This window comes from Camellia sinensis, chromosome 10 (assembly GCF_055761805.1).
Source record: "Camellia sinensis isolate YWXY chromosome 10, ASM5576180v1, whole genome shotgun sequence".
NCBI lineage: Eukaryota > Viridiplantae > Streptophyta > Magnoliopsida > Ericales > Theaceae > Camellia > Camellia sinensis.
Window position 1 is genome coordinate 143,452,100 of NC_138970.1, and position 72,089 is coordinate 143,524,188.

Below are 72,089 nucleotides of genomic sequence, written 5' to 3' on the forward strand. Positions count from 1 at the left end.
AAATTGAAGACAGATCTCAAACATATTTAATTACCTGCGCCACTCGGTTGACTTTGAGGAGATGGTGGATTCGTTTCAAACGGAGACGTTTCACAACTCTCAGATGCAGCTGGTGCATTACTTTCAGACGGAGATGGTGCAACAGTCTCAGATCCTGACAATGCAGCTTGTTCAGACGGAGATGGTACAATAGTCTGAGATCCATCTGGTGCAACACCTTCAGGAGTAGGTGTAGGTGTATCGGTCTGCGATGAGTATGGTTCAATTAATGCCCTCTTTGGTGGTGGGAAATGGCGCATCTTTTTCCCAGGAGCCATTCTATTACAATTTAACATAATCAAAGGCCAAAGAGCACAATGAGCACAAATTTTTAATGCATATAGACATATACATCAAGACTGATAATTAACAAACATTTAAGTTAGAAATGAACATAGATGAAGCATCTTAATTTCATATATATATATATATATATATATATTAATCAATGTATGTAAATTTGCAAGTGATATTGAGAACATAGAATCAAATGAATCTTCACCACGTGGCTTGTATGTATTTTGTCGTTCATATTAGTCAAAGAGAGATAAACTACCCTAAACATGCTAAACGTTTATTTTGTAGGTGAAAAAAAATTGGATCATTTGGTGGTTTTATAGCCTGGTAATATGGCCCTAGAAAAGGCCAAGAAAGTGACACATGTTGAAGACATAATAACCAATTAAACTGCTGTAATATACACACCACCAGAGCTTATGATACAGCAACAAATACACAAAGACAGAAGCAACAGATAGCAACAAAAATACCAAGACAAAGACAACAAAGTTTTAGTAGGTATATCTAATAGTTTTGAAGGTGGTCCTGCCCTTATTCTGGTTGCTGGTATACCTCATTATCATGAATGGACCAGATGAGAGGATACATATTTGGTTTGATTTATATATAGTTTCTATAACCTGTTCATTTGATGAGTGATTATGCTATGGACTGTTGAGTTTGTTAGTACAAATATCAGTGAGGTTTGCCTCAGGTTATTGATCCTATTCTCAATTTTTTTTTTACTTTGTTTCTCTGTTCTTCTACCCACTGTTTGGTTTTTCAGGTTGTATTGATGTCTCCACTGGAATTGAGGACGGTATCAGGTGGCTTTGGTTGGAGCTGTGCTCAAATTGACCTGCTTTCAGGGCAGCATCATTTGCATCCAATTTGCTGTTTGCCAGGAGGAAGAGGCAGCAACATCCATGTGTTTTGACTTTGGATAGCCTGAAATTCCTCAGTTACGGCTGCAGCCCAAACTGGAGTATTAATGGCTTCTGAGAAACTATGAGGCTCAATCAGAACGGGATCAGGAGCAGTAGAAACCAACAGTCACTGATGAGAGACTAATGCTTTAGGTCTAGTGACATGAGTAGTACCAGCAGAATCAACATGCCAATTTGTAAGAGGAGAAACAGACTGAGAAGCCATATAGGCAGTGTAGGATGGAGAGGATGATTTTGTAGAAGAATTGTAAGAAGCATCCATATAAAACTAACAATCAATAGCTATATGGTTAGGCTTGCTACAGATATAACAAAATAGAAACAAACCAGAGGAAGAAGATGAAGATTGAGATTGTCGGCCTGAGTTAGAGAATCGGATTTCCTCAAAATCGACCTCCTATGGAGGTATTATCTCCTCTACGAAACTGATTATGATTCCCTTGAGAGTTAGCAGATGATTGATTTTGAAACCGAGTGAGTGTGATATATTGTAATGGAGTAAGCAACACTAAGATCATAATTAGAAGACTTAGTATCTGAAGCAACATACAAAGCCCCATAATAGAGTAAAATTATGCAGGAGCTGTGGTCTTAAGTGACAGAAATTCTGCAGGAAGTCCATTCAAGGTTATGACAACCAGATATGCTTCATCAATTGGATATCCAGATACAAATAAATGATTAGGTTTTTTTTTTTTTTTTTTTAATCTGGAGCAAATATGCATCCATTGGTGATAGTAGGATTAGCCAAAGTTTTTCTAGAAGAATCAAAGTTAATTACATTCAGCAGATTGTCTCCAAAGTTTACATTCAGCAGAATCAAAGTTTTTCACAAAGTTTCCAAAGTTTACATTCAGCAGATTGTCTCTTCCTACCTCAATTTAGATTTCTTCTTGAACCTTGGTCCAACTACATAATAATTACTGTGAAGCTCAGCTATCACACATTTGTGCTGATCATAGTATCCTAAATTAAATCAATTAATTAGGTCACAGATATCACAACATAATAAAGTTGCAGTTACTGATCTTTCGCACGTATAGAATATTAGATCACAGATAAAAATATATTGGTAACTTTGACAGTCTGCCACAATTTAGAATATTTTATCATTCAATCGAGTACTCTTGTGATCTTTTTGTTCTTTTCTTCTTCAACAATGTTCTATTTTGATACAATGACAAGTATACACAAATAGAAAAAATTAACTCCCAAGTATGTAAAACTCCGGAGAGAATGATATGCTCGGGAAATTGGAATTTGACAGAGTTAAACATTAACAGCATACAACCAACTCAAACAGAAATTTGTCTTCTTACTTAATTCCAACATCTAGAACTTTTCACCCAAACAAACCCCTGACACTGTGCACCTTGATCACCAGGGAGAAACCACAACAAAAATGCAATTATGGAGCAACAAAAGCCTCTATGAGATATTTTTATCTAATGACCACTTAAAAGGCCATGCCAATGCATTTCAGAGAAGCAGTCACTTGCAAATGAAAATAGAAATAGCAATTATTTCTAGCTCATTGGGGGAAAAACAAAGTTTACTCCAGCTATGAGTTTTGTTAGTGGTAGTAGGGAGTCTTGGGACTGAGCTTGCCTCTTGCTCAAGCAGTCACTTTGAAGTATAAAACAATGTTTTACGGAAGTAAAAAAAAACACAAAGATATTTCCCAGCAAAAGAAGAAAAATTCATTCCGTAAAACCTCCAAATAAAGGAAGAATCAAATTTTAAGACTTTGCCATTACTGAAGCTTTTACTCAACCTTGTGCTGAAATATGAGATTGTTCAATGGATTGTTTCATATCAAATAAAGTTTTCACTCAAATTCATTTTTGAGTAAGAACAGGAGATGTGATTTGAGTAAGAACAAGAGATGGGGCTAAGAATAATTTTCTGTATGTAAAAAGAAGTGCAATAGAGAGAAAGGGGGAGTCTTTCAAGGCAAAAACTTATTGCAAATAATCAATCACCCATAGTGTGACGGTCTTAGAAATTTTTTCAATCATCAATTACGTTAAAAAGACAATAATGGAAAAGGACCAATAACTAATTGAAATCAAAGCCCACATACGACAATTCTGCCCCGATCCAAGTCAAGATCCTTCTTTGTCGCAAGTGGGGAATTCAATCCCCCAATAAGGTTGCTTGTTACAAAGATTAAATAAGATATCAACACACTATTGAGTACGCTGTATATCTAGGCAGATGTAATTACCATAAAAAGACAGCCTTAACAAAAGTTATGTACTTCACAAATAAATTAGGGGAAATTACACATCAGTGAGATTTTTATAAAATATTTACAGATCAGTGAAAAAGTTTATGAATTTAATTATTAATTCTTATAAACTCATTGATTTGAGTTTTTTTCCCAAAGATACAGTGAGTTAAAAAAAATAAGAAACACGGACCTCATACTAAAATGTTAGATCTGGATCTTATTGTTCCAATAATTTCTAATCCATCCAATCATAATCCTAAACTATGCAAAAGGCTTGAAAGTAGCTAAAAAACAAACATGATATAACCCGTTAAAGTTCTGATTATGACGCGTCAAAAAGATCAAACTTTTACATAACAAGACAACAATCCATAAAACAACTTCAAACAATCAAATCTTATAAACACACAAGCATATACACTACTACATTCATACATCTAATCAAACTAAATCACAGAGAGAGAGAGAGAGAGAGAGAGTGAATTCACTAAGAAAAATTCATTTCGTAAAGATATTTCCCAGTCTTAAAACAATTCTTCCTTTGTTGCCATTTTGAATTTTTAAGCCCAAAAGTAAAACCTCCCTGGACATGCAAGATTATTTTCTAGGGTTCTGTAAAAGGAGAGTGTGAATAGGAGGACTTAATAAGTTAGACTTCCTTATATGTTTAATATATAGATCTTCAGTAGGTCAATAAACAAAGATATTAGCTTGAGAAAAACCAGATATATGTCTCAGAGAATTACACTATTACTCTAACACCAAATCCAAGGCTACACAAGATCTAAGAAAACAAATGTAGCAAAACCATGGAGTGAGACTGAGAAGCCTCCTGAAAACTAGCAAAATGAGGGGTATTGCCCAAAATTTGAGAAATAATCATCAAATGGAAGCTAATAAATTTTTTACTATTGCAATCATAGAATCAAATTTCAATTCAAACAATCAGAACACATGAGAATACATACACAATCAATGAGTAGCCATACATGCAAATACATTCACAATCAATGGATTAGGGCTTTGAAACTAATGAGAGAGAAAGGAAAAAGAGGGCGAAAGTAAATTTTACCAGTAAAATCAAACCCATTTACGAGATCAAACCCATAAAGCTCTAGAAATCAAACCAGTTTAAGAAATCAACACGAAATTATTTAGTATAAATCATATAAAACCCTATAGCAAGAGTTGATAGTTGGGGAAATAGAGGAAGGGAGAGAGAGAGAGAGAGAGAGGAGACCGAGAGCGAGATAGAGAGCGCAACCGAGATAGAGAGGGAGAGAGAGAACCTGTGATCTGCGGCGGTGGCAGTGGTGATGTGCAATGTACGGTGAGCTACGATGAGCGACGGTGGTGAGGGATTGCGCTGAGATGAGGTGGGGTGAGGTTTGGTGGTGATGTGTGAGAGAAGAGGACTTTTGTGTTTGTTTAAACAGAGAATATAGAAGAGGGCGCGAATATTAAAAGTAATTTCCCTCTCAAATTTTAGACCTGTAGCGACTAAATTGGTTATTTGTCGGCAAATAACCCATATATAACGACTAAAACTTCTTGTAGCCAGAACTTAAGTAACAGTGACTTTTTAAAATATTTTAGTATTCAGTTAATTTGTTTTATTTTAGTATTCAGTGAATTTTTTAAATATTTTTTTTACAAATATTATACTTTTAAAGTGTATTTATGTTTGGTATATCGAAAATTTTTAAAAAACATTAGAATATAAAATTTAGTGAAAAACAAAAAAATACGAAAAATAAAAAACTTCAATTTTCTAAAAAGTGAATACTGAAAATCCAAACCAAACAAGCTAATCATATCCTTCGTAAAATTATATAAAATTGACAAGTAAGGTAGTTTTTCTTTTTAAAATTTTTTTACGAAACTAATTTTTAGTCTTAAAAAAATAAATTTGAATCAAGTTTTAGAAAATCAAACCAAACATGGCCACCGCTTCAACTTCGGAAAGAGTTTTGATTTTGTTAGCATCAGTTTTGCGCTCCACAACATTTAGAGCTCTCATGGCAACAGAATCTAACCTCACTTTTTTCTCCTTTTTTTTGTCTTCCCTCTTCGACTTTTGCTGACCTAATTCAATTTGATTGCAGAAATTTATATTTTGGCAACTAAATAAATATTAGTCAGTAAAACTCCAAACCTTTATCGGGCACTACTAGTATAAATTAAGTATAAGATGAAGATCACATAAGCAAAGTTCAGTAAGGCAGCTTCAAGAATATTTATCCGGCGCTACCAGTATAAATTAAGTATAAGATGAAACTATAGGATAAAATTTAAGTGTTACGAATTTCAGGCTTTCACAACCCCAAAAAAGAAAAACAATAAATTACATGTTCCTTGAATCATTTTATAGAAAGAGAGGGATATTTATACCTCAAATTGTTTTTAGGGAGAGTTGAAGATGCTTTAGAAAATGGGGACGGTGAAGGCCTTGGTGGATGAGACATTGTAGAACAAAATTACTTTAGTCAAAGAGAAAACAAAGACAGAGAGAGTCATAGAGTGAGAGAGACAGATATTAGGGGAAAAGAGGCAGAAAGAGGGACAGAGAGAAGGCAAAATAGAGAGGACATACTGGGGTAATGCTCCAATAGTGGATTGACGGTGGTGCTCAATGGCAGTGATGCTCCTTACCCGACGACAATGGAAACAAAGCGACAGAGATTCAATATCAGGAGGAAGGCAATCAGCGTGAGAGAGAGAGTAATGGAATGAGAGAGACAGAGGCGTGAAAGAATCGGAAGAGGGCAGATGCGAGAGAAAGAGAGAGAGAGAGAGAGAGAGTCACAGAGTGAGAGAGAGAGAGACGTGTTTAAGCCCTAACTCATTTTAGTGTGCTTGAAATCCCTCCAGAGTTCCTCACAAAATTAATTTAAAAATCCCTCCAAAATGATAATAAATAAAAAAGAAAATTATAATAATAAATAATAATGATAATAACAATAAAATTAAACATGAACTGAAATTGGGCAGTATGTGTTCCCACAAAAAAAAAAATTGAGTTTTATTGCCGAGTAAATGTGTTTTAGTCACCAAAAGTGTATATTTGCCTACCAAACGAGGTAGGTCCTATTTGGTGTAGCTGTTAAAACATATTATAGATTATAGCTTAACAGATTATAGATTATGACTTTAATCAGAAACTGATAATCTGTTTGGTATAGCTGTTGCATTATAGATTTAAGTTGCTAAGTAGTGTTTGTTAAATAAGCTGTGAAGTAGCTTTTCAATTAACTTTTATTTTTTATTATTCATTATTCGTCTACATTTCTTATAAAAAATAATAATAATATTTTATAGTCCATTTGTGTCTTTTTCTATTTTTAAAAAAATAAAAAATAAAAAAATCTAGGGTATAACTGTGAATTAATATGTCCACAGTAGAAGCAGATAATCAGAAACAACGGGTGAGTAATTTCTCAGAATCAGCTTTTTTGACATAAAATAAGTTGTTAGAATCAAAAGTTATTTGAAATAAGATTAACCAAACAGTTTAAAATAAATTTTTAAAAGTCAGAAGCCATAATTTGGCTCAAAAAAGCTCCACCAAACACCCTCGTAGTTACCAAAGATTAAAAATAAAATAATACTAGATATTTGGCGACTAAATTTCTTTTTGTCGGCAAAAATTGGTATATGCCGACTAAAATTTCTTTAGTCGCTGAAAATAAATTTTTGACGACCAAAATTTTGGTCGCCAAAAATAAAAGTAAATTTTTTGTTTTCCATTCAGCAACTAACTTATTTTAGTTGCCAAAACCATCCATACAACGACAAAAATATTTTTTAGTTGCTGAAATTAAATTTTTGTCGACCAAAATTTTGGTCGCAAAAGATAACAAGTAAATTTTTATTTTTTTTTAGCGACTAAATTATTTTAGTTGCCAAAACTATATATACAATGACCAAAGTATTTTTTTAGTCGGGGAAATTAAATTTTTGCCGACCAAACTTTTGGTCGCCAAAGATAAAAAGTGAATTTTTATGTTTCTTTCAGCGACTAAATTATTTTAGTTGCCAAAACTCTATATACAGCGACCAAAGTACTTTTTAGTCGGGGAAATTAAATTTTTGTCTACCAAACTTTTGGTCGCCAAAGATAAAAAGTGAATTTTTATGTTTCTTTCAGCGACTAAATTATTTTAGTTGCCAAAACTCTATATATAGCGACCAAAGTATTTTTTAGTCGGGGAAATTAAATTTTTGCCGACCAAACTTTTGGTCGCCAAAGATAAAAAGTGAATTTTTATGTTTCTTTCAGCGACTAAATTATTTTAGTTGCCAAAACTCTATATACAGCGACCAAAGTATTTTTTAGTCGGGGAAATTAAATTTTTTCCGACCAAACTTTTGGTCGCCAAAGATAAAAAGTGAATTTTTATGTTTCTTTCAGAGACTAAATTATTTTAGTTGCCAAAACTCTATATACAGTGACCAAAGTATTTTTTAGTCGGGGAAATTAAATTTTTGTCGACCAAACTTTTGGTCGCCAAAGATAAAAAGTGAATTTTTATGTTTCTTTCAGCGACTAAATTATTTTAGTTGCCAAAACTATATATACAGCGACCAAAGTATTTTTGTAGTCAGGGAAATTAAATTTTTTCCGACCAAACTTTTGGTCGCTAAAGATAAAAAGTGAATTTTTATGTTTCTTTCAGCGACTAAATTATTTTAGTTGCCAAAACTCTATATACAGCGACCAAAGTATTTTTTAGTCGGGGAAATTAAATTTTTGCCGACCAAACTTTTAGTCGCCAAAGATAAAAAGTGAATTTTTATGTTTCTTTCAGCGACTAAATTATTTTAGTTGCCAAAACTATATTTAGTCGCTGAAATTAAATTTTTGCCGACCAAATTTTTGGTCGCGTAAGATAAAAAGTAACTTTTTATTTTTCTTTCAACGACTAAATTATTTTAGTTGCCAAAACTATATATACAGCGACCAAAATATTTTTTAGTCGCTGAAATTAAATTTTTGCCGACCAAACTATTGGTCGCGAAAGATAAAAAATAATTTTTTATTTTTCTTTCAGCGACTAAATTATTTTAGTTGCCAAAACTATCTATACCGCAACTAAAATATTTTTTAGTCGCTGAAATTCAATTTTTGGCGACCAAACATTTGGTCGCCAAAGATAAAAAGCAAATTTTTATTTTTCTTTCAGCCACTAAATTATTTTAGTTGCCAAAACTATATATACAGCGACAAAAATATTTTTTTAGTCGCCAATTGTGGCAAATTTAGCGACTAAATTTTTTTTAGTCGCCAATTGTGAGATTTTTAGCGACTAAATTTTTTTTAGTCGCCAAAAATTAATATACCCCGACTAAAAAAATTTAGTAGCTAAATATTGTACTTTTACCGACTAACATAATTTTTCGTCGCCAATTTCACAACTTTTGGCAACCAAAATATTTTTAGTCGGCAAAAGTGGTCGCCAAAATTATATTTTCTTGTAGTGTATGTAGTTTGAATCACACGAGTAACAAAACACTCACCAAGAAGGATCCTATACTTTTTAAGTGGATCCATTAAGTATTATTTATTAAAGAGTGTTTAAATAAAAAAAAAGAGTGTTTTTTTTAATTTAAATAAATAATTATAGAGTTTTTTTTAATATATCTTTTTTATTTATACTAAAAATACGTGTAGTCTCTAATTAAAAAGAGAGAGTGAGCCAAAAAAAGAGACCAATCTGAGACGCAATAAATAATTGGAAAGATGAGTGTAATTAACAACAGGAGTGTGGTCTCTAAAAAAAATAATAAAGCCATGCAGAATTATAGGAGGCGTGTGGGAGGTTGCTTAATTTAATAAGTTATTTTAATTTTTGGTCAGTTTAGTAGATTAAAATAATTATGTTTAGGATGATTGTTAAATTTTTTATAATTAGATATGATGTAACTTATTTTTGGTTAGTTTAGTAGATTAAAATAATTATGAATTTGATATTATTTTAACTTATTTTGTCTTTTAATATTATTTTAATCAAAAAAATATTTAAATACATACGACTCAAATTATTTTTTTTTTGGATAAATACACTAAAGTTTTTATATGACTCAATTCAATCACATTTTAAAATTTTAAAAATGTGTTAACACACCTTTGTTCAATACTGTATTAGTAACTATTTTAAATTCTATACTGTTTTAGATGGTGAAGTTCTATAAAAAGTTCAATAAAAATTTCAAATACAAATTAATATTTTAACTTAAACTTTTAGCAATGAATTTGATAAATTATATTTTAACTTAAACGAACCGCCATCGTACGATACTTGTTGAAGTCACGGTCGACGGTGGTGTTGCCGTAGATGGTGGTGGAAGTCTTATTTATGGAGTTTTATATTGCAGTGAAATTATTGTCATCATGAACTGATTTATTATAATTGATTTCTATAACAGTGAAATTATTATCATTTTGAATTGATTTTTTTGTAAAGAATGTGATACCAATATTAATAATTTATATTAATTGATTTTTGTAAAATATATGTACTAATATTATTTACATCGTGCCTTCAAGCACGAGCGTATGTTAGTTAATACATATCATACATGAATGTTTTTGTTTATAAAATCTAAATTTTAATTTTAATATAAGTATATATATATATATATATATAATAGATTAAAATGATATTTTTTAAAATTAAAATATAACTTTATGATAATCTCAAGTGAATATGTGGATGAGAAGAAGTCCATCTATGCCAAACTGTGTCTCTTTCTCCGTTTATAAATTATAATTCCCATTCCCAAAGGGCTGAGTGGGAGAGAGAGGAGAGAGATGGAAGAGGGATTGTTGTTATTGAAAGAGGAGAGAGAAGAGAGGAGAAGATGGGTATGGGGTGAGGTGGGGGAAGAGGTGAAGAGGTTGGGGTGGATAGCAGCACCGATGGTGGTGGTGACTTTATCACAGAACTTGTTGGAAGTTGTTCCTACCATGATGGTTGGCCACCTCGGTGAGCTTTCTCTCTCTAGCTCCGCTATTGCCGTCTCTCTCGCCAGCGTCTCCGGCTTCAGCCTTCTCGTAAGCTCCTCACTCTCTTACTTTTATTTATTTTTTATCATATGATAACATACTAAGAATTAATAAACTAACAAAACGATCACAAACTCAAATTTAAATATCGATGTTTCACTGTCTCAACTAATATGAATACTCATAATTCATTTATTTATTTATAAATAATTATTACATAGTTAATAACAATTAATAATATATTACCATACAATTCAGTGATTCAAAGCTCTGAAATATATATATATATATATAACTGATTTTGTGATTCAGATTTATTCTACATGTACACTTCACACTACACAAACTTAATTTCTCCCACACAAACACCAACCTAGAAAAATCTGGGTTGGTAAATCTGGGTTACTAGGCATTTTGGTTATAGCAATGGTGGAGATTCCTATATTAGTTAATTGCACTTTTCACTAATATAATTTGATTTAAATTTTATTTTAGCTTTTATAATTTAGAATTGAATATAATTTAGTCCATTTATTTTAAATATAATTTTAATTTAGCCCTTCAGTTCAAATTAGAGGTTAAAAATTAAGATTATTAATTTTTGCTAAAATTTACGTGCTGACAAAATTAACAAAAATTTAGATTAAATAATTAAATTGAAACCAGATTTAAAGTGTAGAGACAAAACTATTCAAATTAAAATAATAGAAACTGAATTGAAATTTTAATCGTACTATAAGAATGAAAAGTGTGTAAGTGCAAGGGTAAATTACACTGACACTTTCTGAGATTTGATCATATTATACCACATCTCCTAACGTTCTGGAAATTACATTCACACCCTTGAAGTTAATAGTCTCATTTCACAAAGTGTAATTAACCCATAATAAAATTCCTAAACGTCAGGGGTGATATGTATTGAATCCAAATCTAAGGGGTGTAAGTGTAATTTACCCAAAGTGTAATTAACCCATAATAAAATTCTAGGCCTTCTTTGTTTTTTCCCTTATTTTATGCAATTAGATTAATAATCTCCTAGGCTGTACAGCCTCCTTTCGGGACTTAAGATTTTAGCTAAAACGTAAAAAAATCTCTATAAATTTTCACATCATTCTCTCTATTTTTTAACATATCTTTTCAAAAAAAAAAAAAAAAACCAACTAAATTAATCAATTCTCAAACAAGACATGAATATCTTCTATTTAGCTTAATTTTTTTTTTACATGACTAATAAACAGACATGTAACAGTATATGTATGGTATTTTAGCGTCTTATGCATTTTCAATATATACATATATATTTAAAAAATGATTGATTAATGTAAGTTTGGAAATCCGCAAACCATTTTATACCCTAAAATGAAAAAAACTTTAATGTTGAAGGAAACTTCGGTAGCAAATGAAAACAAGTTAAGATGTAGGCACTGTTTGTTACAATTTATTAATGTGATTTGCAGTTTTTATTTTATTTTGTTTTTTTATTAATTATTTAAAAAATATGTGTCAGGGGTCTATTTTTTTTATAACTAATGAGTAAGGCCAAGTTTGGCATGTCACAAAAAAGTTAAAAAGTTACTCAAAAATTTAAAAGTTATCACTATTCACTAAAGAAAAAAATTAAAAAATTAATTTTATCACTATTCACCAACACATCAATGTGACGAAATCAAATTTGTGCGGTTGTTGTGTGGCAAAAAGTTGCACAGTCGGGTGCAATTTTACCACACTGCTGTTCGGCCCATTAGGACCCATCACAGGTCCCGTTTTGATAATCTGAACCGCTTAATGTGTAGAACTCGTCGAGTACTATATGGCTGTAAAAAATCACATTGATCGGATGTCGATGACTATATGATCAAATCAATTTTGTATAAAAAAATAAAGATGTTATAATTAACGGTTGGAAAAAAACAAATCTGATTAGATCGCTATCGATATCCGATGAACGTAATTTTTTTACAGACATATAGTACTTAACAAGTTCTACACATTAAACGGTTCAGATTATCAAAACGGGACCCGTGATAGCTCCCACGAGCCGAATAGCACCGTCCAGTACAATGCCCAAAAAGTAGACAATTATTTTTTACCATCTATTCCACCTTTGCATACATGACAGCCGTACAAGTCACTGCAGACAAGCCCGAACGTCCCGGGAGAAATCTCGTTTTGTTCATTAGGCTCACTACAGTTCGGACTCAAATGTCACGGTTCTGAATCTGGTCTCGCAAAATGCAATGCAATACCGATAAATCACCAAAGAGTCCAAATCCGGCAAATCATTTTGAAAAATTGATTTTTAGAAAGAAGTGCCAAGTATGGACTGCTTTGCCAGATACAGAGTCGCCGCCTAAATATTTTATTTTGGAGGAATTTAGGAAACCCTGACTCGTGCCGAAGGCCACGTGTCTGTCATCACTAAAGTTGCCTCGGTTCAGAAACTTGGGTACGATTGGGGAAGGTCATGCAATGAGCACCCCCGCTCACCTGATCAAAGATCGGCCACTACTAAATATGATATCTTGTTTTTGAAAACACATGCGTTCTTATTTCGGTGTATTAACCTAGAATTACTACGTGATGCACATAGCATACAAGTATAGACTGGATTGCCTAAGTTGGAACAAATCATCTCATGCTTGTTTTTTAAAGCGATTTGCTACTCGCAAGTAGACTAAAATGTGGATTTTGCCACCCTCAAGTGGGCTTAGGGAAAACATGATTTTGCCACTCTCAAGTGGGCTTAAAACTCTCAATCAATGAATTGTTTCAATTCAAATAATCCAACCTTCACACACAAGCATCCAAACAGTTATATCACATAAGCACATAGCCTCATGGCAAGCATGCTATCATGGCAACACTCACACGCATGCAAGGATGCTAAAGCATAAACACTCACCGAATACTCCAACCCAAAACAAAAGTTATGTTAGAAATCGATACATGATCCTAGCTATGTTAAGAATGCCTAATGCAGCACATGCAAAATGCAACTAAGATAGGCTCGGCTATTATAAAATGACATGTGAAATACAACTCAACACATGTATTCAAGTAGGAAATGAAATACGATGCAGTTAGTATGATACGCCGAGCCCGGTGCATGCAATACAGATGAATGATGCAAACATGCATAGCATAAGGATGTTAACTGAAACATGCCCTAAAACTAACCATCGTAAGTTAGTAAATAAAAGGGAGAAAGAAGCAGGGGTTGGAAGACATGCATCACACACGCGCACACTTATTACAACATTGCCCTCTCTTGGGGGGTCCGAATAAATAATACAGAACCGAAATGAATAACAGCTACAGCTAATTATTACACAACTCTAATTAATCGACAAATTAACTAAATAAGCAAATAAACTAGTATGCAAATGGACTGCCCTAGCTCTGTTTTGGATGACAAAGAATGCATGCATGCTCGAGTCGCCTTGTCGGGAAATCCATTGCGACGTCCCGACTCGCCTTTGTTTGCAATTGATCTCAGAAACTTGCACAAAGCTCCAAGAGGCTGAAACTCCACTCTGGGAAGCTGTGGGAGGGCTGCCGACCAGCCAATGGCATGGGAGACCAACTGCTGACCACCCTTTGTGGTGGAGACCAAAAAAGGTGGTCGACCTGCCAGAAAACCTGGTCGGCCGACCACTTTCTGCCCTTGGATTCTGGTTTTCTACAACACAAAGCAAGAAAGAGGCATGACAAGGTATTTTCAACAAATGTGTGCACGACCACTCTCCCCATCATTGCATAAGCTCTAGGGAGTGTAGTCCTCAATCCTCGGGCCATCAATCACGCATCCTGATGCATGATGGCCGAAGAGTCGAATTGCATGACTCAATATGACATGAATGCACATATACACACCTAAAGCCAACAACTCTATCATGGAAAGTCAAGAGTGTCGGTGACCGGGAATTGAGGCACGTTTCGTCACTTTGAGTACGAAACATCCCTCGTTTCCCGTGTTTGGACTAACTCCTACTCCAAACACAATGCAACAAGTAAGGCATGCACAATGCGACCTCAGATATACAACCATAAATGCAATGCAACTAAGTGATGCAAAGATGCACGGAATGACATGCAAACATGCAAATGGCACACACAATGCTATGAACTAAAAATGACATACTCAATGCACATGGACTATATGGCATACGCAATGCACGTGGAAATTAACATACGCGATGTTACGACTGAGGCATACGCAATGCAATGATCAAACATGCGCTGACATGGCATACTCAATGCTATGAACTACAATGGCATACTCAATGCAAGAATGGACTTACACCAAGATGAGTAGACCTCAGCCACACCCGAATCAGTGGCCAAACATGATGAAAATGAGGCAACAACAACACACACAAACATGCAAGGTGCAATGGCTCCGAGTCTAGGGCACAAAGCACAACTCTACAAGAGCATTAGAATGATGAAATATGGCATACAATAGCACAAGTCCCAGCTCTGAAATGGCATACAAGATGGTCCCGAATCATGCAAACAACTCACACAATGCATGTTGGATGGCTCAAATACCGAAACTAGTAAAGCTCATTACACTAGAGGTATGCAAACAATGCACAAATGATCAAACCAACCCCAAACAGTCCCTATGCAGGCCCAAAACAGTGGCAAAATGGGTTGGGATGATGGCTTGAAATGCATTTAAATGAAGCTCATGCAATGGCCCATAAATGAGGTATACAAGCACAACTCTCAAACACATTTAAAGAGTGATAAACATGGGAATATGACAAGTGTATATGCTCTGAAATATCATGCACAATGATGCTAAAACATGCAAACACTTCAATTTAAGCATGCAAGAGGCCTCAAAACTCAAGGCTAGGCATGGCTATTACACTACAAGCATACATGGCAAGCATCATTCGACCATGGGACCTCAAAACAGAGCTAAGGCAGCCCAAAATATGCATAAGATCAGTTTAGATGATGGGCAAAATATGCTAGCATTAAGGGCCAAAACAACATGCAATATAAGTTAGTAAGCATGGTTTACACTACAAGCATATGAAGCATTCAAGAAACCACTAAATCAGTAAAAGACAGAGGTATGACATGCCAAATAATGCCAAAAAATCCACTGAAAAGTGATCAACACATGCAAGAATGACATGCTCCTTTGATAAGCTATGAATGGTATTGCTCCACACATGCAAGAAGTAAACAAAAGGTGGCCAAAACAACTATGGACAGAGCCTAGGCAGGTCTCAAAAATCACCAAAAAATGCCTGAACCAAGGCTTGGAAGTATGAAAATATAGGCTCATTTGAAAGGCCAAAAATGCAAACAAACAAGGCCAAAAGACAGAGAGTCACCCCTCTCTCATTTTGGCCCTCAAAACCACATAACCACCACTGAAAATCCACTGGATTTCAGTGGTAAGAAGGCCAAGCAAAGACTATCTCGAATGCCTTCTGGCATGGCACAAAACAAGGACAAATAGAGTATGCAAGAGTGTTGATGATCTTAAACACCAAAATAGCCTTAAACAAACATGGAAAGCACTCAAATATGAAGCTTTTTTCAGTTGAAAACAAAACTCAAATATGCATGCAAATATGGCTAAGACAATGATTAAGTTAATGTCTAAAAGAGGGAAAAGTGATTACCCTTGTAACTTAGCAAAGATAGCAGCTTCTTGGACAAAAAACCAGCCCTTTGAGACCTCTCAAGACCCTCCAAGAACCTTAGAACAATGATGGGGGTGTGTGCTTAAGATTTGTGGTGCAAAGGGGTCAAGAACCAACACTTTCAAAGCCTAAATATAGAGATATAGAGAGATATATGCCTTGGACCCTTAGCCAAAAATCTGAACCTCAACAAAGGAGAGGGAGGGCCTCTCTTATAGACAAAGCAAAGGGTTCAAGCTTCTTGGAGAAGCTAAACAAGGGTGCATATCCTCCATACATGGAGGATCTAGTCTGTGCCCTCCAGCTGGCACAGCTGGCATCCATTCAGTCAGACAAAACAGGAGGACAACTGCCGACCAGAAAAAGTGGTCGGCCTGCTACTTTTAGTGGTCGGCCGACCACTTTTTTACCACCTAAGTGGTTGTCCAGGTGATTTTCTGGTCGGCCAAGTGTCCAAATGAAGCCCCAGAAGTTATCTTTCCAATGGCGCCAGCCTTGCATTAAAATTCCAACTGTGCAAAAAGTTATGCCTGTTTTGGTGAAACCGCGCAGATTCAGTCCAATCGGATTGGTGCCTTACTTCAACCAACCATATCTCCTCTATCCAGACTTGGTTTTAGGCGATTCTTGAGTGTAAAATGAAGCCCCGGAAGTCTCATTTCCAACAGTAATGGCCTCATATCTTAAATCCAAGTGTACAAATGAATAGGCCCGATTCAGCGAGGGCTGCTCGACTCTCTCTTAACGGTTCATGCCCATTTTCTCCCTCAACTGGATTTCTCCCCTTTTCTCCTATTTTCCTCAACTTCAAACCCCTAAGCAAGGTGTTTTGAAACATTTTTTTAATTAAAAATAAATTTAGTCAAATACAATTGGGTTAAGAAATTTTGCCATCCCTATTACTTAACAATAAAATTGATATTATTAATAATACAATATAATTTTCCTTATCAATTTTTTAGTAAACCACCACTGTTATGGATGGATTTATTTAAGAAATTTTATTTGGTGTTTTTGGATCAATACTCTATACCATATCTTTAAAACACGAACAAAAAGTGGTGAACGACTAACTACCAAGTTCAAGCACCATATAAATTTGTTTCAGAAATATTGAATGATTTATCTTGATTTAAAGGTGGTATATTTTTTAATTTTTTATGAAAATATATGTAAAAAAATAAAAAGGTGATGTGACTCAAAAAAGATTATATAAAAAAAAGTGTTAATATCCAACATGCCAAACAAGCTCTCGAACAGTCCAACTATTAACATGGAAACAACACACACACAAAGTGCCAAATAAATTAGTTTTTTTGCTTATTACAAAAAGACATTCAAAAAGTACAGAGAAATGATATGACTCAAATAAGTCAAAAAATCAATAAACTAACTTACAAGCTGCTTTCAGCCTTCATATAAATGGATATAATTTTACTCGATTTGTTAATGTAGCCCATTTTTTAGAATTCCATATCCAAATTTACATTTTATATGAGTGTTCCTAAAGTTAATTGTTTTTAGTTAACCTTGTGACGGAATGACCATTTTTCTCCCGTCATGCCTTGCACAGGTTTTTCCTGCCTCATTGAGAGAGTAGGGTAAGAATGGGTTTTACTTCTCTCGCCCCAGTTTCATTTATATTTACTAAATGTATCTACATGTATATAATATATATTTAAATTTTTTTCATTATGGTAAATCTAAAATCTAAAATATTACACTTAACATTCATTTTTACTCATTTATTTCTTATCTTATATTTTTTAATTTTTATTAATTATAAATCACTTTCTATATTATACTATTATTTATAATTTTTATTAATATTTTTATTTTTAAATTATAAAATTAATCAATCCCTTATCCTACTCCCGATGTGATACAGACAAAGAATAGAGAATACAAAACTCACCCCGTCCCATCCCTGCCTTATACAAGTCTCAATGTTAATCTATCAACCTGCAAACAAATCCTCATGGTCATCACAAATATACACACACACATATATATATTTTCATTTTGTCTTTTGTGACCAAGAAGTTAAAAAATCTTGGGAGCCAAGAAAATACTCACTCAAAACTATTGTCACATTTATATTTTTCTGTGAGCCAAGAAAGTCACTCTTTCAGTCTTTTGTGCCATTTTTATCTTTATTCTTTTTAATGAGATTGTCACAATAGGGTGTTCTGCAATTTGTTTGGCCTGACGGATAATTTATTTTAATAATATGAAGTACATCACGTCGCAAAGATAATTTATATAAAAAATTAAATTGATAAAATATTGATAATTATATAATCAAATTATATTTACTTTAAAAAATATGAATAGAGAATATGATTTTGAGAATAAATTATTTGTTTTTTAAAAGAAAAATATAATTATTAATTTTAAGAAATATAACTTTTTATACAGATAATCTTCTAGATAGATCCTTCAACCCAAATACACATTGCACCCACATTATAAATAAGCGGAAAGAAGTGAAAATAATTAGAGAAAGAGTAAACACTACAAAAAATTCACTTTTTTGCGACGGTAAAATACCGTCGCCAATACCAAGGAAGCCGTCTCAAAAGCTTTTTTGTGACGGTAAATAGCTTTTAGCGACGGTAATAGGGGGGTCGCAAAAAAAGGGGTTGCTAAAGGTCTTTAGCGACGGTAAACGCCGTCGCAAAATATTGGCGACGGCAAAAATTCCTTTAGCGACGGCAAAATACTGTCGCAATTAATGTGTAAAAATCTGCAGACTTTGAGACGGTACTAAAATACCGTCGCTAAAAATGGTTATTTGCGACGGGAAAATACCGTCGCAAAAGGGTTTATGTGAGACGGTAAAAATACCGTCGCTAAAAAGGGTTATTTGCGACGGGTTTAATACTGTCGTTAATACTGTTATTTGCGACGGTGAAAGTGCCGTCGCTAAAGGATTTTTGTTCATATTGCCAACATCATTGGCGACGGCTATGCTACCGTCGCAAAAAACCTGGTTCCAACAAAAAATGCGGCAATAAATTTATTAAAAATATGCAAATTACCTGTATTAAATAAAAATAGCTAAAAAAAAATTGATAACTATATAATAATATAAAAATTCCTGTATATAAATAAAATTTCATCCATAATTAAAGTACTCTTCCATTCATAACAACACATCATCAAAATTATCCAACCACATAATTTTGCATAATACATACATAATGTTGTTCACAAATCTAAATAACGTAAATCAAAAATAAAAGTTTTCTTCATAAACAAAAGTTTGTCGCAATCTTCACACGACTGCATTCCACAAGAAGCAAACTGCTACTCAGGAAATATCTGAAAATAAAAAATAAAAATAATTAATGACAATATAATTATGTATTAATATTTTAATTACAAAAAAACATAAAAAATTAATTACTATATAATTACAAAGATAGTTAAGTAAATAATTTTGGCTAGATAGAAATCCGACCCTAACTCCCAAACCGGAAACCCGATTCGAGTCTCATCTTCTCCCACAAGTCTATCGTGCCTAGGCGATCATGTGTGCCAAGTTTCGTGCTAAACCGACCCCTTTTGGTGATTTTGGAGCGTCAACACCTCGAATTTAAGTTTCTTAAGGAACTAGTTTGCCTACACCGAAATACGGCTCTAACTCACAAACCGGGAAACCGATTAGAGTGCCGTGTTCTCCCACAAGTCTCTCGTGCCTAGGCGGTCGTGTGTGCCCAAGTTTCGTGCCAATCCGACCCCATTTGGTGATTCTGGGGTGTTAACACCTCGAATTTAAGTTTCTTAAGGAACTAGTTTGCCTAAACCGAAATATGGCTCTAACTCCCAAACCGGAAAACCGATTGGAGTCCCGTCTTCTCCCACAAGTCTCTCATGCCTAGGCGGTCGTGTGTGCCCAAGTTTCATGCCAATCCGATACCATTTGGTGATTTTGGGGTGTTAACATCTCGAATTTAAGTTTCTTAAGGAACTAGTTTGCCCAAACCGAAATATGGCTCTAACGCCCAAACAGGGAAACCGATTGGAGTCCCGTCTTCTCCCACAAGTCTCTCGTGCCTAGGAGGTCGTGTCTGCCAAGTTTCGTGCCAATCCGACCCTATTTGGTGATTTTGGGGTGTCAACACCTCGAATTTAAGTTTCTTAAGGAACTAGTTTGCCTAAACCGAAATACGGCTCTAACTCCCAAACCGGGAAACCGATTAGAGTCTCGTCTTCTCCCACAAGTCTTTCGTGCCTAGGCGGTCGTGTGTGCCCAAGTTTCGTGCCAATCCGACCCCTTTTGGTGATTTTAGGGTGTTAACACCTCGAATTTAAGTTTCTTAAGGAACTAGTTTGCCTAAACCGAAATATGGCTCTAACTCCCAAACCGGGAAACCGATTGGAGTCCCGTCTTCTCCCAGAAGTCTCTCGTGCCTAGGCGGTCGTGTGTGCCAAGTTTCGTGCCAATCCGATCCCATTTGGTGATTTTGGGGTGTCAACACCTCGAATTTAAGTTTCTTAAGGAACTAGTTTGCCTAAACCAAAATATGGCTCTAACTCCCAAACCGGGAAACCGATTGGAGTCCCGTCTTCTCCCACAAGTCTCTCGTGCCTAGGTGGTCGTGTGTGTCCAAGTTTCGTGCCAATCCGATACCATTTGGTGATTTTGGGGTGTTAACACCTCGAATTTAAGTTTCTTAAGGAACTAGTTTGCCTAAACCGAAATATGGCTCTAACGCCCAAATCGGGAAACCGATTGGAGTCCCGTCTTCTCCCACAAGTCTCTCGTGCCTAGGCGGTCATGTGTGCCAAGTTTCGTGCCAATCCGACCCCATTTGGTGATTTTGGGGTGTCAGCACCTCGAATTTAAGTTTCTTAAGGAACTAGTTTGCCTAAATCGAAATACGGCTCTAACTCCCAAACCGGGAAACCGATTAGAGTCCCGTCTTCTCCCACAAGTCTCTCGTGCCTAGGCGGTCGTGTGTGCCCAAGTTTCGTGCCAATCCGACCCCATTTGGTGATTTTGGGGTGTTAACACCTCGAATTTGAGTTTCTTAAGGAACTAGTTTGCCTAAAACGAAATATGGCTCTAACTCCCAAACCGGGAAATCGATTGGAGTCTCGTCTTCTCTCATAAGTCTCTCGTGCCTAGGTGGTTGTGTGTGCCAAGTTTTGTGCCAATCCGACCCCATTTGGTGATTTTGGGATGTCAACACCTCGAATTTAAGTTTCTTAAGGAACTAGTTTGTCTAAACCGAAATATGGCTCTAACTCCCAAACCGGGAAACCGATTGGAGTCCCGTCTTCTCCCACAAGTCTCTCGTGCCTAGGCGGTCGTGTGTGCCAAGTTTCGTGCAAATCCGACCCCATTTGGTGATTTTGGGGTGTCAACACCTCGAATTTAAGTTTCTTAAGGAACTAGTTTGCCTAAACCGAAATACGGCTCTAACTCCCAAACCGGGAAACCGATTAGAGTCCCGTCTTCTCCCACAAGTCTCTCGTGCCTAGGCGGTCGTGTGTGCCCAAGTTTCGTGCCAATCCGATCCCATTTGGTGATTTTGGGGTGTTAACACCTCGAATTTAAGTTTTTTAAGGAACTAGTTTGCCTAAACCGAAATATGGCTCTAACGCCTAAACCGGGAAACCGATTGGAGTCCCGTCTTCTCCCACAAGTCTCTCGTGCCTAGGCGGTCGTGTGTGCCAAGTTTCGTGCCAATCCGACCCCATTTGGTGATTTTGGGTTGTCAACACCTCGAATTTAAGTTTCTTAAGGAACTAGTTTGCCTAAACCGAAATATGGCTCTAACTCCCAAACCGGGAAACCGATTGGAGTCCCGTCTTCTCCCAAAAGTCTCTCGTGCCTAGGCGGTCGTGTGTGCCAAGTTTCATGCCAATCCGACCCCATTTGGTGATTTTGGGGTGTCAACACCTCGAATTTAAGTTTCTTACAGAACTAGTTTGCCTAAACCGAAATATGGCTCTAACGCCCAAACCGGGAAACCGATTGGAGTCCCGTCTTCTCCCACAAATCTCTCGTGCCTAGGCGGTCGTGTGTGCCAAGTTTCGTGCCAATCCGACCCCATTTGGTGATTTTGGGGTGTCAACACCTCGAATTTAAGTTTCTTAAGGAACTAGTTTGCCTAAACCGAAATATGGCTCTAACTCCCAAACCGGGAAACCGATTAGAGTCCTGTCTTCTCCCACAAGTCTCTCGTGCCTAGACGGTCATGTGTGCCAAGTTCGTGCCAATCCGACCCCATTTGGTGATTTTGGGGTGTCAACACCTCGAATTTAAGTTTCTTAAGGAACTAGTTTGCCTAAACCGAAATATGGCTCTAACTCCCAAACCGGGAAACCGATTGGAGTCCCGTCTTCTCCCACAAGTCTCTCGTGCCTAGGCGGTCGTGTGTGCCAAGTTTCGTGCCAATCTGACCCCATTTGGTGATTTTAGGGTGTCAACACCTCGAATTTAAGTTTCTTAAGGAACTAGTTTGCCTAAACTGAAATATGGCTCTAACTCCCAAACCGGGAAACCGATTGGAGTCCCGTCTTCTCCCACAAATCTCTTGTGCCTAGGCGGTCGTGTGTGCCAAGTTCCGTGCTAAACCGACCCCTTTTGGTGATTTTGGGACGTTAACACCTCGAATTCAATTTTTTTAAAGAAATAGTTTTGCCTAGAGTGAAATCCATCTCTAACTCCTAATCCGGGAACCCAATTTGAGTCCCGTCTTCTCTCACAACTCTATTAGCTTAGAATGCAAAGAATGCAAATATACATTTTAGCTTAGAATGTAAAGTTACATTTTATACCTGATCTTCTGGTGGTGGTGTATATGGATTCTCGTCTTCTGCAGATTCCCTAAATGCCCTGTGGCCACTCGATGCATCAGGAGCCTATGATAGTCAACGCATAATGTGTTAATCATATTCAAATTTTATACATAATGTTGTGTGACAATTTAACTATCAAACAATTTAATTTATATCGAACCTGTCTATTAGGATCCACACTTGCCCCCTGTGACACAAAGGCCATCATCTCAGCTCTCAGCCATTGGAAAGCTATATATATATATATATATATGTCTCCATTTATATAATAATGTTCTTTAGATTATATTTCTAGGAATACAGAAACTGATCATAGAAATGTGAGGTGAATTCTATCTTTTGACGAGTCCCACACTCGTGTAAGAGTGTTGTGTTTGATTTTGTTATTAGTTTTTGCATAATTATCATGAATTGTAATCAAATTTGTTAATATGATGTTTGATTTGTTCAGAACATCACGGTTTTGAGATTGCTTTAGAAAAGGACTTGTTTCTGGAAATGGGTATTTTTTAGATTGGTTAAAAGATCCATAGCCCTCTCTCTCTCTCTCTGTGTGTGTGTGTGTCTCAGTATCTGGCATTAAATTCACTATTGGGTTAGTTCACATTTTCATTTTGTGATTTATTTATAAAGTTTTGGGCAATATTGTCACAAAAAAAAATTTGATTAGAGGAACATAAATTGTTTTTTTTTATTCATGTTTTTTTTATTTAATGGTTCGTACTTTGATTCAGATTAAAAACTCCGCGAAGATCAGGGGTGGTCTTTAATTTCAGTATTTCAGTTGGATTTATAATTTATTGGCCATTAATGATTTATTAGTTTGGTTTTCGGTTTCTAAGACTGAGGAATGAAATTAAATTATCTCAGGAAGACTGAGGAATGAAATTAAATTATCTCAAGAATATCATTTTTCCAGCACAACCATCACCTCATATTTGTAACCCCTCTTCAATTTTTATAAAATACATCTAACTGTTTATAGAAATGTCAAAATTTATACTAATTTGACACTAAAAATAATGATGCTAAAATTAGACAATTTGAATGACAACTCCATTAAAGCACAAAACTGTTATAATGCAAGTATGATAACTCAGAAAGAGACCAACTTGAACCAACAATAATGGAATCCTCCACTCTCAAACCCCTCCTCTCACCCCAAAACCCCCTCTCTCCAGACCTGAATCCAACCCCTACCCAACAACCTTCGTCCAAGCCGACACCACCACATTCAAACAAGTCATCCAAATGCTCACCGGATCGTCGGAAACCGCCATGCAAGCCTCCAAACCACCGTCCTTCGCCGCAGATCCGCCGCCCTCCAAATCCTACATCCCACCAATCAAAAGCACAGGTCAAAAAAAACAAGGATTCAAGCTTTATGAGAGAAGGATTCACAGTCGCTCACCGTCGAAGGTCGTCACTCACCATCGTCGGTCACAGGAGATGGAACAAATTTGAGATTTTTGATTTTGAATGATTGAGGCGGAATGATTTTAGGAACCAAGTTTCTGTTTGAGGGATTTCGATTTTAGGGATTTTGGAGATATGAGGAATTTAGGAATTTGACCGCGAAATGGGATAGACAGCGGGAACCAAATTTTATTTATTTGCGACGGTATATTTTAACCGTCGCAAATGAGCGTAATTAATATATGAAACGACGTCGTTTTACCAGAGTTCTTTTGCTATGGTCTTCTGCTGTCGCAAATGGTACCCCTTTTGCGACAGTAAAATTTAACCATCGCTAATAAGACGTTTTTTGTGACGGTATACCGTGCGTCGCCAATATTTCTGCAAATTTCTTTTTACAACCTTTAGCGACGGAATACTCACCGTCGCAAAAGGCCATGTTTCTCGACGGTAGATACACGCCGTCGCAAAGTCGTCTTTTGGCGATGGCAAATATATATCGTCGCAAAAAATTCTTTTTTTGGAGACGGTAACTATTTCCCGTCGCAAAAAAGGGTTTTTTGCGACGGTAATCACCCCGTCGCAAAAACTCCGTGTTATTAGCCAGGTTTTCTTGTAGTGAAATTACGTTGACACCTCTTGAGATTTGATCCAATTACATCTCATCTCCTAATGTTATGAAAATTACATTTTCACACCTATGGTTACTAGTCTTATTTCACAAATCCCTGCATATATAAAATGCAACAACTCCTAGTAGAAAAATAAATAAAATTATATTGAAAAAAAAAATTAAAGCAAAGAAAATGAAAGGAAAAGAATTAGAGGAAGTAAGTAAAGTAAAGTAAGAAAAGAGAGAGTGTATGCGTTCAATGTTTTCATTTTGTTTAGTTAATTATAATGACAGAAGGGTTGGTTTAATTTTCTAAACGTCAAGAGATACTATGTTTTAAACTCAAATTTTAAGAATTGTAAGTGTAATTTATCCTTTGAGAAATATAGATGTGTAAGTGAAATGTGTTGTACCATTCGTCTTACATGTTTCTAATCCACGACACATCCAAGATGAACACTGTGAACATGTGTTTTTTTTTTTTTTTTTTTTTGAATTTTCACACACAAATATATATAGATATATATGTATGTAAACGTGGTAAGTTATTTTAGTGTTAAAATTGGGATTGGGAAGACTGTTGCAAACCATGCGTAGCAGCCACTGTTGCACAGTTAATGGGGCCTTTTTTGGCCTTCATTCCGACGATCCAAACAATTCACTTTTTAGAAAACAGTGAGTAAAATACACTTGTAAAAATTTAAGTTAATCGGAGATTGGTATCTTGTTCATCTAGACATATTTGTATTTAAAAAATTGAATGGTAAATTTAATTTTAAGTATAAATATAAATACAAACATGTCTTGATGAAAGAAATACCGAAATCTGATTAATTTGAATTTTTGTCTGCATATTCCACTCAATATCTTTTAAAAATTGAACGGTTCAAATCGTCGAAATGAGATCTGAAAAAGGCCCCATTGACTGCGCAACAGTCACTGCTGCGCATGGTGCACAACAGCCTCCCCAAACTGGTTAAAATTATGACATCATTATGTTATTGGGTAAATTACATCCGTAGTTTGTATTATCTACCATTTTAGTTTTTGTAATTCTAATTGTAATAATTTTTATTTTATTATTTTTTTTTTTTTGGGTTCCTTTTTCCTTTTGAAATTTGAATTGTATTAATTTTATTACAGATTTACTTACTCTTTCCCTTTGAAAAATGTTAGGGACCCAAATATTTTGTCAATATTTATACCAAATATCTCACATCTTACACCCATGCGAGATATTTATTAAAAATATTAATAAAATATTTGAGATCCCTAACATTACTCTTTTCCTTTTATATGCGGACTATCCAAGCACAATTTTGTCCGACCTTGATTGAAAATATCTCTTAAAACACATTTTACAAGATTAGTTAAGTGTCTCCATGGAATTGATGTTAGACAGATTTCTACCACATAATAATTATAATGAAGAAGTTAAAAATCTTGATTAATGACATTAAAATAAACAAATTTATCATTCAAAACCTTGGAAGCCAAGAAAATACACACTTTTTAAAACTAATGTCAAAGCAATTGGGCACATTTTCTCCAAACATAGTCACTCTTTCGGTCATCTGTCATGTAGTGTGCCCTTTTTTAAAAATGAGAGAGCCAAACATACATTGCACCCAAATGTTTTTAAGATTGTCAATAAAGTGGTGTTTGAGAATTATGTTTTTAATAATATTTTATTTTTTTAATTTTAAAAGTTAATACATTTGGTAATTGTTAAAAATTAATTATTTTTTTGTTATGAAGAAAGTTTTGTGATTAATTTTTAAAATGACCACTACAAAAAAATTAAAGTTTTAGAGACCAAATTTTAGAGATAAAATTATTTTTTAGGAGCCAAATATTTTTATTGCGAAAAGTGTCATTATTATATTTTTAATAACAAAAATTAGACATTAGTGATGAATTATTATCATTTTAGGACCAAATTTTTTATCTTAAAAAATACATCATTTTGTGACCAAATTATTTTGTCCCTAAAAGTCTATTTATTAGTTACATTTTCAAAATTTTGTTGCTAAAAGTCTTATTTTGAATTTTTTTAGACGACCTTTTAGCGACTATCTTCATTACGATAAAAATTGACCCTTTAATATATTTTATAACAATTTTTTTACTTTTAGAGACCAAAACATTTGGTCTCTAAATTTTTGATTTGTTGTAGTGGATGATAGTACAAATTTTTATTGTATAAATTTATGTATAAATCCATTAATATAAAATAATTTCGTCTATACACCACTTTTTCGAAATCCTCCCTAGATTTTTTGACTTTTGACTTTTTTTAAATAAAAAGTTAGTAATTTAGAGATTCTCAAATAAGACCTTAGGAAGTGCAAGTAATTACAAAAATAAAAAGATGTAAATAAGATACCTGTTTTGGTGCAAGTGAGTATAATTATAATTTTGATTTGTACCAGAGCACATACTTACTTGATGCCTATATTTTACAATGATTTTCTCTACTATTCAATTTAAAATTTCTATAATTTTTTAAATGAATAGGCAGCATCCACAGTGGCCTCGTCTATCTGACACCTGTCCATGGATGCGAACATTTTGGTCAAGTGAACCAAGTATACCTTACTTCACAAAATGAAATACTATACAAAGAAAAGGGTGCAGTTTATGCAGGTTAGCTATGATGCTTGGTGCACTCTCCCGCTTTGTTGATGTAATTTATGCATGTTTTGCTTTTTACATTAATAAAGTTTTTTTTTGCTGTTCAAAAAAAAAAAAAAAAAGAAAAGGGTGCAGTTTTCAGCTAGCATTGTTTTGGGGAAACAATAAATAAGCGGGAATTGAGGATTTTAATTACAATTTAGTGGAGAGTTTTTTAAAGTTGAAACACGAACAAAAGATGAAAGGAGCAAATTGATCTTTCAAATATCTGATTTTATGTGTTTGTAATTTTTTTTTTTTTTTTTTTTAACTTCTCAACTTTATTATTATTTTGAAAAGGTTTCTATTAGTTTGTAATTCTTTTACCTAGTTTCCATTTAAATGTAATTTGTCCTTTTTTAAGCGAAGACTATAGTAAAGCCTTTTTTTCTTTTTAAATATATTTTCTTGGGGTGTCTTGAATGGATAATTTGGCTATGTTTGTTTGATGAAAATGGAGACTTGAGTATGAAAGAAAGAATATATATATATATATATATATATGCTTTTTGGCCATCAAGTGGTATCTCTCACATTTCATACAACGATCAAAAATAAAATTTTAAATTTATTCACGTTTTTTATTTTCCTCTAACTAAACATAATATAATAATCAAATATTGTATACCATACAAGGAAGCAAGTGAATTCCACATTATTACCTCTCCTACTCCCATTTTGACAAACAAACAAGACCTCAAAATACTTATCCTATATCGGTTGTACATAATTTTTGAAATATTTTCAGTTTTTTAGTCAATTTAAAATTACTTTACATACAACACAAACGTAATTGTTATTTCATATTTTCACACATACAATAATTTGTTGCCATAGTAAAAGCTAGGAAAACGTTGTTAGTGATTGCTGGCCCTGGCTGTGATGTTCATAAAAGATGTTTATGAACTCCTTATTCTATATGAAAATGTAACAAGCCAGCTTTATTTTACATGACTGAAGTTTTCTTTAGATGGTTATTAGTCCATTTTTTTATTTTTACAATTGGTACGAGAAAAATAGAGTAAGGAAAAGTTGTTACTTCGCGCAATAGTGAGATTCAAACTTAAATATCACACCAGGTAAACAATTGTCTCATCCGCAACTATTGAACACTTAGACCTCTAGACTAGTCCTTAGAACAACCACAAAATATACAAACATTGACAAGAAAAGAAACAAATGATTCAAATTGAGTAACCTAATAGAGATTTTTTGAATTGATATTGTAACTAATTAACTAGATTTTCAATTTATCTTACAGTTAGGGATGGCTTGTGCTTTGGAAACTCTATGTGGGCAGGCATATGGAGCTCAACAATACCAAAAACTTGGAACTCAAACTTACACTGCTATCTTCTCCCTAGTCATATTTTGTCTTCCTCTCTCCATATTATGGATTTTTATGGGAAAAATACTCATTTTCATAGGCCAAGACCCTTTAATTTCACATGAAGCCGGTAAATTCATAACTTGGCTTGTTCCCGCCCTCTTTGCTTATGCAATTCTTCAACCGCTTGTTCGATACTTCCAAATGCAAAGTTTGACACTTCCCATTCTTATAAGCTCATGTGCCACTCTTGCTTTTCACATACCTCTTTGTTGGGTTCTAGTGTTTAAATCCGGATTGGATAACCTTGGAGGTGCATTAGCAATTGATATTTCGATTTGGTTGAACGTGATCTTCCTCGTATTGTACATGAAGTACTCTTCTTCTTGTGAAAAAACTCGGGTCCCAATTTCCATGGAGGTGTTACGGGGAGTTGGCGAGTTCTTCAGTTTTGCCATTCCTTCCGCTGTTATGATTTGGTAATTTTATTTTTTTAATTTTTTTTCAATTATTTAACTTTTTTTTTTTTTTTTTGTGAATTTGTTAAGCAGAGTTATGAGGTTTTTCCTTCCTAAATGGTGATGAATGCAGTCTTGCATGGTGGTCATTTGAGCTGCTTATCTTGCTTTCTGGGCTTTTACCAAATCCACAGCTTGAAACTTCTGTATTGTCTGTATGGTATGTTCTTTATCACAATACTAGTTCAACTAAAAGATTAAACTATTCGAGAGAATGACAAAGTTTATTATTAATATCATCAACATTTCTGAATATTCAAAAATATAAATAGGAAGGAAAATGTTTGAGATCCCCACAAAATTTCACACAATTATATTCATAATGATGTGGTCTATGACATGTGTCAATTTCTGATTTGTTACCCAACTAATGATGTAAGGGCTAAATTCCCTTACCACATCATTGTGAATGAATTTGTGGATTTAAAAGTATGGGTCACTAACATTATGGAATTGTGATATTGAGTTTCGTATAACTACTCCAACAATTTATTTATTTACTATTTATTTTGGTTGTTTTTATGAGCAGTCTCAATACCATTGCAACGCTCTATGCAATACCCTATGGATTCGGTGCTGCCGTGAGGTTAGTTCATTTAATATGTTGCAGCTGACAACTTTTTTTTCTTTTTTTTGTTATACATGTAATTATGTACAATTATGTCTATCTACGAAACACGGATATGAACACGAATACGGATACGGATATGAATACAAATACAAATGTGGATATGAGACATGACAATTTCAAAAAAATTAGAACACAGACATAGCGGGGACACATCAATAAAATATGTTTTCATATATTTTTATTTACTATGTAGAGTAATTTTACATCCACAAATAATCAATATTAACAAAAACTAATTCTAATTCTATATTTTTATTTTATTATGAATGATTTATTAATTATTTAAATTTAAGAAAAAAATAATAAACATTCAATAGTTATCAAAAATACTAAAGAAAATTGGAAAAAGGACAATATTGTGTCCCCAAAGTGTCTCTTAAAAATAAATTAATTAAATAAGAGGATACGTGGCGTGTCCCATGCTTGTCCTCGACGTGTACGCGTGTCCCCGAAGTGTCCGACACGGATACGACACTTATTTTGAAGTGTCGGTGTTTCATAGATGTCTATGTAACTGCTCTTTATTTCTTTGATTTTTTTAGCACTAGAGTTTCAAATGAATTAGGAGATGGGAATCCACAAGGGGCTCGTGTAGCTGTATTTGCCGTAATGTTCCTTGCAGTCGTAGAGACTGCAGTAGTGAGTGCAACCCTCTTTGCCTGTAGGCGCGTCTTTGGCTACACCTTCAGCAATGAGAAAGAAGTCGTGGATTATGTCACGGCCATGGCTCCTCTGGTTTGCTTATCGGTTATCATAGATAGCATACAAGGAGTTCTCTCAGGTTACATTTTTTCCCCCTATCAATGTTTGGTATATATTTGCAATTTTGAAAAATGAAATCATGTCATATTTAAGAGTACAAATTGTTGGTGGGAGTGGGGTGTAAACCACTGTTGGTGATTCACAATGAGAGGTTTAAAACTGAACCAAACTGAAATTGAAATTTACTCAAAATAATTTTGAGGAAAAACATACAAACAAAGCACTCTTCGTTTCTTTCTCCCACACATTGAAACCTTACAATAACATAGTTATATATAGATAAAAACATACAATGTGAACGCATTTATTGCAAGTACAGCTATCAGTATGAAATCATTTAATGCGTATACGGTTATCAACCAACGCATTGAATGTAGCAACCAACGCATTGAATTTCAGCCTTCATTTTTGACAAACAATCAAGATTACTTCACAACATCCCCCCTTAATCTTGATTCTCCATGCGGCTTCGTCCCGAGCATTATCTTCATTTTGTTGAACAGATCATTTTTCAATGGCTTCGTGAAAATATCTGCACGCTGATCTTGAGATTTGCAAGGAAATAATTCCACCTCTTTATTTTTCACATGCACTTGGATGAAATGATAGCAGGTGTCAATATGCTTACTTCTTTCATGATAAACTGGGTTCTTTGCCAATGCAATTGCTGAGCGATTATCAACATAGATCTCAGTGGGTTTTTCTTGTGGAATGTTTCAGCATGTTCCGTAACCATATTGCATGACACATAGCTGAGTTGGCTGCAACATACTTAGCTTCACAAGTTGATAATGTCACAATGGCTTGCTTCTTGGACGACCATGTGAAGGCTGTATCTCCCATAAAGAAAGTAAATCCCGTAGTACTTTTCCGTTCATCCAAGTCACGTCCCCAGTCGCTTTCTGAGTACCCAACAAGACTGAAATTATCAGTTGGTTTATAGAATAAACCATCATCGATTGTACCTTTGATGTAGCAAAGAATCCTCTTTGCTGCATAAAGGTGTGACTGATCCGGTGTTTCCATATATCTACTAATCAGTTCTACTCCATAGAGTATGTCTGGCCTGGTGCAAGTAAGATAGCGAAGACTTCAAACTAGGCTCTTAAAATAAGTTGGATCCACATCACCTACCTTCGTATCTTTTCTGAGCTTCACTCCACTGTCTACAGGAGTGTTCACTGGATTGCAATTCTCCATTCCATATCTCTTGAGAATTTCCTTGGCATAACCACTTTAGGAAATAAAAAATTCCACCTTTTCTTTGTGCCACTTCAATGTCGAGAAAATGAGCCATCAATCCAATATTTGTCATTTCAAATTCTTGGACCATGCTTCTTTTAAAGTCTTTGAACATGGCTAGATTGTTTCTGGTGAAGATTAGATCATCAACATAAAGACAAGCAAGCAACATGCTTCCATCATCTTCCTTCTTCAAATACAGTGCGTGCTCATATGGACATTTTTCAAAACCATTGTCATGAAAATACTGATCAATTCTAGTATTCCATGCACGCTGAGCTTGCTTCAATCCATAAAGTGTTTTCTTCAATTTGTACACTTTGTCTTCATGCCCATTCTGAACATACCCCGAAGGTTGTTCAATATAGATTTCTTCTTTAAGGAAACCATTAAGAAATGCAAATTTCACATCAAGTTGATAAATCTGCCATTTGTGCTAGGCAGCCAAAGAAATCATTAGCTTGATAGTCTCCAACCGAGCAACTGGAGCAAACACCTCTCCATAGTCAGTTCTAGCTCTATGCTTGTAACCTTTTGCCACTAATCTTGCCTTGTAGCGTTGCACTTCGCCTTGTGCATTCCTCTTTGTCTTGTGTACCCATTTCACTCCAATGGGTTTGTGCCCCTCCGGTAGACTGGTAAGCTTCCATGTGTCATTTTTCTCAATGGCATGAATTTCTTCATCCATTGCTTTCTTCCATTTATCTTCTTGGATGGCTTTTGAGAAGGTAAGTGGATCGCTATCTGCGAGTAGGCAGAACAAATTCAGATATGCTTCTTCTGTAGCTTCATATATCTCCTGCAAATTTCTCATCGGTCTTGGTTGTTTTAAAAAACTATCATTTGATGATGCTGCTGCTGATGATGATGATGATGCAGCACTTCTGTGAGAAACTGGCGATCTAGGTGCACGTATTCTATGTGGAGGAGTTTGTGGCTCATCTTGAATTTCTCTTGTAATTTCAACTGGAGCTTTTAATGTTTCATTTTCAAGAATGAGTTATGTATCTTTAACAACTTCATCTTGATTCCAGTTCCAAGCTCTTCTTCTTCAAATATCACATCTCTACTCATGATCACCTTTCTGGTAATGAGATTATACAACTTGTATCCCATTGTTCTATCTCCATATCCGACAAGGATACATTTTTCTCCCTTATCATCGAGCTTGGATCTTCTTGCTTCTGGAATCTTGGTGTACGCAACACACCCAAATATTCTGAGATGGTTGACACTTGGCTTATGTGAACTCTAAGCTTTTTCTGGAGTCATAGAATGAAGGCTCCTGGTTGGGCATCTATTTAGTAGATACACAGCACATGATACGGCTTCAGCCCAAAATTGCTTGGGCAGTCCCTTTCCTTTCAACATGCTTCTTGCCATATCCAAGATTGTGCGATTTTTCCTTTCAGCAACACCATTTAGCTGTGGCGTATAGGATGGTGTTGTTTGATACTTGATTCCATGCTCTTTGCCAAAATTCTTGAAAGCATCTAATGTATATTCTCCACCTTGATCTGATCGCGATGTTTTGATGTAGTAGCCACTTTGCTTCTCTACAAAAGGTTTGAATTCTTTGAAGATATTGAACACCTCCGACTTTCTTTTAAGAAAATACACCCATGTCTTCCGGCTATAATCATCAATGAAGGTGAGAAAATATCTATTCTGTCCATTTGACATTGGCTTCAATGGACCACATACATCAGTGTGCACTAACTCCAGTGGCTTTGTTGCTCTCCACTTCACTTCTTTGGCAAAACTAGTTCTGTGATGCTTGCTAAGAATGCAGCTTTTACAGACTTCATTAGTATGAGCAATATGAGGGAGCCCTTCCACCATATTCTTGTTTGACAACAGCTTCAAGCTTCCAAAGTTGAGATGTCCAAACCTCAAATGCCATAGCCAGTCTTTGTCTTTGATGATGGCACTTAAACACTTCGCAACATCATGTTGGATGTTCAATGCAAACATCCGATTCTTGGATATTATTACCCGAGTAATTAAATTACCATGATTGTCTTTGATGGTAAGATGACAATCTTTCATGCTAATGTCGTATTCTTTCTCTAGGAGTTGTCTTATACTCAAAATGTTGTTCTTCATGGCAAGAACATAATAAACATTAGAGATGTAATCATGATCTCCATTCTTGAACTTGATCAGAATATTACCTCTTCCTTTCACTGGAGTCTTTGAAGAATCACCAAATGAGACTTTTGCTTGTACAGTCTCATTAAGCTCAACGAACAGCTTTTTTTTTACCACACATGTGATTACTGGCTCCCGAATCTAGATACCAAACATTGTTTTGGTTTTCAGTGTCGTCATGGTGGACAAACAGAACTGTAGGTCCAACTTTGTTTGTTTCCTCCTCGGAAAAATTTGCTTGCTCTCCGGTTTCTGTTGTTGCTCTACTTCGGCATTCATTGCTATAATGCCCGAACTTGTGGCACTGGTAGCACTGAACATTACTTTTGTCAAATCCTGGTCGGTTGTTGTAACCACCTCCTCTACCTCTTGCTCTTCCTCTTGGAGCAATGTGTGGATGACTTCTTCCTCCTCTGGTTGGACCTCTTCCACCTCTTCCTCGAAAACCAGAACTTCGGTTATTGTAACCACGACTTTTTCCTCGGTTTCTTTGTGATGTCCCCACTTGCTCGTTTCTGTCATCTCTGAAAGACAGCTTTGATTGAAGAGCTTGCTCTAGAGAACTTGAGTGAATCTTCTTGTTGATCCTTTGTTCATGAATCTCAAGTGTGCCCATCAACTCATCGGTGGTCATGGCACTGAGATCCTTGGACTCTTCTATTGCGACAACCACGTGCTCGAACTTGGGACTAAGTGATCGGAGAATCATCTCTATCACTTGAAGAGATTCCATCTTCTCTCTATATCTTCTCATCTGATTAACAATGGTCAATGTTCTGTTGAAGTACTCAGAAATTGACTCATTCTCATTCATGTGCAACATCTCGAACTCGCCACGTAACACATGGAGTCGAACTCTGATCATCTTCTCAATTCCACGGTGTGAATTGTGAAGAATACCCCATGCCTCTTTAGAGGTTGTTGCTGCTGAAATCTTCTCAAAACTTGACTCATCAATGCCTTGATAGAGTAGATACAAGGCCTTTTTATCTCTCTTCCTTGAATATTCTAATGCCATCTTCTGAGCATCATTTAAATTTCCTTCATCTGCAAAAGTAGCTGGCTCGTCATATCCTCGATCCACTAACTCCCACAAATCTTGTGAGGCTAGTAGGACTTGCATTTGAATACTCTAATTTTCATAGTTCTTCTTGCCGGGTTTTGGAAATTGGGGCTGAAAGAAGTTGTTTGTGTTGGCCATTGGTTGTCCTTAAAAATCTCTAAATTTTTAGAATGGAATTTTCAAATTCTGATCGTACTGATGTGTCCGAAATACTCCAAATAGTTGGAAAGCACTATTGGATCACCAGAAATAGACTCCGAATGGCTCAGATCAAGCCAAAACAAGTTGAACAGTTCAGATCTGCGGCTGCACCTTAGCTGCGTCACACTGGATTAATCCTCTGTGTGTTGATGTTAGCGGCTCAGTCAACGACTCAGTCAACGCGGCTTGGTTAGCGGCGCGACTCAGGCTTCGCTCAGTCAGCGGCTTAGGTCAACGGCGGCTTGGCTCGGTTAGTGGCTTGGTTAACGTCAGCTCGGTCAAAGCTAGTCAGCGGCTTAGATGACGCCAGTGGATGACGTCAGGTCTCTGGTGCGCGTGTGTGGCGGGTGTTTGCGCATTGGATGACACGTCTTCTTCCTCTGGCAGCACGGGTGGCGCGTGGGCGAGTGGGGGCGCGTAAGAACGACGTCAGGAGGAGTGTGGAGCGTGTGTAGGGCCGTCCGATCTATGTTTTTGACACGGTTTTCACGGTTGTGCTCGTCTCATCGGGAGCTTCAAGCTGATGTGATCAAAAATGGATTTGGACCTCTTGAAAATTTTGCAGAATGTATGCAAATTCAAGCTACCTTCAGCTCTGATATCACTGTTGGTGGGAGTGGGGTGTAAACCACTATTGGTGATTCACAATGAGAGGTTTAAAACTGAACCAAACTAAAATTTAAATTCACTCAAAATAATTTTAAGGAAAAACATACAAACAGAGCACTCTTCGTTTCGTTCTCCCACACATTTGAAACCTTACAATAACATAGCTATATATAGATAAAAACATACAATGTGAACGCATTTATTGCAAGTACAGCTATCAGTATGAAATCATTTAATGCGTATACGGCTATCAACCAACGCATTGAATGCAGCAACCAATGCATTGAATTTCAGCCTCCATTTTTGACAAACAATCAAGATTACTTCACAACACAAATGAGCTGAGTCGAGCCTCTCGATTGCATTTGTTTATCAAGCTCGAATGTTCAACTCAAAAAATTCATCGAGCTCGAGCTCAGCTCAAAGCTCAATAATATATATATATATATTGCCTACTATTTACATCATTTAAATATACAAATAATATATTTTTACATTAATTACTTGATTATTTAAATAAATACTATCTTCATCCCAAATTGTTTGTTCGGCTAACTTAAAAATAATATATTTTTGTGTCAGTTTTTTTCCCCAAATTAAAAGTACTAAATGAGATATTTTAATTAGTGAAAAAAAATATTTAAAACTTTCGGTACAAGAATACATTGTATATAAGTTCTAATTTTATTTGCTGAATAAACAATTTGGGACGGAGGGAGTAATAAAAAAAGCCGAGTTTATTCGAAGTCAAGCTCGGGTCATTTATTAAGCAAGCCTAAAAGTTTGACTCATGCTCATTTATTTACTTAACGAATTGAGCAAAGCTAAGCCAAACTTGTAAATAGCTCGGTTCATTTCTAATTGTAATTTTTTTTAAATATGTTTTTAAGCAGGTGTTGCTAGGGGAAGTGGGTGGCAACATATAGGGGCATATGTTAACCTTGGGGCATTTTATCTTTGTGGAATTCCAATTGCTGCCATATTGGCTTTTTGGGTACAATTAAGAGGAAAAGGCTTGTGGATTGGAATACAAGCTGGTGCTTTTGTTCAAACAATCATGCTCGCTATAATAACAAGAAGTACAAATTGGGATAAACAGGTCAAATTTCTCTCTCTTTTACCTCGTGAAGCTTTTTATTTGCTCTAACCTGAAAATCCATTTGAATCTATCACACCATTGAAAGGAAAATTGAGGAAATGATGATAGAAAATTTGGGGTGTTAAAATTTAATTTCTATTTGCAGAGATTCAAATTTTCTTTCCCTTTCCTCTTTTCTTTTAGCAATGGAATGTATCAGTAGCTATTGTGAGTTGGATGGGAGGATGGAACTCAAAACCCATAACAGTAACAACTCAAAAGCTTAGACCCGGGACATGAGGATACATTGACATGACAATTTAAAAAAAGATAAGAAAAAGGACAAACCATACGAGGGACACACAAAATGTATAATTTTTTGTATTTATTTATGCCATTTATATGAATATTTCATTTAAACATAATACAAAAATACAAAATAAGACTAATTTTTAAAGTATAGAGGAGGGATTAGTAAGTATGAACTTATTTTGTTTTTTTTATTTTATTTTAACAATTGATCTTAAGTTACTTTTCTTAAATTTGTAATGCATTTGGTACGTGTAAGTGATGCACACGTGTACACTATCCAAAGTGTGTTTGGGACAATAATAATAATAAAGCACGTGTGGATAGAGATGTCCACAAAATGGGTTTGCCGTCTCCCTCCCTCATCTATATTGTACCAGGGGCGGGCCAAATCGGGTTGGTAAAGGGGGTAGGCCGGGAATGAGACAAGGATAGATTAATTTCATAACTTAAAAAATAAAAATATTAATAATTTTTTTTAAATAATATAATATGTTATAGGTAGTGATTTATAATAATGAAAGTCACACGATGTAAGATGAAAAAAAAAAGAGTGAAAATGAAAACTAAGTGTAATATTTTGAGTTTTAATTTTATCATATACAAAAAGAAAATTAAATGATATATATAATAAACATATAAATATATTTAGCAAATATAAATGGGGCAGGGTGGGGGAAACAAATTCTGTCTCCGCCCCACTTCCTCATTAAGGCGGAGAAAATCCGTGTAGGGTGGGGGAGGGATGCAGGGGCAGAGCGGGGAGAGAGAAAATGGCCATCCCTACGTGTAGACATGTGTCTGAAATGTCTTGAAAAGTATTCAATAAGTGTCAATACCTATCACATTTTTAGAAGTAAAAATATGAGACATTTGGTAGAATTTTTGATAGAATTTTTCAGATCTCTAACATTACTCTTTTTAGAAGTGTTTGTGCTTTTGAGCATAGCATCTTTTATAGGATCTTGGTTGGAGGATCAAGATCCATTTCATTACTAGTTCGAAAAGGAAATCTTCATTTTATACGGGGTTGCAAATATAACCAAATTCAAAATTCATGATTTTTTAAATTATCATGAGTTTTAATATATATATTTAGTTGTTTTAAGTTTAAAATATGAATTTACTGAAATTGTTTTTTGCACAATTGTTGATTATGTGATGAAGAGGATTGGAATTCGATTTGAATGTGTTTTGCTTCTTCATCCATTTTAGTAGGATTTCATTGGAGAAATTTTTCATGTTGCAGGCAACTCAAGCAAGACAGAGGATATTTGATAGAAAATCTTCAACAGATGATGGATTAAAGTGAATGTTGATATACTGTTATTGATGAATTACTAGTCTTTTATATCATTAAATTAAAGGAACCGACACCAAATTAAGAAATGAGATTTATACCCAATTCTTCAAAAAAAAAAAAAAATTCTCTTTCGATATTTTGAACTTGGAGCTGCATTTGTTGTTTACCTTGAATTGTATAAGCTTATGCTGCATTTAAACAATTTCAGGTTATAGCAAATCCAATGCTTAATTATGTTCATTTCCAAAGAATCTGCTTAATAGTTTGCCTAATATACAATGTCCGATTGGTAACACTTTATAAATTAACTTTTATAATTATAGTTTTATGGATTATTAATTTAATAAAGATTTAAATAGATTATAATTCTATTTGTTGCATTTTTTCATAATTAGTTAAAAAAAAAAAAAGGAACCTATATGGTTAAATAAGTTATCACATGGTTTTTTGTTGGGTAAATATCCAAAATGCATTCAAAAGTTACAATTGAGTTATAATTAAGGCTGGTAGGTCGTTTGCATATCAAAATATACTAATTAAAAACTGAGTAATAACCACTACTCTAAAATATAGGAGTTGAGAATGAATGTCGAACAACAAAGATTATGACAAGTTGCTTCTAATTTAGACACTAATTTGTTTGTGGCTTGAACATGAAATGATGTGCAATAAAATGAGAAAATTCTTAAGATTTTGAATTCACTACTAACCTTATAATTGGGAGTCATTATATTTAAATTGTAAAAAATCATTGAATTAGATACTAAGATGTACCTTGGTCGAGATACACCATTTAAAAATATTTGTGTTTTAAAACCAGAAAGCCATGACTTATATTCGTTTAGCATTGATCATCACCACTAAACTACCATTAAACTACGGTTGATGCATAATCCGTCTTACTAGATATGACCCGTCTAACAATTTTAACACACAAGCATTGAAAACAATTATATAACATGCATTCATAACTAGTGAACACATAATTTGATAAAAATTTTATTTACATAAAAATATAAAATTATATAACAGTATCCAAATCAATTAAAATTTTATAAAATTAAATTTTAATTATTTAATTAGAATTTCATCTCAGTCCTAAAAAAAAATAAAATTAATTCCACATCAGCATAAAACTACCACTCCACAAACTAAACACTCTCCCACTCTTTCCTACTCTTCTTGGAGCTCCCCTCTTGGCACTCTGCCTCCGCCCCTTTGAGGCCTGCGGCCTCAATTTATAGACATGTTCTGTAAAGCAAAAACAAATAAAATAATATTTATATATGTAATAATAATAATAATAATAATAATAATAATAATAATAATAAGTGTGAGGAAGTATTTTGCGAATGACGCCATGTGACCAAGATAGCTCCGAGATATTGGCTAAGGTGCCACATGGATGAGTCATGTTGCCGAGATAACCACGACATTGCCGAGATGTTCTACGGTAATATAGGAATCCTGAGGTATTCGAATAAGAGACAAGAGTCCTAGAACAGAGGAGGTTCTCAATCTGGATAAGGATAAGGCTCATGAGGAGTTTATCCCTATCTAGCCGAAAGTCCAAAATGAGCATTGAGCTTGAGTTCAATGGAGTGAGGCTACTAAGGGACTAGGTCACTGCTGATTATAAAAGTGAGGCACCTTCTTGGGTTTGAGGTAAGTTTTGACTTGTGAGTTTAAGTATTGTTTTGATATCTGTGAGAGATAAAGTTTACTGACTTGATCGTCGGAGTGCCCCCAGGTAGGCGAACCACCACAGTATTCTCATCTTCTTGTTGGCAAGTAGTTGGCTCAATCTGTTTTGTCGGTTCTCTCTTGCTAAGTTCCTTGTTTGGTTGTGTGGTTGAAAATCAACACCCACAATTTGGCGTCGGCTATGGGAACTTAGTAGGATAGATGGCCAACAACGGAGAGGAAGAGAGAATTGGGGATGACATCTACAGTGAAGAGGAGGAATATGTGGATCCTAACGCCAAAGGAAAGAACCAAAATGAATGAGCATAGGAACCAAATCCTAGGGTGAATGATGTCGGCAAATGTGAAAATCCAAAATATATTTTTTAAATAGTCAGTGCATAAATTAATTGAGTAATAATTAGATTAGAGTGTTGTGAAAAGTTATATGTGAAAATGGTTCAATTTTGTAATAAATTTTTTTTTAAAAAAATATAATTTTCGATCTCAGAATTAATGAAATTTTTATTATGTTGTTCTTATAAGAGTCTAGCATGTTGGATAAAATTTTTGGAATTTAATGGTGTGCATTTATTTTATGTGAATTTGCAGACTGATTGGTGTTTAGTTTAATTTATAGCAGAATTTGAAATTTGAGTTTTGGGTGTTTGGACCATGATTTGAGATAAATTTGTTGGGTCTATTTTGGTATATAATTGGACCATGTTTGACTTTATAGGTGAGACCCGCGATTTAGATTTAATTTAATTTGAGTTTGTTTAATTACTCATATTTGGTCTTTTTTAATTATGTGATTGGTAATAACCACTTTGGGAGTTGTTATTATTTATTATATAAGATTATAATAAATATTTAATAGTTGATTTTATGGTGTGTACCATATGGTGAAAAATTATATATTTTTATACTGAATAAAATGGGTGTACATTTTGTGGTGAGCAAAATATTATATTTTGAAGTGAAAAAAATTATATCATTTTATAATTTATAATATTACAAAAAATTATATTATATATTTTTTCTTAGAAAAGACCGACCCTTGGGAAGGCAACCCACGTGGGGCAGCCTCCCTTTTGTCCTTCTTTTCCTTTTTTTTTGGCTTGCATTTGCAGAGGCACCTTTCCCCCTCTCTCTCTCTCTCTTCATCTCTCTTTCTCCCTCTCTCATCGTCTTTCTCTCTTTTTCTTCCTCCATTATTGCTCAATCTTTGAGCTTGAAATGAGAGTATTTAGAGTGAGATTTTGCAAAAGTGTAAATGAAAGTTGGAGAGCTCGTCGTGGTCTTCGCAATGGTGGTCTTGGATCCATGATTGGGTGATGTTTGCATTTTCGGATTAGCTTTTCTTCATATTTGAGGTAAGGACTTTCTTCATATTATTATATTAAAGTTATGTTAGGATTATTTTGAGAAAAAAATGTCATTATAAGAAGTATTGCATATATATATATATATATATATATATATTTTTTAGATTTTTTGTTTGGTAAATTTTTGGAAGAAAAATTATGTTGAAGTGTTAAGGACATTGATATTTGAAACTTGATTTGGGAAAATCATCTTGTGTTGATAATTTTGTTAAAAAATCCAAAAATAAAATTTATAGTTGTATGGGTTGTATCTACCTCATATTATGGTTAGATAATTTATTTTGAGAAAATAATGTTGAAATCTTTATCTCATCCTTGAGTTTTGGAATTTATTTTTGAGAAAAATAAATTGGTATTGAGGAATATAATGTAAATTGTTGAGTTGAGATTATAGAATTGTTTTGGGATTAAAAACTGTAAAAGTGTTATATTTATGATATTTTATGCAAAATAATATGTTGATGATTAGATTGTGTACATTTTTATGAAAATGAAAATGTGAAATATGGACTTTTGAACTCACAACCTTGAAAATGTTACTCTTGGGCATATTTTATAATTTTTGAGGTAAATATCATGTTGATTAGGTAATTTTAGAAAAAAATTGTGAAATTGTTATTTGTAGAGATTTAGGAAAAATTGGCTATGCATGAAATGTGAGTGTATTTGAGAGATGAGACATGTGAGGTTAAGTTAGGTGTTATTAATTTGGAAGATGGTGAAAATAATGGACTTACTAATTTTATGAATTAAATTAGTTTGGTTAATATTTTAAATCCTTCGTAATTAAAAGGGTGTTATTGGGTTTAATTCATAACTTTAATATTATGAGATTAAAAGTGACGAAATTGACCAAGTATGAGATTTAGAGAAATAAGCGAGATTAAGTTGATATGGTATGGTATTGGGTTCCTAGTTATACTAGTTGAATAATGTTATAATAATAATTTCATACTTCAAAATTTTTATGAGATATTTGAACGGTTTTGGCGGTCTCTGAATAGAAAAGAAAAGAATGTGATTTTAGCTTGTTTGAAGCAAATGAATGAATTGGATTAAAACAAAAATGAGTTAATAACTTTTATTTATTTATTTATTTATTTTCCCTTGGTTTAATTTGATGGGGTTAATGTTGATAATTGGAAAATGAACACTCATGTTATATTTTATAATTATAGTCAAGAGGAGATTTTGGTATAATCAATTAAGCGTTGGAATATTCACTTATGCTTAGTGAGAATTACGATTGAACTTAAAGATCCCGATATTTCACTTGCATGAGAAAAGTGAGAATTTGATTTTATTTAATATTTGGGATGGGGATGAGTTTTAGAAAGATTGTAATCACATTTCATTGATAAAGTATGTAAGTTAGAAATTGATGAAAGCTTGAACCCGCTTTGGTGTCATATGTTATTGCTATTGATGAACCTATTTTTTAGAAGTTTTGGTTTTGGTAACCGGCAGAGGATTACCATGTTGGTATTTAAATGAGATTCTTGGAAAGATAAGAAAATGTTTTGTGTATAAAGAATGTTGTTGAATTGTCTTGAAAAGACTAAGTTGGAAGTTGTTGATTTATATGTGGTAAATACATGAACATTGACATTATTATATTATCTCTTGGGATTGTATCATGGTATTACATTGATAGAGATATGGAAATTGATCACAATGGAGCATTGTGTGGTGGAATTGAAATTGGAACTATTTTAATGCATTGTTACATATTGCATTGCCATTCCATTTCATTATTATCATGGATTTCGAATTGCAATTGGAAACTATTGTTTTGAGAAAGGAATTGTTTCTGTGAAACAAGATCATTTGGATTTGTTTTGGGTAAATACGTCGGTAAGTCCGGATAGGGGGTGTAGTTTGATATTGGTTTAAGTTGACCTAAGTGTCCATGGTGAAAGACCGAAATCACGTGCAGAAGAGGTACCACAGTCCTTCCGGGGAGACACCGATAAAGTGGGAATTTGGTAGTGCTCGATATGCCTACTTGCAAGCACCAGCCTCGGGATTACTTAAGTCGTATTTACCACCTTTGAATTATATTGAAATTGTTGAATTAATGTGTTTTCAAATTGGCATTGTGCATAAGATTTTCAAAAGATGAGAAAAATATTTTGAGCATGACATAGCATATGCATTCATCTCATAAGACTGTATAAAATGTATTTGATACTTTGTTGACTGTCATTATGAATTGTTTAATTATTTGATTCAATTGACAAATGGGTAATTGAATGAACTGAAAAGGATATCATGTCGCATTCGAGGCATGCTTATTTATTTAAATTAACTAGTTGTGTTTAATTAAATAAATTGGATTTAAGAAATTACGTAATAGAATCATATGATTTTGACATGGTATAATCTTGCGTATATGTATGAGTATCTTTGTGCCCGCATATCTTTTAATGTTATAATATGAGATTGTTTAGTGAGCTAGTGGTTGCTCACTGTACACACCCCATTTTTGACCGCCTTTCAGACTTGGGTGCTATTGATTGATTACTTGAGGATGAAAGTTATGCTATGCAAATGTTAGATTTCTTCAGTAAGGAGAGCGTCAAATCCCAACCTTACACCCCATTTTGGACCAAAAATATTTTGACCAAAATAATTTTAGACCTTAAAACCGTCTCTTTCAAAATATTTTTGAAAAAGTTTCTACGATGATTCCGAGGCTCGCATTTTGTTAAATGTTGCGCTTTTCGGTAAACCGAGCAAGGACAAAGTGGAAACAAATGAAAGAAAGGTGAAATCTTCCAAAAATATTTCAAAACACCTTATTTAGAGGTTTAGAGTTGAAGAAAATAGGAGGGGAGGGAAGAAAACTAGTTAAGGAGAAGTTAGGCATGAATCCGGTTAGGACCAAAACTGAGCAGTCTTCACTAAAATAGGAATATCTTTTAACACACTTGGAATTTTGATGCGAGGCTACCACCATTAGAAAGATTACTTCCGGGGCTTCAATTTATACTTAAGAATGACCTGCAAAGGAGTCCGGATGAAGGAGATATGCCTATTTGAAGTCGGGGCCAAAAACCAGTTTTTTGCTTGTCGGCCACTAGTGAGGTTTGACGGCCATGTGTTGGCCAGGGGTGAAGTGTGTTTTCCATGGATGAGGTTTGTCAGCCACTAGTGATGGCCGGTCGGCCATTGGTGCAAAAAAGGTAGTTTTTTGCAGATATTTTCCCTCAACCTGTTCTACACTGCTCCAGTTGTCCTATATTGATATTTTCAACCTGAAGCCATATATTTCTATATATAGAGGACCTTCTCTATTGTTTTCAAGGTTGAAAAATTTTTGGGAGTCTCTCTCTCTAGATCTCTCTCTCTCTCTCTATTGAACTTTTGTGCATACAAGTGTAGATACACTTTAAGTTTGCCTATCAACCCTTAACCAAAGTTGCTTATCTTTGGGCTGAGGATACTTGGAACCCTCTTTGAGATGTTGAAGGTAGTCTTGGGTTGATTTATTGCCTCAATTGTGTCTTGGCTTCAAGAGGTATAACACTCTCCATTTAAGCTTGCTTTGCACAATTGTTTTCCTATCTCTTTCCACTATTTTTGGACTGTTTTTGGCCAAGTTTTGAATTATAAAAAACTCTATTTTTATGAACTAAAAATGGTGGTTTGAGGCCATTTTCAGTTAAGGGGTGATTCACCCTTCTTGCTTCTTTACTTGTAAAGTTTTTGTGCTTTTATCCATCACTTTCAAATCAACATTTTTTGGGCCTTGTAACCACTGATTTTCAGAGGTGCTTAGAGGCTAAAATGTTGTTTTGAGGTCCCAAAAATAGAGGGGTTAGCCACCACTCTTTATGCTTGTTTACTAGCTCAAAAGGTCCATGTTTTAACTTATTGTTTTAGCTACTTTTTGTCTTCATTCCAGCATGATTTCCAACTAATTTTGGGTTGTGAAAACTCTATGTTTTTGGGATGAAGCTTGGGTCCTAAGGTCATTAAAGGTTGAGGGGTTGATAACCCTTATTTGTACCTTGTTTTGGAGGCTTTGCCCTTGTGTTTCCCACCTTTACGCTATTTGTTTTTGAGCTTTTAAATATTGAATTTCAAACGTTTTTTAGTGGTAAAAAACTCATTTTGAAGTCCAAATTTGGAGGGGTTAGCCTTCCATCCTTGTGTCTTATTTGCATGCCTAGTTAGTTTCATATGTTAGCATGTTTTTGCCTCTGAAATAGACTGCTTTAGCTCTATTTTGGATGTTTGATGCCTTTTGAGTCTTGTTTTGCATAGTTGTAGTGTAAGTCCATGCTCTAGCTTGGTGTTTTTGAGGCTTTAAACACCATTGGTTTGAATTGATCGCATTTTTTAGTGCTTTTTATCATCTATTTTCAACACTATAAACTCTGCAACCTCCCTCTTTGCTTCACTCTTTCATTTGCTTTTGAGGGTTGTTTCAAGCTTGGAATCCTTTAAGCTTGAGATTGAGGTTATGCTTAATGGTTTAATCCTCTTTGAGGGTTCATTATCAACGGCATGATCTCTCTTTTGCCTTACATTATCCCTTGGTTGACACTTCTTTCATCTTAGAAGACACTCACTAATGGACTTAATGGATTAATGGATTAATGAATGATTTGGTAATTAAAATGAGTAAACAAAATAGGCAAGTAAAAGAGGCAAGATAAGCATTCTTTGTGTTGCATTGCATGTGTTCAAATTGGACCTTAATTTGAACACAAGGAAAATGGGACATTTCATACTCAAAAGTGATGAAATGTGCCACTTTCCTTGGTCTCCATTACCCTTGATCGTGCATGATAGGGTGGTGGTCATTTTGGTCTTCTTTGTGTATTTATTGAACTTGTACAAACTTGATCCCTTAGCCATCATGCATGTAAATTTCCTGATTGATGGTTAGAAGGCCAAGAGTTTCTCTCATTTGAGCTTGTGTGATGATAAGGAGGGTAAACAATACAAACAACCTATGAGAATACACTGTTTTGCTCTCTATTGCAGCATGGAAGTGTAAACCAGCAGTGGCCGACAGCCACCACTAGTGGCCGACCGGCCACCAATGGTGGTCGGCCGGCCGGCATTGGTAGCCGACCGACCACTTGTCCTTCTTGTCCCCCATCAGTGATTTTTGCACACTGTGATGGTAAGATGAAGCAGAGGTGTTCTGGAAGTTGGCAGAATTTTCAGTGATCAAATGTGTAAACAGAGGCTTGCAGCGGCATGGCAGTGGCTTTTCGGGTGTAAAATGGAGCATGAGCATGCATATCCATCACTTCCCGGGACTAAGTAGTTGATTACTTAGTTTATTTGCAATTGACTTGTAATCCATCAATTAGCTAAGTAGTTAATTAGATGTGATGTAATTATTTAATTAATTAACTAGAATAATTAATTAGTTTCGGTTTGTAATAGTTAGCTTAATTAGTGTAATGACCCAGAATTTTTTTTTTTAAATAGCCAGTGCATAATTTAATTGAGCAAAATTTTAAATTTGATTGCTATGTAAATTCTGTGCGAAAACAGTTTGGTCTTGTATTTTTTAAAAATAGTTCCCAATCTCAAGAAATTATGAAATTGTTATATGTTGTTCCCGTATGAGTGTAGCACATTGGATAAAAATTTCAGAATTAAATGATGAGTATTTATTTTATGAAAATTCACGGACTGATTGGTGTTTAGTTTAATTTATAGCAGAATTTGAAATTGAGTTTGTGTTCGGACCAGGATTTGAGATAAATTTGTTGAAACTATTTTGGTATATAATTGGACTATGTTTGACTTATGGGTGAGACCCATGATTTAGATTTAATTTAATTTGAGTTGTTTTAATGACTCATATTTAACTGTTTGGTCCTTTTTAATTAGGTGATTGGTAGTAACCACCTTAGGAGTTGTTGTTATTATTTATTATATAGGATTATAATAAATATTTGGTAGTTGATTTTATGGTGTGTACCATATGGTGAAAAATTATATATTTTATGAAGAATGAAAATGTGTATATTTTGTAGTGATCAAAATATTATATTTTGTGGTGTACAAAAATATTATATTTTATGGTGAGAAAAATTATATCATTCTATAATTTATATTATAAAATTTTGAGGTATTATTACAAAAATTATATTTTTCGGGAAAAATCAAGCTATGGGGAACAAACCCATCTGGGTGGCCCCTATTTTTGTCCTTGCCATCATTTCCCCTCCTTTGATTCCCCTCATTTCCTTTCCTTTTCATTTCTTGTGGCAGAAAGCTCAACTCTCTCTGCTTCATCTCTTTCTCACCATGGATGCTCAACCTTTGAGCTTTGAGTGTGAGTCCTTAGAGTGAGATTTTGTAAAAGTTTTGTAAATGAAAGTCGGAGAGCTCATCGTAATCTTCGTAATGGTAGTCTTGGATTCATGATCGGGCAAGATTTGCCTTCCAGATCTGCTTTTCTTCATTATTTGCGGTGGGGACTTTCTTCATATTTTTACATTAAAGCTATGTTAGGGTTATTTAGAGAAAATATATCATTATAAGAGGCATTGCATATAGATATATTTTCAGATTTTTATTTGGTAATTTTTGGAAGAAAAATTATGTTGAAATGTTAAGAATATTGGTATTTTGATATTGATTTTGGGAAAACCACTTTGTGTTGTTAATTTTGTAAAAAAAAATCCGAAAATAGAATTTAATAGTTGTATGAATTGTATCTACATCATATTATGATTAGATGATTTATTTTGAGAAATATAAAGTTAAATTTTTTTTTATCTTTGATTTGGAATTTATTTTTGAGAAAAATAAATTAATGTTGACGAATATGGAGTAAATCCTTAAGTAGGAGTTATAGAGTTGTTTTGGGATTAAAAAATTTAAAAGTGTTAGATTCATGATATTTTATAAAAAATGATATATTGATGATTAAGTTGTGTTCATTTTTATGAAAATAAAAATGTGAAATGTGGACTTTCGAACTCATAATCTTGAAAATGTTACTATTGGGCATATTTCATAATTTTTGATGTAAATATCATGTTGGTTAAGTAATTTTAAAAAAAGTTGTGAAATTGTTATTGGTAGAGAATTTGGTAAAAATATTATCTCTTTAAATAGCTTGGCATGAAAAATGGTTATGTTGAAATATAGTTATGTTTGAGGGATGAGGCATGTGAAGTTAGGTTTGGTATTATTAATTTGAAATTTTTTGAATATAATAAACTTACTAATTTAGTGGATTAAATTAGTTTTGGTTAAAAGGTTATATCCATTATGGTTAAAAGTATATTATTAAGATTATACCATAACTTTTGACATAGTAGGATGGAAATGGTAATATTTAATAAGTAGAGATTTCTTTTGAGTTATATATATGGTTTTGCAAGATGTAGATGATTTTTGAAATCATCTTTTGATTTGTTTTGAAAATTGATTATTGATTCAAGAAGATGAGAGATTTTTTTTGAAAGTAGGTTTACTTTCTTGTTCATTTTAAAATACAAATTGAGGGTTTTGAACTATGAGGATTGAAGAGAGATGTTTTTGGTGAGTTTCTTTCAATAAATGAAGATGAGTGATTTTGGTGAGAAAATTTAGAAATTGGGGGGTTTTTAAGAAAGATGTTGACAATCTTTGAAGATGTTGCTATATTTATTTTGTGTACCAAAATAAATGATATTTGAGAAATTGCTTATTTTGTGTACATATAAATGATGGTTTTTATGGAATATGAGAATTGTTGAAATTTTGGAAATTGTTGTTCAAAAATGTTGATATAGTCTTGAAGTGACTAAATGGTTGAGATTACTCTAAGTGTGGGGATTTTGTTGTCCCATGATGAATTGGAATAAAAGTATTTATATTCATCTTGAGAAATGAGAATTTTGATCACAATGGGAATATTGTGTGAAAGTATTGAAAGTGGAAGAAATATTACAATGTATTATTAATCATTGCATTGGCATATCAATTCATTTGATAATGATGAGCTTTGAAATTTGATTTGAAAACTTTGCATTGAGAAAGGAATGTTGGGAAACAAGTTTTCATGGACTGATTTTGGGGTAAATACGGTGGTAAGTCTTAAAAGGTGGTGTAGATGATAGGTGTCGAGCCTTCTAGTTAATACTGGCAAAAATGACAGATTACAGGTGTCGAGCCTTCCAGTTAATACTGGTAAAAATGACAAATTGGTAGTACTTGTATAGTCTACTTGCAGACACCAGCCTAGGGATTACCTGAGTCATATTTACCATTTTGAAATTTTATTGAAATTGTTGGATTAATGTGTTTTCAAAATGGCATTGTGCGTAAGATTTTCAAAAGATGAGAAAAATATTTTGAGCATGATATGGCATATGCATTCATCTCATAAGACCGTATAAAATGGATTTGATGAATTGTTTAATTATTTGATTCAATTGATAATGAGATAACTGAATGAATTGAAAAAGATATCCTATTGTTATTGAAACATGTTTATTTATTTAAGTTAACTTGTTGTGGTTAATTAAATAAATTGGATTTAAGAAATTGTATAATAAAATCATATGGTTTTGATATGATATGATTTCACGTATATGTATGAATATTTTGGTACCCGCATATCATCTAATGTTTTAATATGAGATTGCTTGGTGAGCAAGTGGTTGCTCACCCCCTGCCTGTACATGTGTACAGGGAATACTTTTTGAATTTGAAGATCAAACAATGGTTTTTTTACCATTTCATAAGTGTAATGTAGTGATGGATTGTACTATTTCATTTGTTGTTTGGTTGAGTGCTATTTTTTTGCTAAAAGTAGTGTCCTCTCTTTTTTTGTAAGCCTCAGGGCATTTCTTTTATTTGTATGTAAATGTCATTGTTATATAACGAGAGGGAATATGTATATTTAATTATTCATCATTTCATCCAAGGATGAAATGTTATTTGTAAATGGACTTAATTAATGAATATTGGTAAGGTTCTCTGAGTAATAAAATACAGGGCGTTACAATTAGCGTAGCTAGTTGGTTAGATTATTCATTCAGACCCTCCTTTGTGAGGGCATAATGTTGTAATAAGTGTGCGTACGTGCATGTATGTCTTCCAACCCCACGTATTTCTCCCTTTTATTTATCCGTTTTCGATGGTTAGATTAGGGACATCATATTTCAATTAGCATACCTTATGCTTGCATCCAATCATTTGTTTTGCATGCACCGAGGCTCGGCACATGATTCAAACTACATTGTCATTTCAATAATTCTTTGAAAACGTGTTTATCGCATTTTATTTAAATTGCTTCATATGCCATATTAGTACCCAAGCCTATTAATTGCATATTGCATGTGTTGCATTAGACATCTTAACATAGTTAGGGATCATGCATATTTTACTAACTCATGTTTTCCTAGCTTGGAGTACTAGGTAAGCTTTTACGCTTTAGCATACTTGCATGAGTGTGAATGTTGCCATGATTAGCATGCTTGCCATGAGGCTATATGCTTAAATGCTAAACTGCATGAATGCCTGTGGATGAATGCTTGTTGTTTGAATTGGAACGATTCAACGATTGTGCGTTTTAAGCCCACTTTGTTGAGTGGCAAATTATCATGTTTTAAGCGCACTATGTTTGGTGGCAAATTCGCAACTTTAAGTCCACTTGATATGGCAAATTCGAACCATTTTCACAAATAAACATGAGTTGAATTATTCCAAGTCTTGCAAACTAGTCTATACTTACTTGTGCGCATCACATAGTAAAATTAGCTAATAACTGAAATAAGAACACATAATGTTTATAAAAAATCATATCATGATTAGTAGAGACCGATCTTTGATCGAGCGAGCAGGGGTGCTCACTTCATGACCTTCTCCCCTCGTACTTAAGTTCCCAAGTGGAGGCAACTTTGGTGATGACGGACATGTGGCCTTCAGCACGAGTCAGAGTTTCCTAAATTTCCCCAAAACAAAAAATATTTAGGTGGCGACTCTGTATCTGGCAAAACAGTCCAATTTTGGCATTATTTGATTTAAAATCGATTTTCCAAAAAGGTTTGCCGGGTTTGGACTCTTTGGTGTTTATCAATTTCACATTGTACTTGTGAGACTAGATTCAGAACCGCGAGAGTCCGAACTGTGAGACCTTCTTCTCAAACCTTTCTGAAAGGCGGGGCACAGAAAAATGGGAGTCCACAGTTTCTGGCAACTCCGCTGGGGATTTAGAGAACTTGACTCGAACTCATGATATGACATTTTATCCACACTTTTGTGTTTCTTTGCATTTGCATTTGTATCTGCATCTGTGCGTCTAAGTCACTGTGTTTGCCATCTACTAATCCTAAGCGGTTTGCCAGAGGCTTGCTTTGAAAAAGCTTGCCAAAAGGCTGATCGGTTGTGGGCTCTGCCACGATAGGAACACAACCCTTGGATCCGGACTACCGCTGTACCGTTTGATCTTCCTTTCATTTCTCGCTGTTAGGTGCGAGAGGTATATTAGCTAGTCTTGCTAAGGTATCCTTTTTGACCAATCGGCCTAGTTGCATATCGGAAACCATAGAGATTGTTCCAAGCTAGGACAGGTTGCTTACCCGAATGTAGGATTGTGTGAAGCCACTTGTTGTGTATAGTGAAACCCTAGCTCCTGACGAAACTAGGACAGGGTATCCCTACCCCATCTGTAGCGATCCCGGTTTCGACCCTTCTTTCATGTTTTGCCACTTCGACTGGGTAGGTCGGGGATCGAGCTGCCCGGTCAGCTCGCGGGGGTCTAGGGGGCAGCGCCCCTTGGCAGGTCCAGGGGCAGCGCCCTAGCGGGGTCGAGGGGCAGGGCCCCCCGAAGCAAAAATGCAAAATGCATTCGAAGATGCTTGTCCTCTCGAGCGGCCGTTTATGCGCTCGAGCGGAGAATGTTTGGTTCCAGAAGTTTGGCCTGTCTCGACGCTCGAGCGGGGCTTTCTACGCTCAAGCGGACCATGTTATATCAGTTTCGTTAATCTGATATTTCATATCACATTTGTATATATCTCTCTCTCTAAAAACATTTCCTCTCCCTTCTCTCTACATTTCCCTACGCCAAATTGGATCAAAACCTTGATTTCTTAAGATCCATTAGAGTTCTGCCATAGGTTCTTCATCAAATTTGGTTAACTTCTTGAGGGCTTTGTTGTGTGCGGTGAATATCGAGTTTCGACACCGTTGATTTTGGGGGTTTAATCTTATTTCTTCTTAAAAACTTGAGGTAGAGATTTTCTTAGAGTTATATACATATTTTTGCAAGAACTAGATGACTTTTGAAATCATCCTTTGATAGCTTTGAAAATTGATTGTTAATTCAAGAAGTTAAGCGATTTTGAAAGTGGGTTTGTCTCTTGTTCTTTTAAAATGATCTTATGGGTTTGATCTTCGTTGATTGAAGAAAAGATGATTTTGGAAAGATTTCTCTCAAAAGATTTGAGTTATATAGTTTTGGTGCGAAAACCTACAATTTGGGAATTCTTTTTAAAGAGATTGAGAATTCATGAATGATATTGTTATATTTATTTTGTGTGTCAAAATAAATGGATGTTTTGAAAATTTCTTATTTATATTTATATAAATGATGAATTTCAGGGAATATGAGAATTGTTGTTCATTTTGAAAATTATTGTTCAACGTTGAAATAACAAATTGTTGAGGATACCTAAGAAGAGGGAATTGTGTTATTCCTTGGATGATGAATTGGAATAAAAGTATTTATATTTATTTTGTGTTATTGGCATATCAATTCATTTGATTACATTAAACTTTGAAAGCTGATTTGAAAACTTGCATTGAGAAAAGAATATTGAGAAACAAGTTTCCATGAATTGGTTTTGGGGTAAATACGGTGGTAAGTCTTGACAGGTGGTGTAGATGAAATTGAATAGGTGTCGAGCCTTCCAGTTAATACTGGTAAAAATGACAAATTATAGGTGTCGAGCTTTCCAGTCAATGCTGGTAAAAATGACAAATTGGTAGTACTTGTATAGTCTACTTGCAGACACCAACCTAGGGATTACCAGAGTCGTATTTACCGCTTTTGAAATGAATTGTTAAGTTTTGAAGAATTGAAATTGCATGACATCATTGGGCAAGATGGTTTTCGAAGATGAAAATGTGATTTTCTTTCAAAAGAGTATAGCATGGCATGTGCATTTCATCTCTTGAGACTTGTATAAAATGTATATACTTTGTTAAGGATTCCCTACTGGGCTTTATGCTCACCTTACGGAATTTTTGTGCAGGAAAAGATGTGGTGATGCCGCCTAACTAGAGGCGAGGAAATGTGTGTTGAGAGTACGAGACTCTTATTTTGTTGTGACTCTGTGTGTAAGCCAAGGGCTGTATTTGTGTGGGTTTGAATAACCGTTTTGTGTAACTAGGCTTAAGCCTTGGAAACTTGTAAACCCCTTGGGAGTATTTATTTGTTTATTTACTTGTTGTTGGATTAATGTATTGTTGCATGAAAAACAATTGTATCATGTAATGTAAGTTTGGAGATTTATATTCGGTTTTCCTTGAAAGAGGCATGATTGTTATATTATCATTTGGGCTAGAAATTTGGGGCATTACACCATCATAGGGGTTTTTTGACTCTCACTTAACTGGTATGTGCTTTATAGTGAAACTCTACAGAGATGTGCATATCAGTTGCCAAGTTGGTATCTGTTTTGGGGCAAAATTCAGTAGAGAGCACATTCATTCAACTGTGATCATATCCGTTCTAGTGAAATTGGGCTAAGATGCTATCTGTTTTCTCTTTGGCAAGGTAGTCCTGGAACCATAGCTTCAGAAGGCTCCAATGTCCCCCAAGTACTCTGGACTTGTGTTGATAGACTTTGTCAGGTCGGAAATTGTTCAGAAGCAACTTGTGTTTACCTCACTCCCACCAGTTACAAGACGAAGGAGGTTCAGACAGAATTCACCAGTACAGTTTCTACAACAGTCATCCCTCAGTTCACCCAGGTCTAGTCTAGTCTGGGAACAGTTGTCTGTATTCAGTTCAGCACGAGATCAATCACCCATTCCCATGACTCAGTATCCCCCAGCCAGTGTGGAAGAACTGATACAGCACCTGTAACAAACAGTCGATGAACTACAGCAGGACGCAGTCTGTCAGGCTGAAGTCACGGCTCGTCAGGCCGAAGTGATAACCCGACTACAACAACAACACCCACAGTCGGCCGCGGCTTTTGCATCTTATGCACCTCCTATAGGTAACCCGATACCCGGAGCCACTGCCCATACTACTAATATCCAAGAGACTCAGGGCAATCCAGCGGAGCCAATCCCAATATAGGCCTCTAAAGCTCCTCTCTATCAAACCGAAGCTCCGTTTGAATTTGAGGTTGACCCAACTGCACTTAAGACCAATAAACTGGAGAAGTTATTCAAACAAGCACAAGGAGTGAACTCCATTCCGGATTAGAGGACTGGTATACTAAATCTGCAGTTACATTACCAGAGCGCTTTAAAATGCCGCATATCGACCGCTTCGACGGCTCTGGAGCCCCAATGGTGCACCTCCACCTGTTTTCTGATATCATGAGGCCAATGGATTTGACCCTAACCCAGAAGTTGTCTCTCTTCGGCCGAACCATGTTTGGGATAACCGCAATCTGGTATGCAAAATTGGAGGACTCTGTGAAACAGAATTGGGAAGACATAGCTGAGGCCTTTATTGCTCAATACTCCTACAACACACAGATCGAGGTCACAACCCATGATCTCAAAGCCACCCGCCAAGAGATAAATGAGGGCTTTTCAGAGTTCGTGATGAGATAGAGAGCGAAGGCCTCGATGATGACTACAAGGCCTTCCAAAAACGATCAAATCAGGATGATTGTTCGGAATCTGCTTGGCAAGTTGCTGTAGAAGATGATCGTTCTACCTCTGTTTACCTTTCCAAAGCTTCATGAAATGGGGGTTCAAATCGAGGATGCCATCACACAAGGGATCTTTGTGGAAAATAATGAACCTTTGAAGAAAAATGTTGTTCATAGTTCCAATACTACTACTAATGGTAGCACAACTACGAAATGCTTAGAAGTAAACACAGTCACCACTCCCCTCAATGGCCAAAAACCAACCACTTCAAATCGGCTCCAATCCCGAAATTTCCATCCTCTTTACATGAGTCTCTCTCAAACTTTGAAAATGCTACAAGAAAAAGGGTACCTAGAATTCCTAGAACCCTAACCCCTTCGAAATCCTCTTCCACCAAGATATGACCCAGGTAAATACTGTGCCTATCATCAGCAGCACGGTCATGATACAAGCTATTGCATTCACCTTCGTCATAAGATTCAGGATCTTATTGACGAAGAGATCATGGCTCCACCAAAAGGACCTCAGGCCACACCTAACCTATTACCTCCACACCTCAATCTAATCCATACACTACCATCTACCTACAACCCTAGCATATACATCACCCCAGTCCATTTACCCAAGCCTGACGTGTTCAATCCAGAAAGTACGGACTTGTGCATGATGGATGCACTTGAACCCCAATCATCTCAAACCCATGAACCCATGACTTCTGAGTAGATGAGCATGATTGAAGATCTTCAGAGAACAGTGGAAAATTTAGCCTTTAGGGTTTTGGCTCCATCATCGACCACATCACATGCCAGGAATTTCACACCAAAAGGCTCCCTAATCTTGGGGCAAGCTACAATTGAAAATGGCCAACCTAAAACTATCTCAGGTCTGGGCAATGACATGTCGACAACAACTAGGCTTTGCTCTGATATAGCAACCCAATCCCTTAGCAAAGTGGAGGCAAGTGGTAAGAACAAGGTCGGGGCAAGTATTGGTCCCTATGAACATCTTCAGTGGGCTATTTGAGGCTTTGATAGCCGAAAGGCTGAACAAACAGCTAGTGCTCACAGTTGTTGCAAAGACTGTGGATGACACTTTTACCACTCAGGTTCGGGGTATTTCGAATCAATGGGCAAGCTGGGAAAAGGGATGTTGTACCAGAAATGCTCCTTTTAGCTCCAATCGTACACTCGGAAGAGATCATCAAACCCAGTCAGCACCTGCCAACCCCTTTGCCTGTACATCTAAGACAACTTTAAAAACCTCAAGCCATTAGGCCTGAGGCCAGAGGGTCTTCACCCCACTTTATATGACTTTGTCTAAAGCTCTTCAAATCCTTATAGGACAAGGCCATCTCAAATCCCTTGACCCTCAGCCTCTCCCGGATCCCCTTCTAGCCAAGTATAATGCTGCTAAGTACTACACCTTCCATCAACAAACTAGCGATGACACTGATAGTTGTTTTCCTCTTCGTCATAGGATAAGTCTTGTATGGCCGGATCGGAAACAAACCTTGAACTAAGGGCAAGAAGTTTAGATCAAGAAGGTCAGATGTCATTTAAGGAAGCTGCAAATCTAGATCAGAAGTAGCCATTCAACTAGGGGCAAAAAGGTTAGATATGCTCGAAGATTCAAAGATAGGTTATCCCTCAAACCAATGGAGATCGACAAGAAAGCCAAATCCGAGAATTTGAAAAATGAAAATTTATTGCTGAAAGGACACTCGAGTTCCTATCCACAACACTAGGGGCAAATTCAGACCCGATTGGATGGACTCCTACATCATTAGCGAACAACAACTATTCTCCTGGATTCAGATGGCTTCAAGATCTCAAAACCGATCAACATGGAGAAGTTAAACCTTTTTTTATCCTTGAGAGGCTCGCTGGGCCGAAAACTCAGAAGGGCGACCCAAGCAAAAGTTAGAGCAGAGAAAAGAAAAAGAATAAGAATGAAAAAAAGAAAAGAAATGAAAAGAAAAGAAAAACAAAGCTCGCAACGTTGAAAATCCAAAAGGGCGGCTTTGGCAAAAGTTAGAGCGTAAAAGGAGAGTGTCAATACCCGAGTGCACCTCAACTCGGAACTACGTACAGCTTGATTCCTATCTTTGGGATACGTAGGCAACTTCATTCTGAAGTTCGGCCCCAACCATTTTCAACCTACTGGTCTCATCTATGTTGATTGGCAGATCCTTGTTCAACTCGGCTATTTTATCCATGTCAAATTGGCTCATTTTCATTCAAATTTGGCTGTCCTATTCTGTTGGAAGATTCAACTGCAAGACAAATCAAGTTCAGATCTGAGATTGTGCATCTTGAGAGTTAATTCCATATTGGTTGAGCAGTGGCCATTTGCAAAAATAGTTTTGAGGATTTTTAATGAGGTTGACTAATTTTCTCAAAAATTATTATATTTTTCCAAAACTGGACCATTTCTTGGACCCAAAAAAGGAAAAATTTCAGTGCTCACAGCCTAAACTTACATGATTTCAAAGCAGAAAGTCGAACAAGCATGCTAATCTAACTCTCATGTCAATCAAAATTATTTTAGTAGAAAGCCAAAAAAAAAATGGTCAAAGTGATGAACTAGGGGCACAATTGAGTCAGGCTTTCTTTCTTTTCTCCTTTGTCAACATACTTGCCAGAAACGTCACCATACTTGCCAAAAAAGGGCACTATACTTGCTAGAAAAGGCATAACTGAAGTTAGCAGCAGGGAGGCCAAAAACCTCTCATCCTTCAAGCAATGAGGTATCAAGCCAAGTACGAAGCATGAACTGGAAATAGAGTTGGACATTCAGTTCCCTCATCTAGATGATCACACCCAAATTGGCATTTGACCTAGAATGGGGACGTAGAAAATGCAATGTATAGGACCAATCAATTGTATACCTGGCTGGTGAGACGTATTGTAGTTTATCTCAATCAAGTTAAGCTAATGGCATCATCAATCGATGTCAGTTGCAGATCTGCTGCACATCCAGTCGCATCACAACCCCTTTGTGGGAGAAACTCACTAGTTGTGAGTGAAAGAAGAAGAACTAGCAGAATGCTAGGGGCAAGATCCCACAACTTCCTGCTTATCCATCAACCACCCTGGGAAGGGATAGAAAATAAGAGAAGAATAAAGAGATGTGCGCTGAGAGAAAAAGTGAGGAAATGGCTTGTTAGAGAAATAGAGATTGAGTTCCAAAATGATGTGAGAATCAAAAATGAGAAAGGGTGGAAAACAATACCCGGAGAAACAAGCTCCTCTTGAACCGAAAGGTTTCCTGCCGATGGAAAGCAAACATCCAGGTGTCGTGTTTGTTGTTTTTGTTTGTTTCGATTCTTGTTTTGAGTGTCAATAGATGTGTTTGGGTTGTTTTACTTTCCCTTTGTTGAGTCGTTTTGATTGAGGTCAGTCGTAGGCTCAATACCCAGTCAAGAATTCATTCTGGTTTCAATTTCAAAAATAAATCATTTTGTGCTTAGAGTGTTGTGTCATTCTCAAAATAATCTTCAAAACGGGATTCTTTCATTCATAAACTGTAGGGTTCAACCTCGATCAATAGAGAGAACAATAGAACAAGGACCTATCTGAAGCTACATAGGTTCCGGACTACAAAGCGAAAGAAAAAGAGAGAAAATCAAAGCGTCTGAGTTTGTTTCAACTTCAGCAATTTCCAAGATTGCATTCCGGATGCACCTTCTCAGGCCTTGTCAATGCTCCAAAATATGAGTGTACCTCTACCTTAAGCTCAAGCTCAAGCTCAAGCCTGATTCAAGCCAGAATGGCGATCAGAAATGCTCTCTCTAAGTACCATTCCCTGTTAGAGGCATCGTGGCTGTGTTTGCAATGAGTTCCTAGGAGACCAACTGCGACGGTGGAAACTAGAGTTCGAATGGCGATGCCTAGAACACAAAGGTTTGGAATTTCTAAAACTATAGTCTGGTTTGAATACCCAGGGGTGTATCCTTGGCTTGAAATCTGTATGGCAGCCCCATAGATTGAGATAGCATGTATGTGCCTCAATTTTGGATACTGAACCAACCTAGTCTGTCACCTCGTTGGAGAATAGGGAAAGTTGTGAATTTGATCAGGAAGAAAAGTAACATCCATGGCTTCTACATGAAGAACCCTTATCAGCATTTGAGGGCCTTTGAATTGTGAGTTGAAGGTAAGAATTCGAAGAACACAAGGGGGAGATCCTTGTCAGAGTATAGCGGTTCATCGCCACTCACCCCATGAGGTGCTTTTTAAAGCGCTGCTTTGTTTGTTTATTGCATTCCCTAAACATCATGCACTACATTGCTTGAAACATATATCATATCATCGCACGTATTGCATTTATTTGCATCTTGTGTTATCTTGTATCATTTATCCTTTTACACTGAGCAGCGTTTAGGATCGTTGTTCCCTGGGGCTTTCTCAGGACGCGTGGAACGCGCTCCTGACAACTCTTCTTTGGACCTCTTCTCACGATTTTAGCATGGTTAGAGTGTTCTTTTCCTCACACGATTTCAACGTGTTTGGAAATTATCTCAGGTTACGTGGAACGTGCCCCTGAGTAGTTGTCTTTGGACCTCTTCTCATGATTTCAGCGTGGTTAGAGTATTGTTCTTCTCACGCGATTTCAGCGTGTTTGAAATTTATCTCAGGTTGCATGGAACGCGCACCTGAGTAGTTGTTTTTGGACCTCTTCTCACGATTTCAGCGTGGTTAGAGTGTTCCTTTCCTTACACGTTTTTAGCATGTTTTGAATTTATCTCAGGTTGTGTAGAACGCGCCCCTGAGTAGTTGTTTTCGGACCTCTTCTCACGATTTCATCATGGTTAGAGTGTTCCTTTCCTCACACGATTTCAGCGTGTTTGGAATTTATCTCAGGTTGTGTGGAATGCGCGCTTGAGTAGTTGTTTTCGGACATTTTCTCACGATTTCAGCATGGTTTGAGTGTTCCTTTCCTCACACGATTTCGACGTGTTTGGAATTTATTCTCCCTCCTCTCATAATTCTAGCATGGTTGGAGTATGTCACCCTTTGCATCTACTGCACTATCTGTTACATCCATTACATCATACCATTTTATTGCCTGCATCCTTTCCATGTTAAGCTTAGTTTGGCATGTGCTCATACATTTCCTTTGTTGAAGCATAACTTTGCATGTATACGCGCCTATTCTACTAAGAGAATTGTGGTCTGAGGGTTTCGGTACCTTTTCTATGTTAGACGTGGTCTGTTTTGTGTCTTTACCTTTTCTAAGTAAAATGTAGTTTGGCTTGCGTCCCTTCATTCACCACATCCATTGCATCCATCGCATCGTATTTTGTTTTGTTGCATTTAGCATTTAGGATCACGATCTTTCCTTAGAAGATCATTCCTCACTTATATTATACCACCTAATTACTTGTATTCTTTCTGCGAAACACATAGTTCTGCATGTGCACACGCCTATTCCACTAAGAGAATTGTGGTTTAAGGGTTCCGACACATTTTCTGTGTTAAATGTAGTTTGAAGTTGCATCTCTATCTTTTTATGGTATTTGTGTAGTTTTGCACTACTTGTGGTTTGATGATTCAATTACATTGTCTATCATTTGCATTATTGTATTAAACTGCATATCCTTTACATTGTTTTGTTATATTGTGTTTCGTTTTGCATCCCGCCCCCTGAACTACGCTAGTTTGATTCCTTGCAAAGGGATACGTAGGCAACCTTTGGGTTCAATCAATTGCATCTGCATTTTGTTTGTTTGTTTGTCCAAGTCTTACGGCCTTGTCAAGATGGGTCATCTTCGAACTTTGACATTCATTCATGTCATTTCATAACTTTGAGCTTTGTCAAAAAGGGGCAACTGTAGACACCCCATTTTTGACCGCCCTTCAGACTTGGGCGCCATTGATTGATTACTTGAGGATGAAAGTTATGCTATGTAATGGTTCGATTTCTTCGGCAAGAAGAGCATCAAATCCCAACCTTACACCCCATTTTGGACCAAAAATATTTTAACCAAAATAATTTTAGACCTTAAAACTCTCTCTTTCAAAATATTTTTGAAAAAGTTTCTACAATGATTCCAAGGCTCGCATTTTGTTAAACATTACGCTTTTCGATAAACCAAGTAAGGACAAAGTGGAAATAAATGAAAGAGAGGTGAACTCTTCGAAAAATCTTTCAAAACACCTTATTTAGAGGTTTGGAGTTGAAGAAAATAGGAGGGGAGGGAAGAAAACTAGTTAAGGAGAAGTTAGGCATGAATTCGGTTAGGACCAAAACTGAGCAGTCTTCACTAAAATAGGCATATCTTTTTGCACACTTAGAATTTTGATGCAAGGCTTCCACCATTGGAAATCATACTTCTGGGGATTCAATTTAGACTCAAAAATAACCTGCAAAGGAGTCCGGCTGAAGGAGATATGCCTGTTTGATGTCAGGGCCAGAAACTAGTTTTTTGCTTGTCAGCCTGTCACGCCCCACTTTTTATTGCTCGAAGTATTACCAATTTCATTTACTTAATTCCATTTCAGAGATAACATGTGGAAATAAACTCGTATATTCAACTCGTAGAAGTGAATAACATTGCTCTCATTCGTATGCAAGTAAATACAACATGAGTGTAATAGATAAATTGCCCTTGGGCTTACATCATTAACGAATCAAGAAGAAGGGTGCAACCCTTTTACACATGGCATTCCGCCAATACAAGAGAGGCCCCGTGGCCAACAAATACGAAGATCCAAATCTTACAGCACATTCAGCTCAACACCTGAAAAAGATTCAACAACGTGGGATGAACATATAGTCCAGTAGGGATCTCAACATGGCCCTCAACAATAACAACATACAGATAGCTACGTTCATGAATGCTCAATCTCATACTAGGATAGTAATGTGACAGTTTGTACAAAATATACATAAGTATGAACTTTTCTTGAAAACAACCATTTTAATCAACGCCATAGGCGATTCAATTTTCTTTTCTTTTCATTAACCCCCATTCCCAATCTTTCATAACATTAACAATACCTTAGGAAATAAATTCACTAAGCCCACTACTCTCTTCCATTTTCCTAACATACACAAATACGCCTTTTCAAAACATATAAATTTTTAAAATATCCGTTCTCCTTCATACTTTCCAAAAGACAAAAAATGACATTTTGGCTTCTTCCCGATACAATCAAATCTATACATGCACCGTTATAAAAAGGGAGATAACAACTCACTAACATGCATAAGATGAACCAATGAGGCGACTCGGCCCTCCAAAACTGTAACCGACACAATCCATGATATTTCCAGACACACTGAAACATCAACAACAAAACTTTACTCTACTAGGTATGTGCGTAGTAAGCCAAAGATACACCTCTCACAACAACAAGCCAGTTTACCAGGTGCTAGCTGAAAGGGTATGGTGCCTTAGATTCTCAGTGCAGTCAGTTCTCCAGGCGCTAGCTGGAAGGTCACGGTACCTCTGATTTTTAGCGCAAGGTATAGCACCACCAACCGAAATGCAACAGGGCATAACTAACATGTATATTATATATACATAAACCATCAAGACACAAGCAATGTGTTAAAGTATATGAACACATAACTACCTCTTCCCGAGCAAGTATACACATATAATGTATCTTAACACTTCATCACATACGATGTTCAATCAACAATGGTATAATGCATACACGACAATTCGACACAACTGTGTCATCCTCCACCGATGACCAAGGACAAAACCTCTAGATGCAAATATTTAGTACATCTATTAAAAGACTCGATTATCATGAGATCACAAACCCAACAACAACATTAACATGGTAGTTAAAGATACAATCCGCCACTTGTGTGTTCAACCCTCAAGATACAACAATCCAATTTTCATACGTATTTCAAAAATATCTTTCTCATTTCACAAAATAAGTTCCATTCCCTTTTGTTTTCACAAAATCAACTCCATCCCTTTTATTTCCACAAAATCAAATCCGTGGGCAATAAAGCCATAACTCATTTTAGTCCATTACATTCATTTCAAAACCATTCCAAAGCCATGGTTAATCCCTTAGGCATTAACATCTTTACCCAACTCACATTAACTATAGAGATTTACAACATAGGTTAACTACCCTCCATTTTATTTTACCAAATCAAAATATAATTTAGAGCTTTTTCTTCTTTCAACTATAACATGCTAATTTACACCCCAATTAGCCCAAAACAACCACTAATGATAAAACAACCATTTTCAAACAACCAACCCTAGGTTCAACCCCATGAGTCTCAAACAAATTCAACATGGATATAATTTTTATGCAATACAAAACTACCACATGTCTATCTATAGACGAGGCATTATAGAAGAACAAAGAAATCCCTACCTCAAATTCGAAGCTCAAATGGAGAAGATGAAGAATCTCGAAGTTGCTCCAAATCTCAAAATCCCCGGATCAAAATGAATTCCTCTACGATCAACACATTTTTTACAAAGGCCAAAGGATAGGGAGACACTCTAACTAGATCAAACCCTAGAGAGAAGGGAGATCCTAGAGAGAGAGGCTCTCAAAATCGATTTTGGGAAAGTAAGAGAGAGAAAGGAAATGTAAAAAGTGATTTAAAATTACCCAGCGGACGACTCATATACGTATGACCCGCTCGAGCGGAGAATAGAATGCTCGAGCGTCAAGCACAAAAATCTGATCACGCTCGAGTGCAAGAAGGCCCACTCGAGCATCAAGAAACAAAAGCAAAACACATCCGCTAGAGCGCGAAGAACCAGTTCGCTCGAGCGTAGATTTTCACCTCCCAGAACTTTTCAGAAAAAGAACTACCCGCTCAAGCGCCAACAAGCCTGCTTAAGCGTGACCCGCTCGAGCACAAGAAACCCGCTCGAGCGTAGAAAACACACCTGCAGAAGTTTTGCAGGGGCACGAAATACTGGAAGTGTGTAAACCCCGCTCGAGCGCAAGAAGACCCGCTCGAGTGGACCATTCAAAAACTGGGCAACAACATTGGGAGCTAAAGCTCTACCAACCTGTAACAACCAAGCCCAACACATTCTAAAACTCAAACCAAAGGGTTTAAAGGTTGATAACACGATAGGTACAACTACTAACTCCACGGAACCGTGTCTGGAAAACAACAGAACAGTAAAGGGATAACCGGGATCGCTATAACCTCCCCCCCTTAAAGAATTTCGTCCCCGAAATTAAGGATATGCCAAGGCCAAGGCCAACTGATCGCACAAAACCAACACCCGGGTACTAGGAGAGGAACTATTCTCCCTACAGACCTTCGACTCACTCTTACCGAGGAAGAGACTAACCAAGGGAACACGTTCCAAACGACAACACTGCAGGCATAAAAGCTACAACAAAACCAAACCTTCCCCGAAACAGTTTACCAACATCTGACTAGCGCTTCAAGCTAAGTCACTACTCAACAACCAAAATTTTTTGAGAAAAAAATAAGAAAAACATTTTCTTGTTCATGAGACGTTTCTCAAAGATAGCTAAATTTTCAATGTTGATAATCCGAAATAAAACTTGCATTTTCTATGCAAAACTCAAAAGTTTTGTAAACATTTTTCACAAATACGGTGTTATCAAAAACACAGAATCATCCAAAGCTTATTTGCCAAAGGATCCATTTGGAATTCCTCAAAACCTTTGAATTAAATCAATTTCTTAACAACGCCTTTAGATGGCCCAACCACTAGAGAAATCTTGTTTTCCATTTCTTTCCAAAGAAAAACACTATCAACAACCATCACTCACACAGTGAGGCCAAAACCAACACAAAACATAACATTTCTATAATGATAGTTAATAGAAATAACAGCAGTGCTATCAACACACAAGGCATAAGAAATTCATGATTTTACAATTTCATTCCACCTTCCTTTACTTAACCAATTTAAAATCATATTCACGACTCAGAACCTGGCCAACAATTAAAGGAGACCACCCCTCAACAATACCTCCTTAATACACAAATGATACACATTTTGGTGCTGTATCAATATAACATAGAAACACTTCTATACTTCACAGTTGATAACGATATACATGTTAGTGCTATATCAAATCAAACAAAATCTTCCACACGCAACAATGTATATAAGCAATTAATATATACAAGTTCAACCAATCAATAAAAAACTTGATGTATTATTCCAACCGTTAGATTCAATGACATAACATGTTCGATTAGTTTCAGTTTTCCCTAATCAAAATACAAGTCTACAACAAACGAGACTAACCTCAAGGTGGCAGATGACAACCCAAAGCCCGATACCAACAAGCTGACTAATCAACTCAATAAACTCCACACTCAGTAATCCACACACTGAGGTACCACTAACCCCAAACACGGAGTTCCCACACAAACCCCCAAATTTTGGAATCTCAACGGATCTCCTAAAATCGAACCACATCAACACTGTGACTAAAGGAATCACTATTTCCCCCCCCCCCATGGCTACATAGCAAGCCTGCTCAACTCCTCGACCGAAGACCGACCTGGTAAACCTCAATTACAACAACCCAATCACGAAGGACAATTTGACCGACGCTATTCTCGTCACCCTAGAACACAACCTGTTCTTCCTCCTAAAGCGCCAAGCAACTAGCAAGGCCCAAGGCACTAAGCAACACACCAACACCAAACTCACTAACCCGAGATACAAATCTCACATTCCCTTGAACATTCTCACATAACTTATCGATACTACACAACTCCCGAAATCGCCACACCAATCCCGTTCACCTACAGATTCCCGATCTCAACAATTAATCTCTAAACGTGGACAAGGCTCACAAGCCGTCACATGACTACCTCAACAAACAGTACCAAGCAGGCAACAACATTAGGATCATTGATCCCATTAACAACTTCTCAATAGATAAAAGCGGATTCGAGATTCCATACATACTCCCCAATACATGAGGGTTAAACAAACAACACTATGCATACATATGCGATACATAAAAATGGTGCCTCAACATCCAACAGTACACCGGTCAACAACAAAATGATTCATATAATACATCACCGGTCAACAACACAAAAGTTTCCCTTCCAGGGTAATAATACAGGGCTAGCTAATAAGTCACCCCTCGCGAGGCTCTCGAAGCCTGGCCTGCCCGTTTCTGGTACCAATAGCGCCCTTGACTGGATGGGTACAACTGAGTCTGACTGGGTTTTGAAACACCCGAAGAATTTACACACAAAGGACAAAAACGTCTACCATGGCCCAGCTGACCACAAACAAAACAACCACCAGACCCCCTACTCTGAGACTGGTCTGAAATCTGCATCTCCCCGGACCCCCCAACAGAAGAGTCCAAAACCCCAGGCGAAGGAAAAGAATTAGCCCCTGACTGAGCATGTTTCTGCCTCCACCCCTTACTGAGCCTAGAGCGCTTAGGAACCGGAGGACTCATCGAGATGGTCTCTTCCCTATCCCGACCATCACTCACAACCATGGCCTCCACATGGGCCGCTGCCTCGACTAAATTATAATAATCCTTCCAAAAGGATCCAGCTACTTTCTCCCGAATATCGAAACACAACCGCCTTTCAAACTCATAACAACGGTGCTCCTCTGTTGCCACCAACTTTGGAGCAAACCTCGACAAACTAGTAAACCGCATCTCAAACTGTGCCACAGGAGTATCATCCTGACGCAACTCCAAAAACTGATCCCTCAACCTTTCCCGAGCAGAAGGAGGGAAATACTTGGCCCAAAAGGCCTCGGTAAATGCAACCCACGTGCTACCTACAATATTCTTAGCATACTTCCACCAATAACTCGCATCGCCCTTCAATTGAAAAGTCACCAAAGAAACCCTTAACTCCTCCTCTTCGACTCTGAGCATATCAAGAGTCTTGGTAATCTGCTCCAACCAACTCTCTGCCTTCAACGGTTTAGCCTCCCCCACAAACTCTGGTGGGCCGGAGCGGAAAAACTTTTTAGTAAGCTTGAGAGCATGCCCGCTGCCACCCTCGGTACGAGTTAGGGCGTCTTGCACTGCTCTCACAATCTCACGTGCGACATCCTCGCCGACAGCTGATGCTGCAACAGCGGGTGTTAAAGGAACTGTTGCGCCCCCACCGACACTCCTACTACTCAACCGTCCTCTACTTCCTCGTGTAGACATCCTACAAAGCACAAAAGAAAATACCACGCTTAGTGCACAACACAATAGCCTTCTCCGAGGCACACACCACTACTATTAAGTCACAAGACTCACTCAGTCACAAAATATACATCTCTATTGCATATAGTCATCTAAACATGTAAACACATAATCGAATCAAGTCCACAAAGATAGCCACTCATCCCGGAACTCTCAAGGAATTCCTATCAGAAACCACGTTGATCAGGCGTGTTTCCAAAAGAACCTCAAAGCAAGTTCACCGGCTATGAATACTATCCGAGAGACTGAATCCCATGCTCACATAAATGCAACACATAAGTCCTAACTTTCATGATATGTATATGCAGCGCCCTCACCATACACAGTAAACCCACTGTGGTAAAAACCACTTCCCACGAGCCCAATGTATTCAAACCCGGCTCGCTCTGATACCAAGTTGTCACGCCCCACTTTTTATTGCTCGAAGTATTACCAATTTCATTTACTTAATTCCATTTCAGAGATAACATGCAGAAATAAACTCGTATATTCAACTCGTAGAAGTGAATAACATTGCTCTCATTCGTATGCAAGTAAATACAATATGAGTGTAATAGATAAATTGCCCTTGGGCTTACATCATTAACGAATCAAGAAGAAGGGTGCAACCCTTTTACACATATGGCATTCCGCCAATACAAGAGAGGCCCCGTGGCCAACAAATACGAAGATCCAAATCTTGCAGCACATTCAGCTCAATACCTGAAAAAGATTCAACAACGTGGGATGAACATATAGTCCAGTAGGGATCTCAGCATGGCCCTCAACAATAACAACATACAGATAGCTACGTTCATGAATGCTCAATCTCATACTAGGATAGTAATGTGACAGTTTGTACAAAATATACTTAAGTATGAACTTTTCTTGAAAACAACCATTTCAATCAACGCCATAGGCGATTCAATTTTCTTTTCTTTTCATTAACCCCCGTTCCCAATCTTTCATAACATTAACAATACCTTAGGAAATAAATTCACTAAGCCCACTACTCTATTCCATTTTCCTAACATACACAGATACGCCTTTTCAAAACATATATCTTTTTAAAATATCCATTCTCCTTCATACTTTCCAAAATATCCGTTTTCGATGGTTAGATTAGGGACATCATATTTCAATTAGCATACCTTATGCTTGCATCCATTCATTTGTTTTGCATGCACCGAGGCTCGGCACATGATTCAAACTACATTGTCATTTCAATAATTCTTTGAAAACGTGTTTATCGCATTTTATTTAAATTGCTTCATATGCCATATTAGTACCCGAGCCTATTAATTGCATATTGCATGTGTTGCATTAGACATCTTAACATACTTAGGGATCATGCATATTTTACTAACTCATGTTTTCCTTGCTTGGAGTACTAGGTAAGTTTTTACGCTTTAGCATGCTTGCATGAGTGTGAATGTTGCCATGATTAGCATGCTTGCTATGAGGCTATATGCTTAAATGCTAAACTGCATGAATGCCTGTGGATGAAGGCTTGTTGTTTGAATTGGAATGATTCAACGAATGTGCATTTTAAGCCCACTTTATTGAGTGGCAAATCATCATGTTTTAAGCCGATTATGTTTGGTGGCGAATTCACAACTTTAAGCCCACTTGATGTGGCAAATTCAAACCATTTTCTCAAACAAACATGAGTTGAATTGTTCAAAGTCTTGCAAACTAGTCTATACTTGTTTGTGCGCATCACATAGTAAAGTTAGCTAATAACTGGAATAAGAACACATAATGTTTATAAAAAAAATCATATCATGATTAGTAGAGGCCGATCTTTGATCGGGCGAACGGGGGTGTTCAATTCGTGACCTTCCCCTCTCGTACCTAAGTTCCCGAGCTGAGGCAACTTTGGTGATGACGGACACGTGACCTTTGGCACGAGTCAAGGTTTCCTAAATTTCCCCAAAACAAAAAATATTTAGGTGGCAACTCTGTATCTGGCAAAGCAGTCCAATTTTAGCATTATTTGATTTAAAATTGATTTTCCAAAAAGGTTTGCTGGATTTGGACTATTTGGTATTTATCAGTTTCACATTGCACTTGTGAGACTAGATTCAGAACGGCGAGAGTCCGAACTGTGAGGCCTTCTTTTCAATCCTTTCCGAAAGGCGGGGCACGGACAAAGGGGAGTCCACCCCCACCCCTCCCCCTACCTGTACATGTGTACAGGGAATGCTTTTCAAATTTGAAGATCAAACAATGGGTTTTACCATTTCATAAGTGTAATGTAGTAATAGATTGTACTATTTCAATTGTTTGTTTGGCTGAGTGCTATCTTTTTGTAAAGAGTAATGTCCTCTCTTTTATTGTAAGCCTTAGGGCATTTCTTTTTTTCGTATGTAAATGTCATTGTTGTATCACGAGAGGGAACTTATATATTTAATTATTCATCATTTCATCCAAGGATGAATTGTCTATTGTAAATGAACTTAAATAATGAATTTTGGTAATGTTATCCGAGTAATAAAATATGAGGCGTAACAACAAAGGGCGCAACGACCCAAAGAAGGGAGGCTGAGATGAGTATTACAATGAAAGTAACCTCCAGGTGTGGAAAGATACATGTCTGAGAAGGGATAAGGCGATGAAGGACATGACGAACAAGTTGACAAACCTATAAACAGCGATCAACTTCATGATGCAAAACAATGTGATGCAACAATTGTAGCAATCTTGGTTTTGACCCTTCTTTCATGTTTGGCCACTTCGATTGGGCAGGTCGGGGATCTAGCTGCCCGGCCAGCTCGCTGGGGTCGAGGGGGCAGCTTTCCTTGGCGAGTTTGAGGGCAGCGCCCTGGCGGGGTCAAGAAGTAGTGCCCCTGAGGCAAAAATGCAAAATACATTCGAAGTTGCTTGTCCACTTGAGCGGTCGTTTATACGCTCTAGCGGAGAATGTTTGGTTCTAGAAGTTTGACCTGTCTGCAAAAGTACTGGGAAGGTGTATTCGACGCTCGAGCGGGGCTTTCCTCGCTCGAGCAGACCATGTTATATCAGTTCGTGAATCTGACATTTCAGATCACTTTTGTATATCTCTCTCTCTCTAAAAACAATTCCTCTCCCTTCTCTCTACATTTTCCTACGCCAAATTGGATCAAAACCTTGATTTCTCAAGATCCATTAGAGTTCTACCATAGGTTCTTCATCAAAGTTGGTTAACTTCTCGAGGGCTTTGTTATGTGCGGTGAAGATCGAGTTTCGACATCGTTGATTTGGGGGTTTCATCTCATTTCTTCTTCAAAACTTGAGGTAGGGATTTTCTTAGAGTTATATATATATATATTTTTTGCAAGATCTAGATGATTTTCGAAATCATCATTCGATAGCTTTGAAAATTGATTATTAATTCAAGAAGTTGAGTGATTTTGGAAGTGGGTTTGTCTCTTGTTCTTTTAAAATGATCTTATGGGTTTTGATCTTCGTCGATTGAAGAAAAGATGATTTTGAAAAGTTTTTTTTCAAAAGATTTGAGTTGTATAGTTTTGGTGAGAAAACCTAGAATTTGGGGATTCTTTTTAAATAGACTAAAAATCCATGAATGATATTGTTATATTTATTTTCTGTGTCAAAATAAATGGATGTTTGAAAAATTTCTTATTTATATTTATATAAATGATGAATTTCAGGAAATATGAGAATTGTTGTTCATTTTGAAAATTATTGTTCAAAACGTTGAAATAGTCTTGAAATGACTAATTGTTGAGGATACTTGAGAAGAGGGAATTGTGTTATTCTTTGGATGATGAATTGGAATAAAAGTATTTATATTCATCTTGTGTTATTTGCATATCAATTCATTTGATTACATTAAACTTTGAAAGTTGTTTGAAAACTTGCATTGAGAAAAGAATGTTAAGAAACAAGTTTCCATGAATTGGTTTTGGGGCAAATACAGTGGTAAGTCTTGACAGGTGGTGTAGATGAAATTGAATAGGTGTCGAGCCTTCCAGTTAATACTGGTAAAAATGACAGATTATAGGTGTCGAGCTTTCCAGTCAATGCTGGTAAAAATGACAAATTGGTAGTACTTGTATAGTCTACTTGCAGACACCAACCTAGGGATTATCAGAATCGTATTTACCACTCTTGAAATGAATTGTTAAGTTTTGAAGAATTGAAATTGCAGAACATCATTGAGCATGATGGTTTTC

The 72,089-nt window shown here is 36.1% G+C and overlaps 2 protein-coding genes across 7 annotated transcripts in view; one reads left to right on the forward strand and one right to left on the reverse strand.

The window, feature by feature from the left end:
* The window catches only part of LOC114258188 (uncharacterized), a 2,627-nt gene extending 2,310 nt beyond the window's left edge, over nucleotides 1–317 (reverse strand). Inside the window, exon 1 of the mRNA XM_082890468.1 lies at nucleotides 35–317. Coding sequence (XP_082746594.1) covers nucleotides 35–317 — 283 coding nt within the window. The remainder of the gene's footprint in view (nucleotides 1–34) is intronic.
* A 9,962-nt stretch (nucleotides 318–10,279) lies between these two features.
* On the forward strand, nucleotides 10,280–39,133 carry LOC114315179 (protein DETOXIFICATION 12). Of its 6 annotated transcripts, none has more exons than XM_082892492.1 (8): nucleotides 10,413–10,552; nucleotides 27,533–27,661; nucleotides 28,950–29,494; nucleotides 29,607–29,693; nucleotides 30,063–30,119; nucleotides 30,707–30,945; nucleotides 37,086–37,291; nucleotides 38,829–39,133. In XM_082892492.1, exons 2-8 carry the CDS (start codon nucleotides 27,623–27,625, stop codon nucleotides 38,889–38,891), a joined length of 1,236 nt encoding a protein of 411 aa, XP_082748618.1. In that variant the 5' UTR covers nucleotides 10,413–10,552; nucleotides 27,533–27,622; the 3' UTR covers nucleotides 38,892–39,133. The 6 variants fall into 6 exon arrangements, with proteins under 6 accessions (XP_082748619.1, XP_082748613.1, XP_082748615.1 ...); XM_082892494.1 differs by lacking the exon at nucleotides 27,533–27,661 and adding an exon at nucleotides 17,747–17,774 and having other exon boundaries at nucleotides 10,428–10,552; XM_082892487.1 differs by lacking the exon at nucleotides 27,533–27,661 and having other exon boundaries at nucleotides 10,281–10,552.
* The last annotated feature ends 32,956 nt before the right edge of the window (nucleotides 39,134–72,089 follow it).

What these genes read in the sequence shown, in the direction of transcription:
- LOC114315179 (XM_082892487.1), top strand. Translation starts at nt 10,310, where the DNA reads ATGGAAGAGGGATTGTTGTTATTGAAAGAGGAGAGAGAAGAGAGGAGA. An exon ending in ACTTCTGTATTGTCTGTATG is followed by an intron (nt 29,694 to 30,062) that starts GTATGTTCTTTA and finishes TTTTATGAGCAG; the next exon opens with TCTCAATACCATTGCAACGC. An exon ending in GGATTCGGTGCTGCCGTGAG is followed by an intron (nt 30,120 to 30,706) that starts GTTAGTTCATTT and finishes TGATTTTTTTAG; the next exon opens with CACTAGAGTTTCAAATGAAT.